At 32.0% G+C, this 72,089-nt stretch overlaps 1 protein-coding gene across 1 annotated transcript; it reads left to right on the forward strand.

Annotated features, from left to right (window-relative positions):
- Positions 1–17,073: 17,073 nt before the first annotated feature.
- LOC127705306 (buccalin-like) lies at positions 17,074–46,298 on the forward strand. Its single transcript, XM_052209626.1, has 3 exons — positions 17,074–17,253; positions 42,897–43,724; positions 46,085–46,298. The coding sequence occupies exons 2-3, from the start codon at positions 42,938–42,940 to the stop codon at positions 46,120–46,122; spliced, it is 825 nt and encodes a 274-aa protein (XP_052065586.1). The 5' UTR covers positions 17,074–17,253; positions 42,897–42,937; the 3' UTR covers positions 46,123–46,298.
- The last annotated feature ends 25,791 nt before the right edge of the window (positions 46,299–72,089 follow it).

The raw sequence follows: 72,089 nt of genomic DNA on the forward strand, positions 1-72,089 counted from the left end.
ATTGAGCTTAACTCTAAATTTAGATCGGCAGAAAGGACTTCAAATGCATGTAGAAGAGGCAAGAACACTTTTTTCGCCCTTAATGGTGTTTGTTTCAAGTCAACAAATCCATGCGTTCTACTTAAACTGTATAAATCTATTGTGTTACCTAATGTCCTATATGGTTGTGAAATGTGGACTAATTTAAAGTCAAACGATATAGTAACGTTGAATTGTTTTCAGCACTTTTTAGTCAAGCGTATTTTGGACTTGAGAACTTCAACTAGGTCAGATATGTGTCAAAGTATACTCGGACTTCATCCTATTACTTCAACTATAGAGATAAAGAAGTTGTATTTCTTACAAAAGCTGTGTAGCCTTGATGGCAATTTCTTAACGAAAAAACTATTTCTTGTGCGCCTGTACTCTTATTTTATTGACACTGAACGTAAATATTATGGGTTCATTCCAGAAATTATGGATACCTTATACAAATATTATCTTCATGAATATATGATAATCTTTTTGCGAGATGAAGTTTTCCCTACAAAGCAATCTTGGAAAGTTATAGTAAATAATACGGTAGACAAAGTACAAACTAGTGAATGGACTCGTCGTATACAGAACGACAATAACTTTTCTCGTTTTAGAAATATTCACCTCTCAGTCAAAGTCCCTGAATTCTAAAAAAGCGCAAGATCATCAAGAGAAGTCATAAACGCATATTTCATAACAAAATTACTAACTGACATCCCTAATAACACGGGAAGCACTTGCGAGCTATGTGACAGACCATTTCTAGATGTATACGTACATGCGTGTTGTAGTTGTTGTGGAACTCAATCAATCAGAGATATATGGTGGGATTTCATTATTGAAAGTTTTCTATTACAATTATTTGTTGAACTGTATTCATACGATGATGAACAGTTATACTGCATTATTTAGCACGTAACAACAGTCAATATCGACACTGACAGTTTTCTTACGCTGTGCTACGTACACGTTGCACACTGCGTTTCTGAGTATAGCAGAGTAACGAGAAGGATAATACGGTAGCGTGGTAGTACACGAACTATCTTTAGTGAGGGCAATTTTCTTTAAATGTTCTTTTGGTAATATACTATAGTTTATAGCATATAGTTGATCATTGATAGAGGAGATAAAGAAATGAATGAATGAATGAATCTATGGTTAAATTTGCCTGACAGAGGGAGAATTGCATATGATGCATCAAACTAATTTCATATTATATAATTTTGTTCATTCGGCAATAAAATTGGAACCCTTACAATCGACTTGAATTAGCACTAATGTCAAGCTGAATTTATATCACCATCATTACCTAAATAAGGAAGACATATACAAAAAGTCTTAGTTCTGAAGTTTAGATAAAGTTATCTTGATGTCACGTTTCTAAATAATTCTTTAAGTGAATCATAATGAACTTGAAGAAAGGGTACAGTATCAACATTTCGTACTGATACCATAAATCCATAGACAAACACTAGAGATATAACAGTCGAAATCGGAGTATGACCAGTTGCTTCGATATGGGAAGTACATTGACTTTACATTTCTTTTCAGGTTTCACTCGTCATGGGCTTCTGCACTTATGTTTTGTAGTAATGATCAAGCCCAGAAATAGGACAAAGTAAGGAGATATTGAGGATTGGAATACAATAGATATAACAAGGACTAGAACGCCTATAGTTACTGCCTACTACTATCTGTACATGTCTTTTATCATGTGTTCTACTTTTATGACACATGGTCTAGAACGGCAAGGTGGGAGTTTGTGTGCGTTTAAAACTGGATTAACCCAAACACATTTTGTGCATTTACCAAATCCGGTTTTTAATTACCTTGCGTTGTTCGTTGTTTCTATTTGTTTGTATGTCCTTTTTTTTGGAGGAGACGGGTGTGGATGGTTATGTTATGATTTGTTTTTGTGCTGTACAATATTTTTATTAATTCCTGTCGTCCTGTTTATATTTTATTATCTGCACAGGAAACATTAAGAGTGTTTTTAAACGAAAACAATCAAAGATGCATGCCTACAAAGGAGTTTTAATTAGCTTATTGTGTTTATTGGCAACGATCTTTAAGATTGCTGTCACAAACAAATTTTATTAAAGTAACAATGCCATTTTTCGGTTGCGACAGGAACAGAATTAATATTGATTAATCGCAAATTAGTTGCGCAATCATGAGACGGTTTACTTCTAACTGCAAGTGCAAATCTAATATATTTCCCATTTACATGGTACTCTGACAATTCATTTCTCTATTGTTTAACATTAATAGATCAACTGCTTATAAATCAAATATATGTTTGAAATATTTTCCCTTTTGTGACGTGAAAAAATTCTATTATATATAACGTCAGAAAATGAAAAATATTTCAAACGGGTATTTGATTTGAAAATAGTTAAAAGTATGATTTTTTGTAATTGTTTAGACCGCAAATGATATAAACTTTTAATTAGACCAATTGCAGTATATCAGTATCTTTTATCATTCAGATGCCGTAACAACTTAATAAATATCATGGATCATATCCAGAAATCAACGCCACTTTGCTTATTTGAATATTATACTAAAGAAATCGGATACGGGTCACGAAATTATATTGAATTGATAGGGAATTTTGAAAAAAATGTCTGTTTAAACTTTAATTTAAGTGATAGACAGGTTGCCGGGACAGAAAATAAATATACACAACAATATACACCATTTAAACGAAACATAATGACTCAAGGTTCCTGAGCTATTTTAAAAATCGAAGCGAGAGGCTTTTCACATTCAGTATAAAATACAGGCTAAAATGGCTGAAACGTCAAAATTGCAAACTTCGTGTTGAAAATTGGCTAACAAGGTCATTACAAAAACAGGTTGCCGGGATGAAACTTGAAACTTGAATGTCCAAAGAATAAGCAAGTCCAAACCTTGTATGTGTAATCGTTGAACTCTAGGTTCCCACGTAAATTTAAAATGCCCCTATTTCAAGAAGAATAAACTCACGAAAACACGAAAAATTCACTAAATTCGCGTTCATTGTTTTGATTTTGACCGCCTGACAACTTTACGGAAGTATCAGAGTGATTATAAACAAGGACTCTGTGACGGGCAACTTATAATATCCGTGTTTTAAAGATTGTAATGACATCAAGCCAGTCCAGTTCAAACTATTATCACGTGGTACAATTCTCATATACATGTTATGAATATTGATTAGCAAAAGTACTAATAATTTCCTTTATATGAAAAAAAACAAAAAAAACAAAACAGGTGTTAACATTAACTAATGTTGTCTGATGGGCGAATGTGAACACTTTTTCAAATTGAAATACATGTAGTATTCCACATACTTGTCTCGAAATCACAAAACACTGGCATTGACTTGAAGACTAACTCTATGAAAAAAACACTAGAAAATTGTGATAAGGTTAGACGAATATCTCTTGTTTGGTATTTGATTAAATAAAATTCTGAAAAATTTGTTGTGGAGCTAGTGTTTTAAATGTTATATTTGAATAATTACATGTATATTTCATTATAATACGTTATTTTGATTGGCTAACAGCAATCTCGCGTCATTCTGAAATTAACCTTCATTTCAAAATTTCAAAATTAAATGGAACATTCATGATGACACGAGCTTCCACAATAAAGTGCACAGGTAAATTAAAGAAAAACTTGATAGAAATCGTGTTTTCATGATCCTAGATAAAAAAAAAATGTAATTATAAGTATTGAATGCTTCTTTTAGTAATCTTATAGGGTTGTAAAAGCCTTGACCGTGTGCACATTTTTACAAAATGTACTTCGGTCAACGCTTTTACAACACAATAAATTTACAAAAAGAAGCATTCAATTCTTAAATCAATTAGATTTAGAAATTAGGGCTTAGCTATTTTAAACCAATATTGGAATATAATATTTTGTACTCTAATTGAAAAGTCGCCACTTAGAAAAATAAATGTCACACACACTGCATGTAAAAGTTTAAAAATTCAATATAATAATTACAAAAGGGATCAAGCCAAAATATCTTCAAAGATGCAAGTTTGCTAGAATTCTGTCAATACTTTTTTGAGGAGATGCGGATTAACAAATTATCAAAGCAGAAATGGTGAATTCCATCATTTGGCATAGAAGACCTGTGAATCACTCAGATTCAAAAATGTAATACAATTAAGGAGTACATACTCCGTGTTCAAAGAGTTGTAGAAAAGCAAAGTGGCACACTGCTGACGAAGAGGCACCCTACCTGTGTTTGTCTCTCTAGCTTTGCTGATAAGATAGTCCAAGATTCAGGTACCCTTTTTATCACAATCTTGTGACCAATATTCAAAATTTGGTCCTTGAAAAAATAACTTAATGTTGTGGTTTTCGAGGAGTTGGGGATTTACCAGGTGTAAATTGTATGGCTTTAGCAATGGTCCCGACATGTGAAATTGATTAGGATCAGTGTGAGTGCTTATTTATGGATTTCGGGCTAGTGAGGTTAAAGTCAGTGAATGAGTGTAAGGTGTACGATGAACACACAAGAAGTGATCCTTAAGATTCGCCTATTTCAGTTGCAACCTATAGACCGATTTCTTTGGTAAGTGTTCTCGGTAAAATTATGGAAAGATGTGTAAATAAGCCTACTAATAACTACCTACTTGAAAATAAGATATTGACAGACAACCAGTGCGGATTTAAAACTGGCGACTCGGCTATCAACCAATTATTAGATATTTCCGGCGAATTAGGGAGACCTTTAAACAAGACGAAGGAACTTTGGGTTATATTTTGTGATATAAGTGAAGCTTTCGATAGAGTTTAGAATAAAGGGTTACTACATAAGTTAGAAGCAATTGGTGTAACGGACCAGTTGCCGCGCTGAATAAACTATTTTTCAGAAGTAGGAAGCAACGAGTGGTTATTAATAATAAAAAGTCAGATTGGCGTTGCGAGACTTAAATCCAAATGCTCCTCAAGGATCAAGCCTTGGTTCATCTATTTTGTATCTCCATAAATGATATTGTAACTGAAGTTCAGTAAAACATAAATTTTTTTGCAGATGACACGAGTGGGCAGCAAGTTAATGAAGCATCAAAGCTTAATGAGGATTTGAAGAAAACTTACTATTGGTATTGGTCTGAGAAGTGGTTGGTAAATTTTAATGCTAGCAAAAATGAGAGTATGGCCATATCCCAGAAAATTAACAATAATTTTACCTTCAGCTTTACATGAATAACTTCTCTTTACATTCTGTAATAAACACAAGCATCCTGACGTTATACTGTTAAAACAATTTATACTTATTGACTGGGTATGAGTGGAATAATAAACTTATTGTCCTCCGAGGTGCAACTATTGCCCTGAGGCGTAGCCGAGGGCAATAGTAGTATCAGAGGGGACAATAAACTTACTAATCCACGAATATCCAGTCAGTAAGTGTTTTATTATACCGAAAGAGACAACAGACACAAAGTTATGCCAAGGACTGAACAACACAGCTGACCAAAATCCATTTTTGTCTCGCCTTGACGGAGTCAAAAAGCGAGACATAGGTATGCTGTTTCCGGCGTCGCCGTCAACAATGTATTAGTTTGTGATTATGTCTAGTTCATAGTGAACCACTAGTGGTAGGTCAATGATATTTAGTATGCAGTTGTATTAGCATTGGCACATCTCATTACCATGGAGATTATTTGGCCTTGCCCCCTCAGTCAAGGTCTACTGACTTTGAAAATTTTCATAGTTTACATGTATTAGTTTGTGATTAGGTCAATTTATGGGGAACCACTAGTGGTAGGTCAATGATATTTGGTATGCAGTTGTATAAGCATTGGCATATCTCATTTCCATGGAGATTATTTTGCTCCGTCCCCTTAGTCATGGTCAAAATGTTGCTAAGTTAACATGTATTAGTTTGTGATTAGGTCAGTTCAAGGGGAACCATAAGTGGTAGGCCAATGCTAATTGGTGTTCAGTTGTATAAGCATTAGCACATCTCATTTCCATGTAGAATATTTGGCCCCGGCCCCTCAGTCATGGTCTTTTTTATTTGAAACTTTTGCTTAGTTTACATGTATTAGTTTGTGATTAGATCAGTTTAAGATGAACTGCTAATGTTATGTCAATGATATTTGGTATGCAAATTTATTGGCATTTGCAAGTATCGTTTCCATGGAGATTATATAGCCCCACCCTTGATCATGGTTCATTGACTTTGAAAATTTTTACATAGTTTACAAGTTAAGGTTTGTGTTTAGGTTTGTTTAAAGGGAACGACTTATAATAAGTCAATGGTGTTTGGTATGCAGTTGTATTAGCATTGGCACATCTCATTCCATGAAGATTGTTCAGCCATGTACCTTCAGTCATGGTTCATCGACTTTGAATATTTGCATAACTTACATGTTAAAGTATTGCTATTTTAATTTCAACATTTGCATTATCAAAATAACAAAAAGGCGAGACATATCTCTGTGATAACAGTTTATTACATTTGTAAGAGACAACGGACACATAGTGTTGACAATTATCCGATTGCAAATGTTTTTAGATCGCCGTCTTTTTCTTTAAGGTAGTCGGAAATAATCTTTTCAGCAGTTCGGACGACTGTTTTTTGTGTTTTTGGCATTCTTGTCCTTAAATAATCTTTCTAGATCTCCATCGGAAAGCGACGCAAATAGCCCTAAATGAGCCATGATCATGTCGTCTGATGCGACTTGGTGTGTGTTCGAACGACTCGGGAATCGACGTTAATAATTGAGATGAATTCCCATAGTCCCGAATGAATGGTTAAAATCCCGTTAGCCAATCCCGTAGCTGCAGTTGAAATTCCGCGAATTATAAAGACGCTTGCGGTCAAATAATTTCATCGAGGGCAAATAGTTGGAAACTATTGACCGGTCAAATAGTTCAACGCTTGCAATTTGAAAAATAGTGAAAACATTATGTACTTATTCAATATAGAAAATGATAACTGAGGTATAATAATGGCAATTGGCATACGATTGGCAATCATACCACATCTTCTTTTTTATATGTAGTCATCAGCATGTATTTATAGTTTGGTCTGTTTATTTTTTTATTTAGGGAAAGGTTTTTATATAAGAGCACTGCTGTTCTTTCCTAATACAATTTGCTTAATTACTTTAAGAATAAGAAAATGTGTTTTTGATTGACAATGAGACAATTCTCCACCAGAGACCAAATGACGTTGAAGGTTAACAATTATAGGTTACCGTACGGCCTTCAACAATGAGCAAAACCCATACCGCATAGTAATCTATTAAAGACCCCGAAATTGCAAGTGTAAAACAATTTAAATGAGAATACTGATTATAACTGCTTGATTTATGTACAAAACAATAAAAACAAAAAAAAAGTACAGAAACAAAGGACAATCACTGAATTACAGGCTCCTGACATGGGACAGGCATATATTGTTTCCTTCGTATTAATTTATTCTTGTAGTTATACTTGACGAGTTCATTAATAAAACATGTTTACACTAACATGTAAAAGCTTTTAAAAATAAAATGTAATTTAATAGCTCAGAAGTAGTGGCTTGTGTTTGATGTTGAGATAATATAAACCGTAATGCAATAATAAACCAGAATCCGTAGATAAATGTAACCTTAATTCTGTATGAACCTTTGTTCAGTTACTATTCAAAATGTATCCACTGAAAAAAATATCAATCCTCCTCTACGACTTCTAGTTGTCTAAATAATGATCAAAACTTAAACGGAACTGAAAAACGAACAGACAAAACGGTATGTCACCTTCCTTACTCTCTTGAGCGGAGCATAACACTTTTGTCCCCTGTTAAATTATAAATGCAAAACTGCATTCCAAATAATATTACAAATAGTCACATAACTCAGTTCAATATTCATATTTTAATTCTTTCGCTATAATCAACTTATTACAAACTTTGTCGTAGCCCATGTGATATATGTCTGGACCTTGGCGCTTGAGCAAATTATCTAATGATAAAAGGGAAGCCAAATAATATTAATATGTACGCTGTGAATCACGCTATTCCCTATGCTAACAAAGTTTGATAACTGATTTACTTGTTTTTCTTTAATTGGTCTGATCTCTAGACACAAAGAAGCCGTATAGAGCAAATCAAGTTGTAAAGATGGCGACTTAAAATTGGACCGCCCCAATCAGTTATTCAATCAATTGATGAAAGAATTTATATCAAGATATAAAGTAAACCATTTTGTGTATGCGTTTTAAATAGATATTTAAATGCTATAAGATTCTATGAACAGCAAAACATTTCAGAAAATAATTTATATTGTCATATTAAAGCTTTAGAATAATATCGAACATTGCAATTATGAAATAACTGAAATTGAAAGTAGTTGATACTGTACATGTATATTCCGTGATGAAACTATAATCCAGGATTAAAGGTAAAAAGATTACAGTGCGGTCGTGATAATCCCCGCGATAATCGGTCAACAAAATTGTAAATTATACATTATTATGAGTATTAAATGGTACGTATAATAACATACATGACCATCAGGTGAATGACCAGATGATATCACCATCCCGTCACAGGATAAATATAAGTAGATATAAAATATTGAGATGTGAAATGATTGCCAAGGAGACAACTATCCAAAATTAAAAAAACGACGAAGTTGTTAGCAACTAACATTCACCGTGCGGCCTTCAGAAATTAGCAAACTCCGCACCACATAACAAGTTATAAAAGGCCCCGACATGACAAATTTTAAACTATTCAACAAAACAACAAACAAATAAATTAAACAAATATGTACAGCACCAAACGACAAGCATTGACTTACATGCTCCTTACTTTGGACAGGCACATACCAAATGATGCGGGGTTTGACATGTTTATAGAAGCCCAGTCCTCCCCTATGCTGGGATAGTCGTATAACAGCACAACGTAAGAACGAATTATAAAAATCAAATGAAAAGGGCTTCACGCATCAGATAGATACAACGAACAAAAACAACTAACAAAAGTTAACACTAACGAAATAAAGTACCGATTTGAAAGTACTCGCAGTTATTGAATGTTAGTTCAAAACCAATAACACTTAAAGAAAAACTCACACTTCCAAGACAAAATATCAATCAGTACACATCCAATAGATTTAGTGTCGTTTAGAGGCGTCATAAACAGTTTAGAGAAAACATAACCTTGTGCAATGACAAAATAAAAGTATCGACTGGATATAGAACCGTTAGCGTAAATAGCTCTATAGCAATGCATACTAGTATTTGATTATGTTTTAATTTACTGTATGAGTACATGTACAAATCAAAACAATATTCAAAAAATTTATTACAGTTACAATTCTTTGCCTTTTATAATAAGTTTAGTCAAAGGATCGATGAGCTTACATGGATCGTATATAAGTTTACGGCCTCTAATACAACAGCATCTTAAAAATAAGGTTTGTAAAACGTATTCTACAGGTACGAGGTTTATTACAGTTACATTATTACGTACATTTACAAACAAAATGTATCATTTAAATCATGCTAGTTCTTAAGCATTGGCAACATTGTGGATTGTACATGCGGGGACTGATAGTCCACCAGAAGCGGTATCGAAACACAGGTAGAAAAAAGTATGCTGATGATTGCATCTGGAATGGCCTTCACCAGATACGACTAAGACCTCAAGTTCCCTATTCTTTGAAAAGAAGTGCACTTATTTGTATTACAAATGAACCAAAAGAAGACATTGTCAAAACAATTGACGTTAAGATATGTCACAGATTTGTCTGAATTCAACCAGTGAATTCCGACGGATACTATTCGTGTGGCAACATATAATTTATGCCAGGCCAAACATGAAAATATCTAAACTTGTTAATTTTATTCTTATATATATATTGATGATTAAACAAAAAAAAACTTTCGTCAGTAAGTCCTACCATTTTGTATATCCTAGCGAACTGGAATATAAAGATACCATATAGACTTCATATATTATGTATACAAAAAGGAGATGTGGTATGATTACCAATGACAAAACTATCCTCAAAAGACCAAAGGAAATGGATGTAAACAACTACAGGTAACCGTACAGCCTTCAGCAATGAACAAAACCATTACCATAAAAACCCCTGTCATAACCAAATGAGAAACAATCATTGGAGAAAACCAACGACCTGCTTTATGATCAAAACATTTAATGATGAACAAAACCAGCACCCCTCAACCACCGACAACCACTGAAAGGTTCATTAAGAATGCAGCGAGGTGAAACATGTTTGTGAGCGCTCAATTCTCCCCTAAACTTGAACATGTTCGGTTGAGAGTTCATTAAATGTGAGTGTTATACCCACTCATGTGTTCGCTTGTCTGTATGTGGAATTTTTAGTTTGAAAATACTTTTGCTAAACTACCATCATACTTATCAGTTGCTATATTCACTGTATCTATTCATCAGTAATAAGTGTAATGAAAAAAAGTTGGTTTATAATATTTGGGGGATTTCTTGTTATATTATTTTATATTGTCTATAGCAAAATAATATTATGATGACTTCATGCGTACATGGTCCGACAATGAGACATATATCTAGTTTATATACGTTATCTATTAGAGCGCACGCGATGAAGCTAAATAAAGAAATGGTTATCGTGTGCGTTTATTAAATTTGAATGTATTTGTTTACAGATATATAATAAAAAGATATACTAAATTGATTTGTTGTATTATTTTCAGAAACTTTAGATGACGTCAAGATCAAAATGGTCTATTTAGACTTAATCATTATTAATTATGAAAATAACATTGACATGATATAGTAGATTGCTCTTTCGACACAATTATTCTCACTATTTTAGAATTAATGCTATCGTTATTATATTATTTTATCACTTATGTATCTCTTTATAGCTAGTTCGTATATTGTACCTTAAAATATGACTTTGAAGTTACTTTAAAACAAACGTGCATGCACTATTTCTTCAGCTGTTTACTTTAATTGTTGACTATCAAGAAATAAATAAATATACGTAATTTTTTGTACAAGTTAAAAGTTAAAGACGTTTTGTACAAGTTATCGTTTAATTTTGTTATCTGCTTTTGCTAGGTGATTCACTTTCATCTTAACCAGCTTGATGTTTGACTCACAATTGTATGCACGTCAAAAGAGAGACGTGAGATACCATAGTGATATTCAAACCCATAAGTCGAAAACAAACTGAGAATGTCATGCATAAAAACAAAACAAAACACGATTTAAAGATAAGCAGCAGGATACAAAACACAACATACAAAACTAAATACTGAGCAACACGAACCCAACTGGAGACAGGAGTTGATCTCAGGTGCTTATGACGCGTAAGCAAATCCTGCTCCACATGTAGCACTTGTCGTGTTGTTCATGTAAGTACAAATTCAGCGATAAGTTTAATTCGATGAGAAATTTGACCTAACAGATTTTCTATATCATGCTGTTGTGATTGTTTTCACTTTTAGTTTTGTATCTTGTCACTTGATATAACACCTAGTAATCGGTACAAATGTAGGTTGTTTCTAAAAACTTCACATGTTTACACATGCAGTAAAAAGGTTAAATCATTATTAGGATTATAATCATCCTCATTAATTTACCCGAGTTATTAATCTTTTTTTATTAGAAACTGATACACCTTGTGAACAACATGAATTTCGTGAGAATTAAAGAATTTGTCGTTCAAGAACGTTTTGCCTTATATGTCTGCCTTTTAGAAGCTTTTTCCAGTGAAGTTCATGTAGAACGTTTATTGTTTTATTAATATTTCCGGTTATCAAATTTGGAATTAATTTTAAATAAAGGAACGTATCTCCCTCTTGCATAGCGCTGTTGTCCTTGTCCGGGTTAAGTTTTACTTTTGGTCCTTTTTGACATCAATTTCCCCCCATCTTAGCAGCAATATACCAACTTCACCTGCATATGGGATATACATTTCCCAACTCATTCGGTATTCAAGAGCTTGCAGCTGTTACTCAGACTTTGTAAAACTTCACCAGTGTCTGAGCAGATGGTTGATGAACCAGGTTTAATATGTCAAAGAACGTCTCGTTCTTTTTCTAAAAAAGTTCATCGGAAGATACCAAGACATTGTTGATAAATATTCCGTATCAACTTCACAAATAGTTCATGGTGGTCTTTGAGTATAGATTCTAGGTACTGACGTTGTCTATCATCTTAATTACGTATTATAGTGTTCTTTTTATTTGTCTTTGTATATTTTTAACCTTTACTGTTTAGTCCATTTTAGGTACATACTTTTAGCGTGGCTTATATTAAAGGTAAAATAATTTCTCTTTTTAAAAATGAGTAAGTGTTTTCTACCCAGATTCTCTGTATACAATTATAATAGTTATGGACATATATTGAATGAGAATTATACATGGAGATATCATGAGATACTAACCCTATAACAACGCACCTTTTCCTGAAGTGTCATAAAGTATAAAGAGTATCCTTCATGAAATTCTATACGGTCTTTAAAAATTGAGACACCAGATGTGGTTGTGTATTTATTCATCCCGCACAGCAGAACAGACGCACCTATTTACCCAAGAGTTACTTTCGGGTTGCGATAAGACCAGAGGACCATATTTTACTACACCAGTCAACCCTTGCGGTTTGGGTAGCAAAGCTAACGAACAATTAATTGTTTTGTTATAAATTAGGCCGTCAGTTTGTTCCAATCCAATTAGTTATGATAATGCTATAAAATATTACTAAATTTTGCAGTTGATGAAATCGAATATCATTTAAGTGCAGTTGATGAAATGGAATATCATTTAATTCATTTTCCAGTCTTGATTTTGAAACTCGTGACTATCAAAGTTGCATCAACTGACAAAATATTTGTATTCCTCATCTCAGATATGGACTTTCACCTCATTTTCTCATCAATGAATATTATGTCAAGATGACTTATTTTTTAGACCCTCCTGACTATAAAAGATGCATCTGCTTACAAAATATTATATCTCCACGAGTTGTATCTCAGATATTGACTTTAACGCAAACTTTAATCAGTCACTCATATATGAAATGTAGGTCAAGATGACCTTATTTTTATCAGGACCCTTGGTTATTCAAGACGCATCTATGAACAAAATATCATGAACTATGACTTATACTTCCACAGATAGATGGACTTTAACTTTGTGACGGACAGATGAAACACTATATCCCTTCCCCAACTTCGTTTGACAAAAGATATAAAAATCTTAAACCAAACAAATGTCAAATTATTCCTCTCAGTAAAGGTTGAAAAATCCTCAACAAAATGTTGTCATTTCTATTCGGTTTTGGTGAAATTTTAAAGTATCAACAAACAGACATAAAAATATGGATGTAGCTTTGCATGATATTTAACAATGAATTCTGCTCAAACCGATGCGAGGGGTCAACTTGAACTTATTACCAATTATGAGGAATACTGCTCATTGTTGAATGCCTCATGGTGACTTGAAGATGAATGACAACAATAAAAACGTTCAATTTTTGGGATTTACCATATATTGATATTAATATTGTCTCATGTAAATTTACTCCATATACCTTCACATTTTCATTGGGTATACGCAAAACTAAAAAACTGCTTACATATTACAACTAAAAATCAGAAAGATTCAGACAGTATAACAAATTATTCTCTTCGTAACAGCTGAGAAATCCTTGACAAAATGTTTTCATTTCTGTTGGGTTGCAGTAAAATTGCAAAGTATTAACAAACACCAAGTGGATATTTTAGAGACTTGAAAATCACTTTCAGTTACTGAAGTTAAAAATCCTTTTTGCGTGAACCCCCTGAGGGGTCTTTGATAAGTCCCTCTGTGGATAGGCTACCACGTGACATTTTATATTTCAACAATCAAAGTTCATTTGTAGATTGGAAAGTAAAACAATAAAGACTAGGTTGCAGTAAAAAAATTATTGATATGTTAAGAACTTATTTGCCTTTCGACAAAACATGTGTTTTAATAATGTGAATGTTTATTAAATATCAAGTATAATGAAAACGCAATTATATACTTCATGCTTTGAGACGGTCCTTGTACGCGTTGTGTGTGTAGTATTTTATATACATTGTAGCGTCACGTTGTGCATTGTGACTATAAACCTGGGAATAGTTTATTGACATATAATGTCCCAGAATAAACTGATTATTTCTGAACGTTTATCATTTGATATTTTGTATTTCAATCATAGCATGGGAAAATGTCGGAAGGCATGATGAAAATTAAGAAAACGATATTTCTGTTAAAAATATTCATATTAGGCCGGAAAGCAGAAAGATAATCAAACAAAAGGATTTTTCTGCTAAAATATCTATATTTCATTAATAGATACTACCAGACTAAGAGAATATTCTTATTAAGTTTAAACTGAGACTGAATTTATTCTTAATAGAATATGATTAAATTAGTCATATATACGTGCATTATGTCTCATAGGTTTGAACATTCATTACATTTATGAAAATTATATGCAAAATATGAGCACCAATGAGCAGGGATGCGTACCTAAAGGTATCTAAATATTTAAATTTTAAACAGTCGTGAATGAAAAAATATGGAGATATGATAGATAAAATAAATGCATCCAGTTTATAAAGCAAACTGAGTGCTTAAATTTATATTGCGATTGGTTTATGCAATTTGCATTAGACATCCGGTTTGTAGAAACTGGGATTTGCAAAAGGGTTATGAGAAAATGATGTACACTCCCAAGTAATAAATAAAATAGTCCAGCCTTAAAATGTATATTCAAATAGTAGCTGTACATTGTACATGCAACTATCCAACATTGATTTCAAATGACGTGTGCAAAAATCTACACACAATTACATATTTTCAATAAAGGTGTTTTAACATCATTATTATATTATTCTATTCACAGTCAATTATTTCAATTCAAAAGCAAACAATTTTCAGCAACATTGTTTTGGTGACCAGTCAGCGGTCTTAGGTTCACGTATTGCTTTTCTTCTTTTTTTTTTTTTGAAAGAAAGCAACTTGTATCTGTGCGATGCTTCTGGATTGGACTGATGATAATCTCCGAGAAAAACGAATGGCTTGAACTTTGACATTTCTGTGTCTTTGTGAAAAACCAGCGTAACATGGACCTATAAAAACTCCCGAGATCGTTTACGTTGAAAGTGAAGATATCTTTATTATGATTATTTTCTTAGTGATGAAAACTGTATACATAATAATCAAAATAGAATATCAAATAACTATTTTGAGAAAAAAAAAACGCAAACTATAAATCATTTCCCATGTTCCGACAACGAGTTGTTTTAAGATTATGGTACCTTGTTTACATTTCTAAAAATAACCCGGTTTGGGAATTTACGCAAATACGAGTCACGCATTCTGTGCATAAAAACAAAAACAATGAACATTCACTGTTATAAATATATTTAATTTATTTTTTTGGCATCTTCTTCTTTTAAAAAAAGATTAATAATAATGTATTTATTTCAATTACCTAAAATCTTTAATTTTGCATATACAGAAAATAATATAGATCCGCAGATAATCATGTAACAATCTCAAACCCATATCTTAAGATGGACCGGCTTAGTGCCGGCCCATAATAAAGCTTAAATCAAAACAACATTTCGCTTGTTTGCAACTTCTCTATAATCGTGCCTTTGTTTTGTGTTTTTTTTATTTGGGAAAGTATACTAAATAGTTATTGATATTATTCAAAATGGATATCGACAGCAGCAAAAGCGACAGAAAGAATTTTAGATACTTCATACAAAAGGACGATGGTCAGAACCAATAACGTTCATTAATGTCTTCGATTTTTTGATCGTTTACATGAAACTGAGAGTAATTACTTTGAATTTTAACAGTTGTTTATCTTTTTAACAGGTCAAACCTATTCGATCTTTGTTCAATTTTTAAGTTCTTTTAACTAGTTATGTCGTTTCAAATATCTACTTCTCCGCTTAATACTCGTCATTAAAACATGTACAAGATGCTATTACAACTCATCAAAGATACCAGGCTTATAAGTTAGTCAGACGAGCGTTTCTTCTACATAAGACTCATAAGTGGTGCACGAACTAACAGTTGTAATGTCAAATCTCATACCAAGTACCGAAAATTTCAAAAGATTGTGCTTACTACGGCTAAGGCAATCTATGCCTGGAGGTGAAAAAAAAACTCTGAGAAAAACAGAAATATCGTCTAATCAATAATGAAGCTTTTGTATCTCAGATAGATTTTACTGGCATATTGACAAACTGTTTCCTGTTTTATAAATGAGTGCCCTGTAAAGGAGTGCTACCATTATCTATCGTCGGACACGAGCTTTTTTCTTTTAGAAAATGGGCCTTACTTAAAAACATTTAAAATACATTTTAGGGAGTTATGAAATATCTAAATCTATTTATTTCTTTTTCTTATCATTTTGATCATATGAACAATAAAAAGAAAGAAGTAAAATATGTTGAATGTCATTTGTATTGTCTACAACCGTGTCATTGCTATTTAAATACTGAATTCCTCTAGGGAATACAAACAGGACTTTGGTATGTTCAAACGGAAAGCAATTGGAATTAAAAGTCAATAAGGAATTGGTACGTCTATTTAACGACAAGACACTGTAATCGAAAATGTCAACTGTTAAACAAAAACATATGACTGACTTTTTACAGATAGGGTCATAGGTCGTTTCTTTTAATTACAAATCATCTTGAAAATGTCAATTAAGTTCACAGGAACATATTAGGTCAATTATTTCCTAACAAAATAGGTTATCAAACAGAAGAAAAATAATAAAATGTCAATTAGCAATAAAATTCCTTTTTGTTCTAAGAAAACAATTTAGAGAATATGTTTATAAAAATAAGGGTACACGTGTCTGATACGTTATCACGTTTTGTAAACTTTATGTTCTTTCATCTGAGCAAGAAGACACTGGTGAAACAAATATTATTATTTCTTAATTGCATTACATTTAATCAGGCAATGCTCTTCGATCTAATATAATTAACCGTTCTCCATATTAGTTATAACAAACACATATCATTTGTATGATAAACGTTCGATGAATAACTAAATAAATTTCCGCCTGGCCAATGCAATTGGGAATCAGCCATGTGAAGGTGGCTGTAAGTGGAATATCTAAAGAATTGATTTGTGAAACACCCACCAGATAAGAATGGATATAGTCTATAAAAGCAGTGTAGTTTATTAATTAAACTTGTTATTGCTACCTGGAATAATAGTGGACACCTGGTAAGAATTTTATATGCTTGTTTTCTCTTTTTAAATTAGAATATTTCCTAATTATTGAACAAACAACGATTTAGTGGTGAAGGCATATACGCATAATTAAGCAATACATATAGTAAGGATTTTTAAAATTAATTTTCAATGTATGCAACAAAATAATATAAGATGAAAGTATTATTACTGTTTTCATCTATCTGTAAATCATTGTTTGATTGCAACAGTTCTTCAACAATAATCATTTAGTTTACTGAAAGACATACAATGAACAAAAGTAGCGATGTCAATTTGAAATAATTTTTCATTGATATATTTTTGATACATGTTAGATATAACAATAAATATTGATCAATGTTCATTATTGATGAAAGCATTGAAAATTGTTAATAAATAGAAATTGCCGCAAACGAACAGTAATAATGAATTTAAATAAAAAGATAACAAACTTTTTAAAAATCGACACAAATTCCAGCATACAACTTGTATTAGTTAACGTATGTATTTGGAAAAAAATACATAAAGTATTCTTTTAAATAGATCTAGTTCTTATGATTTTTATGAAATGTATGATACAAAAACCTTTATATCTATCGTTTAGAAGATATTTTTTAACTTCAATTTAAAAAAGTTCAAGTTCGATTGACAGATTATTGTTTTTCCACAAATTATACCTTCTACAGTTAGCATATCAGACCAAAACTATTTTCAATAGTAAGGAAATCAGACCAAAACAACAAGTTTTACGAGTATGTGGGACTACTTGAATTTTAGAGTATAATAATTATGTAAATACTTAACTGTATCGTTTCTTTTGTTGATAAGTATAATATTGTTGTCTTCAGTATTGAGCGCGTTTGGTTTTTAGACAATAATGGCATAGAAATAAAGTTATCGTGTACTCGAAATAAACTTGATAAATTTTCTATCAACGTCAAAGAAATAGATGCATGTTTCATATACTTATGAAAGATTGAAGTGGATTATATCAAGACAGGCAGTTTAAATATGGAAATTTTGAAAATTTGAACAAATGTCAAAAACCATTGTTCAACAAGGCATACCAAATTATTACTGAAATAATTCAGCATTTCTGGGAAAAAGTAAAAGCAAATGCCATAAAATGAATAACAAAACTACTTTCCATAAAATAATTTAACAACTCTTGTTTTTATTGCTGATGAGTACTAACACACAGCTTCACGTTGGAACCAGGTTGATCGTAAATCTGATTCTCTTCATATCTGCCCTTTGTGTCTATTTATCCATTATTTATCACAAATACAGACCGTTGTGGTAGAATTGATGGTACAATAAGATTGTATTTGACAAGTAGATTCAGCAATGGGCGTCCCTGGTGCAGGTGGGTCCTGATGAGCGAATCGGACGTAAGAGGGTTTTTTTAGTATTGTTTCCATTTGTTTACGCTTGTATTTATATTTTACTCATTTTGTACTTTATTGAGAAGGTGTGTGAAATATATGGTATGTTCTATCAGCTACATTTGTTTTATCGGCGTCTTTGTCAATATGCTATCAACTACAAAGAACTTTTGTTGGCCTCTTTGTTAAGATTTATTTGTATGTTTGTTTGAATTTTTTAGCCAGTTTTCATGTATATTTACACAATTTGGCTGCTGGATCCCAATTGTTGTCACATTTACATATTAAGTCTGTTCGGGTTGCTCAATCAATTTTGTCAATATAACGTACGTTAATCAACGGAACTATGAACAACTGTTATATAAGTGGAAGGTTTATCTAGTTATAAAACTAGGTTTAACCCACCATTTTCTTCGTAAAATGTCTCTGCCAAGTAAGAAATATGGCAGTTGTTTTTCACTCGTTCCTTTGATTGATGACATTTGATTTTGTTCGTTTTTATAGACTTCCCGTTTTTGAATTCACCTTGGTTATTTTTGTTATACTTTGTTATTGTTATATTAGGTACATTTTGGAAATTTTTGTCTAATGCGATTTATAAGTTTTGCTGAAAATAAGGTTGAAAACTGTAATGGTACATTTAAAGTTAACCCGCAAGTTTTACAAATACAATTAAATGTTGATGCTTAACGTTTAGCTGCAAATAGTTCAGGCATACATTTAGGACCCGAACGAATTGATTAATAAATCATCCGAGAAGGTTTTACAAAGTAGTTAGACCGCGATGAAGTCATTTTATTTGGACTTCCACTGAAAGTAGAGAATTTAGTGATATGTCAGACATGTTTACCTTGAAACTGACCATCTATGGACATCCCAACGAGTTGTTGCAAATGATGTTTAATGTGCAGAGACCGTTGCACTCTCTCAATTGGATTCCTCAAATAAACGTTTTTCTTTGGTCTGGATTTGACTGTGTATTTTACGAAAAAAAGTCCATGTTATCACATTTGTTTACCCCAGATACTGGTTATTCAATAAACATTTTACAATTATTTTTATTATATGGTTCTTATACAAATACACATCTGCGTTTTCAAACTTTTAACAAATCAAAGTTATAAATATCAGTATGTTTCGAACATTCATAACATTCAAGTATTTCACTGTGACATTGTCAACATTAACGGAAAGAAATTCGTCATAGTGTTAATAATTTATTGATATAGGTCATGTGTCATCCGAGAACTAAATATATTGAAGCAGTGTTATGGATGACACCCTGCAAATTCGAAAATGTGTTAGTAGCGTAATTGTGACATTTGCTATGATTTATTTGACTATCTAGTTTCTGGTTACCTAATGTTTCTATCGCTGATTCCAAATGAACATGAAACAAGAAGTCTATGGGGTTTCTTCTAGATATTTTTCAAGGCATTTACACTTTGTAGGCAACCTCACAACTGGGATATACCACACACCGTACATATTTTTTTACAGTGTTTTAAAAACGTTTTTGTAATGGTATTAGCTTGATCCTTCGTCGACTCATGATTTTGATTGTGCCATTAGTATTTTCTTACCTTTCCCAATTATAAAGTAATAACAAACAATCTGTCCATTTGTGAATCAAAATAAGACCATCTAGAATTTTAGAAAAACAAACCATATTTTATCGATATCTCTAATGGTCTTTGAAGGATTTATTTCAATCCTATGATATTTGAAGACAGACTCATTATATATAGATTGAAGAACTTATATTTTCCTCCTATGCGATTTAGTCCTGAACACTTTTTATCATGTGAATAAATTCACCTGACGCCATCAAAGCTCCATAATGTTTTCTTTTTGAAAGGGAAAACAAAAACTTTTATCGATATCCTATTGCCCCTGTATATTTTACCACTGGTTACATATACAATTACTATTTTGTCCATGCTTATCACGTTTTCTCTGGAACAAAAGGTCAGAGCTTCCTATAAATTTCATAACAAGCTTTTTGTGAGCATGCGATACTGTGTGGTCGGTTTTAACACTCATTGCTAATCTGAGTATGCTAATACGAGCCTTTGGTGTATCGTATTATAAGTCTGATATCCTTTCCCAATTTCCTGTTGATATATATCCATTCACTAACGGCTATGTTTAAAAGAGATACGAAAGAACTCTTAAGTCGAAAATAAACTGACAACGCCATGGCTAAAAACACAAAACACAACATAGAAAACTAATGACTGAGCAACACGAACCCCATCATTGAAAATGTTCGTCGCATTTGTTCTAAGTAACTACAAATCTTGGCGTTTTAAACTTTATAATCAAGCGTTATGTGAGCATGGTTTACCTTGTGATGCATTTTTGCATCAATTGCTCATCAACTTCGTGTGAACCGAATACTTTTATATTCTTACATTTAATGACCATGTAGGAGATTTTCGTCGTATTGTTATTAGAAACTTAAAATCAGGGCTTTCTGAAATTTGGAGTCAAGCTTCATGTGATCATGCTTTACCGTATGATGCGTTTTTTTTTATATATCTATTGGTTTACCGAAAATCTAAAGCGGGGTGTCATTTGTGGCAAATAGCACAGTTCCACTTGTTTATCCTGAAATCGGTATATGACATTAACCTTACTATTTATCTTTTTGATAATTTTTAATTATGGTTATAATTACGGTTTTATTTATGGTTAACACATAATCCTTCTAACGATATTTTTAGTTCATTATATTATATGAAAATGCTTAGCGGCGATGGTCACACAGTACCTCTGTATTGTTCTGTTTCTATCTCATTTCCTCATTAAGCTACTCATTAAAAATTCTACCCCTTCAAAGTATTGGTATACTATGAAACAAACATATCAGTTTACGTTGTAAACAAATAACTAATGATTGTATCTTAGTGATATGATACAGCCAAAATATTAACAATCTTCATATATTTTTAGTATAATATAGTGTAAATATACGAGTTTCAGGGTTTATTTGTTCGCTTGAGTTGTTGTAATTGTAATTGTAATTGAAAACAAAAATCGAATGCTACAAATACGTTTTATCGCGGTATGATATTGCGTTAACAGTAAAAAGGAAAAAAAAAAATCTGAATCAATGATTCGATTGATTTGAAAGACAGTTATTCCGAAGTAAATGAGTACTATGGTTTAGACTCCTTAAGTGAAATTATGAAAAACCAAAGTGAAAGTCCTTTATCAATAATAAGAGCTGTTTGATAGATAAATATGATACCAAGTTTTAAATCAACATTTACCAGTATATTCATTGTACAGGATACTTTGAAGCTAGAAAACAATAATTTGCGACTCATGTGTTAGATATGAATACAGTATTTCAATTGTATTGTAAATAGTCATATATAATATGATATACCGATAGAACAATTCCGATGGTTTCAACGTACCTTATGATGTGAAATAGGCTACATTATCTCATAGCCTTCAATTACAAGCAATTACGATTCAGGACATATTTTTCATAGCATTGTTTATACAAAAAATAATACACTCAAGGATTAAAGCACAAAAATAAGTACCAGCGAACACATATTTCCGATATGGGTAATTTTTCATCACGATACACCTTGTAAATTACAGCTGTAACACACTTCATTCGATGGCAATGGTTTCAATAATTCTTTCTCCTTACTTAAGCACTTCAATTATCTTTTGCATAAAATTCTTGGAAGAATTTAATTGCTTTAGTATTAAACCTGCTTATTAAATTTGTTTTATTCATGTGAAAAGGTTTATACATTCTGTTATATCAATTACCATTAGTCAATTCGTGAAGTTTTATGAATAGGATTATATAAATGAATATGACAGGTTCACTACGGTTCCCCAATAATCTAATTGAACTATAAAATTATTCGATATTTTTCATTGTTATTCCGCATAACAGAACAAGAAGAAAACATATAAAAGTTCAGGATAAAACTATAATTTGCTAGCTTTAATATGCTCTAAAGTAAATCAAGGCACTTGGAATAAAAGGCTCTTGTTAAAACCTAATATTAGAAGTCAATAAACTATATAAAGGGGAATGAGCTTTTACTTAATTACAAACGAGGTTAAATTATTTTTAAGAGTATAATCTATTTCGAGGATCCGTTATTAACGCATTTGGAAGGACCATTCTTTAGACAAATAGAATATTTTATAATTTTAGTTTTACTATTAGTTGTATTCCTTTACTAATTATTATAATGTCATTGCTAATTTCGAAAAAAAATATTCAATTCGCAAAATGTGTATTTCCAGACCAGAATTTCACCCCGATTTTCTTTTGTTGCTGACATTGTAGTCTTCTGTGTAAACATAGTGGATTGTTGCTTGTCATTTTGCTCTTTGTGTGTTATCTAATACCAGGGCTATTTGCAGTGTGTGTGACTGCGTATGAATTTATGTTAAGAATAAAATAAATCATTTGAATCATGCAAATATTTTATCAATCATTCTCTGCAAATGTGTGTTCCAGGGCTTTCTTTAAACAATAAACGGTACCGAAGTATTTATATACACATATGGTACCAACTCTTTATGTAAATCACTTAATTACTCTATCGTATGAGATGTATTATCGCGATGTTATACGAACGAAAGATGTCTATTTTTTTTAAATTTAGATTTAATGCCCAAGCATGAAGCATCTGCTTATTGTACTGTAGATATATACTTTGCATTTAGAGTGGGGATATGCTTAGCATGAATACGCGTGTATTCTTGTTATATTTGCTTTGAGATGTCTCAAAATTGCAATGTGATAGATTTTAGGAAATACTGAGTTTTATCATAACATAATTTCAATGTAAGAAGAACATACCTACGTGTGTTTATTAATTTTCCATTCTTTTTTAGCAATGAATACGTATTACATCAGACAAGTCGGTGTTCATCTTTGTGCTCATTTTATGATATGTTTATATGTAAAATAGGGACGTAGGGGAAATGTACATTAATTAGTTTTTGCCAATTTTGATTTACATACAATCAAAACATCACTAGAACCAAATAACCACTTTTTATACTTTTACGAGTTTGTATTCTTAAGGTCTAGTATGTCTTCAGGAAATGTCTAGTTCTTAACTTCTGGAAGGTTTAGCGACGTTAATATATTTTCCTGCTTTGTTACATAACATACAAATCATATAAAATCCTAAAACTTACAAACAAAAAAATAATATGCCATTAAATTAAACAGCAGCAGTAAGCATCTATTTAATAAGTTGAAATATTGAACAGTGTTTTACCAAATTTCTTTGATCAGTTTTACAAAGACAACTTAATCTCTACTTTAATTTAAGAAGAGAAAAGTTTTTATTAAAATTGTCTTTTTATCAAACTGATCAACATGTTCATGATCAGTTACTCAGGTGATAACAAATTACTGTGGACGAAAAGATCTGCTAAAATGAGCCGAGCGATAACGAGAAAGCCAAACTGAATGAAATAGTCTTGGGATTTTAGATTCTAGAATATTTAAGAAATGGTGTTTTATTATCAGAACGGTATTATTTTGAATGTTCTGACTTACCCGGAATCTAATATTGATCGACAAAAATTTCTAAGATGGAAGCCGTGTTTTTGAGTGTGGATACGCATGACGGACTATGCATATTTATCACGAGACTCTTTCAGGCGATAGCGTCCGTTTGTTACCTTGATTTGTATTGTCTTAATAACTTTAAGAGATTTGGACATCGATAAACTACTGTTCACATTAGTCTTTAAAGTGCAATGAATAGCAAAATGCCCGTTTAGGTTTTTAAGGGGTTTTAGAATTTTGAGAATAAAAAGCAAACAACTTAAACTATAAATGCGTATGAAGATTATATTACGATAGTGTACGATAACAATATCAGATAAGCTTCCTGTCAAAATTGAACATAATTAATTTACAATATGAACAAAATGAAATTCTATTTTACAAATAAATGACGTTTCATAGCTTTTATAATGCTTTTGATATGCCAAGTCCGAACCGATCAGTCTTAATAAATATCAGCTCAGGCTTTTAGATTACAGGATAATTGCAAAATGTAAAAATACAAAATGTTTAAACAACTTCTTTGATAATATTATGGTACTAAGCAACATAAAGATCAAACCAGTAATCAAAGCTTTTTTGCGAGGACTAAATTTAATCTAAAAAAATATTGAAACAACAGAAACAGCTACGTGAAAATGAGGCGGAAAATACAACTTAACGATTCTTACTCATAACACTTTATGAACAATTGGTTTCAAAAATAAACTATAACTATCTATGAAACGTACTACATTTTTTCTTTCGGAAGTAAAAACTTTAATGAATGTATCTTTTGTTATTTTCGTGTAAACAATTTGTCTTAGAATTGTCTAAGGATGTAGTATTTTTTAGATTGAGGCAGGTCTAAAATAATTTACATTAGGTGAAATTGTTTCACATTATTTTCCCCTTGTGATCGATTTACCAGCTTTAATACCGTTTATTAAGTTAACAGCTTCCTTCCTGTCATCTTTGAATCGGATATTGTGGTAGCGGGTCTATGAGTCTACACGCCAACCAATCTAAGATGTTGCTTTCATTGCGTCTCAAATATCAACGAAGAATGAAAAGGATTTAAGCTTACATTACTTGAAAATTTGCCTCCATTAAGATAACTTAACAACATCAAATGTGACATAAATATGGTAAATAAATTAACATGTACGTAACTTACAAACGAATCCAACCTTGGGAAAGTAGGGGGGAAAAGTAAAACAACAAAATTACCGAACTCCAAGGAAAATTCAAAACCGAAAGTCCCTAATCAAATTGCAAAATCAAAAACTTAAACACATCAAACGAATGGAAAAACACTTGTCATATTCCTGACTTGGTACAGACATTTCCTTATGTAGAAAATGGTGGATAAAACCTGGTTTGATAGCTAGTTAAACACTCTCGCATTGAATTCCATTATATTGACAACAATGTGTGAGCAAATTAAACTTTAAGACATAATAGATAAAAATGTGAAAATTTGGGGTACAGCAGTCACAGTTGTGTTATAATCTTAATCACTATAAAAAACCCAACTATGTCAACAAATAAAAACAAAATTGCATATAGAAACTCTATAAACAAAGCACATAAGCAAAAATGAAAGACAAAAATACATACAAAAAATGACCATAGCACAATAACCAATAACACTATGGCGGGATGTATGAATACATAGCCACGCTAAAAGGATATTACCAAAAATAGACTAAACAGTAAAGTATAAAAATGTACAAAGACAAATAAAAAGAACACTATAACACGTAATTAAGATGATAAACAACGATAGTACTTAGAATCTATACTTCCAAGACCATTATCTATTATTTGTGAAGTTGATACAGAATATTTATCAACAAGGTCTTGGCATCATCCGATGTAGTTTGTTAGAGGGGTTTAAAGACAGACATCTTTTTACCTGTCTTCTTAACTTCGTTTTTGCATAAATGTTATTAACAAGCCAAAATTGTATCTAAGGAAATACAGTGAACATGTATTGTTCCAAAAGCAAAGTTTATGCTGAATCTCGACAATTAGGGAGACGGGCGATTCTCAGACAGTTGAATGGTACGCTGTACCTGATAGCTATTTGCATTTAGAAACTTTCGTCTATTACCGTCATATCTGAACTGTTAAGAAAAAGCCCGAGGTAGTTTTTGTCACTATATATGCAGATATATAATTTGATGATATATGACATGATAAATTTAATGTCTGTACTATTCAGAGTTTGGAAACTCAAAGAGAAGTAATGTTATCTAAATTGTTTATGTTCTTATGATTTTTGTATTGTCATTCTTATAAGTCGGAGGGGTTAATTATCTTTTAGAGATACGATGTAGTGTTGCCAAACTTTCTACATTTTCTTTTATTTACACGAAGGAACAAAAATCAATTGAGGAGGAAATCCAATTATTCATGGCAAGCAGGTAACAAGTGCTTTTGGATGTCTTGAGGGTATTCAATTACACAGACATATCTGGACATATTCAAAACAATCATTAACAAAAAAACTTAATTATGAAAAATATATGGATATTTCTGGTGCGGATTTCCATAGTTACAAGGAATGGCCAAAGAACATATCCCAGATGTAATACATTATTAAGTCAGCAGATCCATGGAACACAAGGCTAATTATATTGGTTAAATTGACAATTAATTTATCTGACGGAGATTATATTAACCTTTGCATTTTCCGTGGTTATGTTATCGTTTTGAGTATAAATCTTCAACATGTTTTCTTTTCAAAAACGATGTATCCAAGACAGTATTCTATAAATTTAAATAACATTATCTATCTACATATAACTAATATATCATGTAACGGAAGAGCTGTAAGACCTAAGTTAATACGAATATATATATATTAGATTGTAGATTGGTTGTTTTTAGTAACTATAATCGTTCTCTGATGTAAAATTGCTGATTAGTGTTTTAGTTATCTATTATACCAGTATTGTAGATTTAGTGTTTTCATTCACTTATAATTATTTTAATGTACTGAATATACCTTGTTGTTATTTTAGTGGTCGAGATTCAAAGGGGGAAAGTTGAGATCTCTCAAAAAATGAATGTTCATGTAACTTTCAAAAGTCATAAACCTCGTCGGAGATTGTCTTTTGTTAAATCTTAATGTTTTTTTTTCATTTCGGAGAATTTCGCCAAAATGGTATATTTATGAAAGTCCCACGTGTTTTTAATAAAAAGAAGCCAATTGCTAAATTTATGAAACTGCTTCAATTAGCTTGTGATTGCGTCAGTAAACCTCGAAAACTGCAAATTATATTTAGAACAATCTGTTAAAATGTCTTCACACATGTATGTCATATTATTTGGATGTCCGGCATTAAATCAAAGCCGTTAAGTTATTGTCATGATAACGTAATAATTATTGATGTTTTGCAGATACATTGTTTTAAATTACTTCGTTTTATAAGACGTGTTTCAACAGTGTATTCAAATTTGGCATTATAGTTGAAATCAATATGTGTTCCTCTCATTCTACGCAGTATTCATTTATTTAAAACAAAATTACACGAAGATGATTATATGTCTTTAAATAATCTAGATCCACTACTATTTAAAACTAACGATATCCTGAAAATGATCCTCACCAGCTTTACGAATTACTTTCTTCCTGGGCATTTAAAAGAATTAATAAAAGGAATTGTGGGGAGTGGCTGACTAAGACAACATTTGTTTGATACTAATGAAGTTACAGCAGCGCACAAATAAAATTGAGTATGGAAATGGGGAATGTGTCAAAGAGACAACAACCCGACCATAGAGCAGACAACAGCCGAAGGCCACCAATGGGTCTTCAATGCAGCTAGAAACTCCCGCACCCGGAGGCGTCCTTTAGCTGGCCCCTAAACAAATATGTATACTAGTTGAGTGATAATGGACGTCATACTAAACTCCAAATTATACACAGGAAACTAAAATTAAAAATGAAACAAGACTAACAAAGGCCAGAGGCTACTGACCTGGGACTGGCGCAAAAATGCGGCGGGGTTAAACATGTTTTTTGAGATCTCAACCCTCCCCCTATACCTCTAGCCAAAAAATGTAGAAAAAAAAACCGCACAACAGTACGCACAGTAAAACTCAGTATAAGAGAAGTCCAAGTCCGATGTCAGAATGGGAAACAAAAGAAAATAAACAAAATGACAATAATACATAAATAACAACAGACTACTAGCAGTTACTGACATGCCAGCTCCAGACCTCAATTAAACTGTTTGAAAGATTATGTCTTCATCATATGAATATCAGGCATAATCCCTCCTGTTAGGGGTTTAGTATTATACCGTCATAAAATATATGAGAAGAACATAACCCGTGTCATGCTAACAACTAGTTTTAAAATAAATGTGTTTAGTTCAGATGCAAAGACCCTATAAGTGAATCAATATTAAAGCCAAAATATGCAATCTTTAATGACCTGACAACAATATCCCTTCTTAATAAGTCTGTTTAAAGGTTTATTAGCTTTTGAGGTGAATACTGACATTTTTGTGCTTTGTAAAGTATATTACCATAAAAGATTGGATGTGAAATACCCGAACGTATAAGATGTCTGCATGTTGAGTTATATTTACGAATGATGTCCTTATACCGATGATAAAATTTAGTAAATGTTTTGACTAGTTTATGGTATTGAAAATTCTGGTGTAATAATTTTTCAGTAATACATAAATTTCTCTTGCTGAAATTCAATACGTTGTTACATACACGAGCGAATATACTTTTAATAAACTACTGAAACGTTTGAATTTTGTCAATGTTTAACCATAATAAAATACTATCATCAAGTTTTTTTTTAAAATATAAATGTATTTACAAATGTAATTTGAAATTCAGTGTCCCTGTTCCTTGGAGACTATTATATATGCTGGTTTTCTTTTTTTTTTTTTATAAAATTTTCAGATATCGAAATCTATTTTGGTGACTCACTATTCAGACAGAACACGTTTTATGCGATATAGAAAGTGTGACCTGTATTTGTCTCCCTCTTAGGCTAAAATAGAATTCGTTAACAATACATTGGTCTTCTGTATATTTTAGGATAAACATGCAATTTGGCCCTTACCGAACTAACTCCTTTAAGACATCATATCTTCTGAATTTTTTTTATGCACAAAATGACAGCAGCAAATACGTATAACAAAATTAATGAATATTTCTGACTTCCATTCTTGAAAACTTGTCATATTTCATTTTATCGTTGTGAATCTTGAAGACATGTTCAATATTTGTACATTTATTGCCAGAACTGATGCATTTTGTAAAGTGAAATCTCATGTCACCACTGAGTGATGTATATTGTGTCACCACGTAAATAATAATTAATGCAATTAACCTTTATCTTAAATAATTACATAATTAATGGCTAAATTTCTCTATCTTAGGATATGGAGAAAATGGCATTATTTTCAAGCTATTCTGAGGTGATAATTATTTTGATAAAACGATGGCATTTAAGAGGAAGCGTTAATGGAAGAACGATTGTTGTGATCCACGGAGATACTGATGATCCCGTGGTTCTTTATCTAACATGCTTCTACAAATATGAACCAAAACAGTTGGAAACTGATTTGAAAGATCGCCATGAAATGCGTATTTGCCTTTTGTTTTTCAAGATAGATTAAAGAAGGGTTAAAATCGTTAACTGATAATTTAAACATGTAACTTAAAAGTAAATGTCAACATCGGCAAAATGTACGTGTCTCATTAAAATAACCTTAGATATATTTTGTTTATAAGAAGAAAGATTATAACATTGTATGTTACAGTAATCAAATGTATTAAGTTTAAAGCAAACCTGAATCTGACAATATCAGGTTTGAATTATTGCTAGAAATCCATTATGTAATCACAAATAATATTTTACCGATGTAATATTCATCATTCTACATTCAAATTGCAATTCTGTTATAAGAGAAGTCAACTGGTCTTTAATTTGAAAAGCTTCCAGATGTCTTTATGGTATAGCCTGTTTTCTTTTAAATATTGAATTAATTTTATATTAAATAAACTGTGTTGACGTGCAACAAAAACTACATATATCCTAAGATAGGGAAAATCGCTTTTCTTTGGGTGATTTCACATCACGTACTAATAAAATACTTGTTAATGAAATTAAATCTCAAACAAATGAGGTTCAATATAATAACATAAAAAATTGTTCAAAGGATATTTAAAGCTTCTCAATTTTTTCTTTATAATCGGATATATGTTGTTTTACGATTTTTCAATTGACATAAGTATGCATTTCCATATAGTCATATACATTCACTGAAAATTGCCGGCGAAATTGATGTTTAATGTTGCACGTATTTTGTTGGCTCAATCTGTAAAAGCTATGTCAGTGGGAATTATCACGAGTCCAACAATGACATAAGACAAGAGTCACCTTTATCATTAGTCTGGTTATAAAACAACACACATACAACGATCTAAGCAATACTAATTATCTGTACACGACATGGGACCAAGATAAGGCAATTGAAATACTAAAGACCACCAGATTAAAAACAATTCATTTTATTTGACGGTATTCCATTATATTGTCTGCAGCCATGAACGAAAACTGATCCAAACATTTATGTATTTAATATTAATATATTCAATATCTTTGAAATAAAGTTGATATTTAGAATATAATTGAACATACAGCATTTGTAGTATGCAATATTTGTTCCTTTTGCAAGTTTGCATGTGGTCCAATCGTCACACGAATTTCCATGTTGACAAGTATGTAGAATTGTATTCCTACCAAAGAGATTTGTTTCATATTGTAGAAGCAAGCATGTCAACTTTAAGATTAGCATTAATTGAATCATAAATATATTCCATTATTGAATGCTGGTACAATTAACTTTCTTCTAGTATTAGAAGCGTCAGGGGGCTTGACATAAACTGTTCAGTTCTTCTACCTTAAGGCATTTGCATGAGTTAATTTGTGTTGACGTTATGTAAACATATCAATAAATTATTAATAAAATAATTTTCGGGAGATCTTAAACGATTTCCCAGACGTAGTTCGTGTATGTAAAAGTGTGTTATTTCATCACCTGTATATATAAGGTATCCTTTATTAATAATTGGTTATCAACGGTACCAGGATTATAATTTATTACGCCAGACGCGCGTTTCGTCTTCACAAGACTCATCAGTGACGCTCAGATCTAAATAGTTATAAAGCCAAACAAATACAAAGTTGAAAAGCATTGAAGACCCAAAATTCTAAAAAGTTGTGCCAAATACGACTAAGGTAATCTATATTCGATAGTAGTTTGTTTGTGTGTTTAAAAGTGTGTTATTTCATCACCTGTATATATATGGTATCCTTTATTAATGATATTTGACAGTAGTTTGCCAATGTTTAACTGTCGTTATATTGAAACCAGATTTTAAAAAAGTAGGTGAATCGCTTCTACCCAAAACGTAGTAAGACCAAGAGCTTTGGCAGGTTAAGCAAGTTCTTCCTAAAATCGTGTAAGTGTAATATGCAATGTACAATTAATCGTTTACTTAAAATAACTCTATGTATATTTGATTTAAAATATCAGAGCGTTTATGTATGTGTTATTACATATTTCTAAGTTTCCTGCAATGATCAACATTCCAATTAAATGAACAATATACGCTCATTGTCAGAAAATCTTAAATTAAATGAACAAACTTTAAAAACAGAAAGACATCATTTTATATCCATTACAACAATATATATATATAAATATTAAATATTACCATTCGATCATAAAAGAAGGGGGCTACCAGAGAACTATAAGCGAATATCGCGTAACATTATTTGTATAGTGATATGGCTAATAACAGTTTTCTTAACGTTTGTTTGGTTTTTCTATCGTCAATGTTTAGTATTCATACCTTAGAGATCAAATATAAACACTCCTTAACTTTATGCGGAACTATTATGATCCACTTTAGAACAGTTTACGACAAAATATGGTCTTCCCTAGAAAACTTTTAGCTGAGATAACTATTAGACACCAAGATTCGGTCAATTCTACTCGAGAACATTTTGAATAGTGTTTCATTAGAAAAGATTGTGACATCTTTCCGCCTAGAACAGATAGTTCTACTCTAGAGCAGATCTTGACAGTTCCATCATAGAACAGTTTTGGAAAATTCTACCCTAGAACAGTATCTGACATTTCTATGTTCTCGAGATAAAAGTACATTAAACATGTAAAAGCGACAGTATAATTCACTGATGTTTAATCGATTAGGAGACAAATCAAGGCAACACATAAAAACTGAGATAATCGCCGGAACTTCAAAAGGGGGAGACCAGGTGAGTTAAGCAGTTATATAACGCATTATTCTGACGGCAGTTCTGTTAAAGCTTAATTTAACTGTACACACGACCAACGACATTCGGTTTACTAAAGCATGTTTTGATGGAGTATCAGATCAATGGTTGATTAAATTTTACAGAAAGTCTTGAATTAACCCAGTAGAAAAGTATCTGGATGTGCAGAATTATCACAGTTATATCTTTAAAAAAATTATGACTTTATGAACAACAATGATTCACTTCCTTGAGCCATCAGAGTGTCCATTTTAAGCATATTCTAGTGTAGAAGAATATAATACAGAATATCAAATGAGACAGATTCTTTTTCATCCAAAGGGATACCTGTGTTGGGACAAATCTTGTTAGCTTGGATGCAACACACATACCATAACCTGTACGGATTAGTCACTTCCGTGTTGAGGATGCATCTACACACAATATTAAAAATGAAGTGCAAGACTGATCTAATGACATCTTAATTTTTTATCATAAAAAGACTACTACAGAACATAACAACCAATATTTTGTCTGTACCAAGTCAGCACTGTAACAGTTGTTTTCCATTCGTTCGGTTCATTGATAACACCCAACGTTCGATCTTGTCAGTTTTTATGGATTTCCCCTTTATGAATTTACATTGGAGTTCGGTATTTTTGTTATAATTTTTGACTGAATGTATCATGAGCAACTGTTGTTTTAGTGACTGCGAGGCTGTGTATACATAAAAGCCAGATTTATGCTGGTTTGTTCTTTTCTTGGCTAGGCAAAACAGGCTGTAAAATAGAAGAATACCGAGGGGCGCTTAAAATCACAAATCAAAGGAAAAACAGACATCATGATTAAAAGAAAGAAAGGAGTAAAAGACAAAAAAGCTTATCACAAAAAGCTCATTGAAGAGAAGTAGACATGAAATATTCAATACTTAATGCCCTTTTTGGTTGTATCAAAGAAGTATTATTTTGACATCAATATAATACTTATATTGTTGTATCTACTATCATTTTATCTGTTACTTTTTTGTCCATATTTTTTCTGAAAACAAAATCAACAAAAGCATATCGAGCTTTACTGTATTTTATATTTGATATCTACATAAACCAAGAATATATAAAGAGCACATTAGTTATAGGGATTTAATCGACGTTTTACAAAAGCCTTTTCGTATAGTATATAAATAATACCTTCACAATAACTGTGAAAATATAATTAACCATTTGATATTTTGTTGTTTACTTACTATACTGTGTGTCTATTGTGTCGCATGGTTTATTTTCTTATTAACATTTATATCATAAGAGTATGTTTACTGACAAAAAAAAGCTTCAAATAAAATGAAGGATTTCAGTACATCCATTGTAAAAAATGTTGTCCATTTGAATACGGAAATACCAATAATCTAAATTAAATGGTAGTAGATGATATCTAAATCAACACCATTTAATAAAGGCGTTTTAATTTTCGTATGTCCGCAGATGGCTTCAGCGACGGAATAAAGAGTTGTTCTTTGAATCTGAAAGTGTCCTTAAGGAATCTGGTTCTTTAAAAGTTAATTAAAAACAAGACTCGGAATCTTCACGAAAGTTTAACACTATAAGGCGTCACTAATAAACCTTGTTTATAACGCAACATTTACCAAAATAATTATACAGAAGTTACCATTGAGAGTTTTCCACGTCAGAAGGCTAATCTTTAACTAATCTGTTGTTTTGCTAACTGTATATTGATCTAATGACATCGCATACAAACATCAGACATTTAATTGTTTTACGACCATGTAATTACCAACCAAGAAGCGAAATTAATATCATAAAGAAAACTTGAAAATTTATAAATTGTTTTTAAACATTTTACCGCAGGTGATAAGGACATGTATAATCTAATACTCAAAATATAAAAATTCCCCCAATACAATTATAAAGTAATTTGCAAAGGTTTTATAAATTGTTACGTAGTGCTCAGTTATTTGTCAAGACTGGTTTGTTGCACATTACATTTCTCGTTGCAATGATATAATAATAAGGTTGGTACGTTGATAAGAATGAATGGTGATCTAGCCTTTGTAATGACCCTTATCGATAGAAGAAATAGTGATCCTGTCTTTGTAATGACCCTGCTCATTAGAAGAAATAGTGCAAGATTTAATCTGCTGTTATGTTTTTTTCCCTGAAACTGCATAACATGGCATGTAAAACTGGTTTGCACTTTTAGAGACTCGCTAACGAAATTTTGATGAGGTTATGATGTTCATTTTTGGTATGAACAAGCATCCTTGAAAATAATAAGTAAATAAAAATTCAAAATTTGTCGTTATTTACACTGTATCATTTTCTTATTTGCATTAAACTTATTAAAATTTCAGAGGTAAGTGCGTCAGACGTGTTTTTGACGTCATCTTAATGTTTGACCTTTTCGTAAACTTAGAAAAAGCAACTGGAATCGATGGGTTTGCTCTTTGTTGAAGGTCATGTGGCGGCCTGTAGTTGTCACATCCTTGTATTTTGGTCTTTGATAGATAATTGTCTCATTGGCAATCATACCACATCTCATTGTTTTCATAGTAATGCCTCGAAATGACAAAATATTAATATAAACATTTTTTCATTAAAAAGGTTTGATGTAAACTAAAAGCAACTATTACAGACAACAGCAACCACTAGATTACAGACTTCTTGTTAAGGGTTCATTAGTTTTTGAAACGGCTTATTACAGTTATATCAGTAAAGGACCTTCACTTCAGGTTTAGTTCCTAACTACCCGGGAAGTTTGCTGTTGTCCTGTTTTATATGCTAATCGTGGAGTTTCACACTTGACCGACCTGTTAACTGTTGACACATCTTATAGTCAGTCCACGAGATTTAATAGTAAATTTGTATTTTACGTGTCTGTAATGTATGCAGTTTGATATTTAGCCTGGTAGCTGAGCATTTATCTCCTAGAGTGGTGAAATCATACATGTATAGTTTTCTATTTGTCCATATCTTGATTGGCTTATTTTTTCCTTGTAATGTGTATTCCCCTACCTGCAATGTATTGTCCTTTACAAAGGACGCTTTAACTAAAACGGCATGTATTGCCTCCATTAACGTTAATTAATGATTAGCTGACAAACGTTTTGAGAAGTTGCATGACAATCTATCCAAACGGGAATTAAATGGATCTCATATTTCAATGAAAAGATGACAATCAACAATTTGAATCTTAAACAAAATCCATTAAGCTTGAAGTTTCCGATTAGTGAACAATTAATAGATAATTGTCCGAGGTCTCATACTGCAATTTACGCAATGATCACAAAAGCTTGACTAATCCGATTTTAATATTTGGTTTTTTTCCTTGAACAATTGAAAAGTACCTTACATCAATCTGACTGAATCCTTAAAAAATAAAATGAATAACTCGTCAACGTAGCAAACAACCAAACATGATAGAAATCACTATGAAATAGGAGTGTCTAATCATAAGACTGATTTCAAGTTGAATTAGTAACATAAGACAATGTTGTAGATATACATGTACAAAGTGAATAATAATTTCACAAGGATTGTCAGTATATCATGTTAAATATTAAGGATGATAGGCTCTTAGCAGTTCGGTATTAAAATATCAAATAAAAAGCATCAGGCATTTACACCATTTACCTTAGGTGCTTACATCATTGCCTAATGGAATATTATGTCAAATTAAAAGAAAGGATAACGCGCCTACACGGCATTACGGTTTGATTTTACAAGATGCAGTTGGACGCTTAAAAACCAATCATATAATCTGTCGTTATTTAATGGCAAATAACAAATAAATGGAGAATGTGTTCATGGGACAGATGATGCCCCGCTTGGATATAGCGTTATAAAGGGACATAACTAGAGAACTGTATAAAACTGGAAACCTCTATCGTCGGTGATGCATATATAGTAGGAGACGCTTACCCTGTCGACCTAGGCACTCGGTCATTAAACTTTACTCAGTACTCAAGAGTACAAAACATGTACACGAAAAACAAAATCCGGTAATTTGACTGGTTGATTTCTGAGTCTAAGTACAATAATCGTGCTCAAAATTTGTATTACCGCAGGACCCGGTCTCGCTCCTTTGCGAGTTAATGCGAGTTCTTAATTTCTATTTGTTTTCTCGATTTGCTAGATTTGTACGTCTGTAATCTACTGTCGCCTTAATAAAGACTCTTTAGCTCTCTCAAAACACCTTAGTCGGTGTCGAAACAATCATATCACCTGCTACTTTAGCAAAACGATGTTTTGTTTGAAGATACTATTTAAATAAAGACAACAGTAGTATACCGCTGTTAAAAATTCATAAATCGATTGAGAAAAAAACAAATCCGGGCTACAAACTAAAACTGAGGGAAACACAAAAAATATAAGAGGAGAACACAGACACAACAGACACACTAAAATGCAACACACACAGAAACGAACTATAAGATAACGATAGCAATTTTCCTGACTTGGTACAGGACATTTAAGAAAAAATGGTGGGTTGAACCTGGTTTTGTGGCTAGCCAAACCTCCCGCTTTAATGGCAATGTTAAATATAACACTAAAATGACAACATCACATGACAGGACTACAATACAAATATATAGAAGAACATACAGGACAGAGAAACTCACAAATAAACAATACAATAGAACATTACGACAAGCTAATAGTTATCAAAGGTGCCAGGCCTAAAGAGGAAGAGCATTGATGACCCAAAATTCCAAAAAATTGTGCCAAATACGGCTAGGTTATCTGCCTGGGATAAGAAAATATTTAGTATTTAGAATAATTCATTATTTTTGCAAACAGCAAATTTATAAAATATAAAAATGACCATATAATTGATATACATGCTAACACCGAAGTGGTGACTAACTACATAATAAAAACGAATACGTAAAACATACTAGATCAGCACTTAAAAACAGCACAGCCGAACAACGCATTGTATGTAAGCCGAATAGATCGACGCACAAAAGTGACGTCACAGGTAAATTTCTAAAAAAATCCAAAAAATAGGATAGAGTTCAAGATTAGATTTGTAATACTGATATTACATGTATTTAATGACAATGAAAATTACAATACTTATTAATATAAAATTGTGTTAGTATAGGCAACAAATAATAAAGGGAAATTCAAACTCATAAGTCGAAAATAAACTGACAACGCCATTGCTAAAAAAAAACCAACAGACAAACAATGTAAGGTTATGTAAAATAACTATTACACCGCAGAATATAGATAGAATCTTATCTGTAATTTAAAAATATATGATCAAAATAGTCAGATATCCAAGGATGTGATACATATAATACCATGGAATAATATCGAACATTTTGAAAGTTCTCTCTAAATATTCCTTACTTAGTGTCCTTATCCTCCTTCCTCCCGAATGAAACATAAGGATAACCACGCGTTTGTTTCATTCTTTTCCATTCATTGCCACAAGCTGAGCTTGCCCCTAGATGCAGCTGATTTCTTGTAGCTTGGTCGTAACAGTTCTTCTTCTGGTGGTACGGTGGTACGAGGTCAACCTGGTTTTCTCTTTCCAGTAGAGAAATATTCTGAACATGTTAAAATTTCTCTCTATATATATGGAAATTACAGTTTGTAGAATATTGGGTAATATTTTAAACTCTGAATTTAAGGAAATATTGATATAAGCGGTGGTTGTATTTAACATTAACATTGCTTTTGAGTTCACTTACCAGACCAGAAAAATGGACATATAAACCCATCTCAACGGTGTATATTCGAAATCATCAGTACAGTCTCGATGTCATGTTTACAACAATCTTTTTCTCACCGTTGTATGAGAACAATATGTACAATGTTTTAATGTTGATAGACATATTTGATGAACATCCGTTACATGTCAGATCGACCTTTCCTTTCTGTATCATATGCTTAATGAAATATATGTAAATGGACATGAATTTGTTAGTTGAAATAACGGAAATCATTTCCCTTGTCAGTCATTCTCTGTAAAAGAGAAGAAAGAAATCATGTAATAAATATGACTTTTTCAGTGAAAAAGATCGATGAAACATTATGTACCCCTATTTGTGACATTTTTACCTATTATGTCTGTTTGTTTTGTTCACACAATGTTGCCAATATAAGGGAGTTTTATGCGACTGTCATACAAGTGAGAGGTTTAGCTAGCTATAAAACAAGGTTTAATCCACCATTTTCTACATAAAGAAATGCCTGTACCAAGCCAGGAATGTGACAGTTGTTTTCCATTCGTGTGATGTGTTTAAGTTTTTGATTTTGCAATTTGATAAGGGACTTTCCGATTTGAATTTTCCTTGGAGTTTGGTATTTTTGTTATTTTACTTTTAACTAAGTTATCGAAATAAGCAAAATCCGCTGCAATATACATCTAAATACTGTAAACATGATATTCAATTTACCAATCCATGTTATATTAATTGTAAAAACTGCATTGCTATATTCGTATGGGAGCCAGTCTTAATCGCCAACTTTTTTATCAGGGGCATTTCAATGTTACACTTTGTAAGATTAACTCCCCTGTTGTTTTAATTACATTTGATCGTCGTTTTTTAATAAATGGCATTTTGGTTGGCATCTTTCTCCTTAATAGTTTGCCTTCAAACAACAGAGCAAGGTGTGTACTGACATAACTACTCATGGACTAAGGGGATATGTAATCATATGGTGGTATTCTGTTTGTTTTTTTCTGTGATTCTCATCTTAGATATACATTTACAACACTGGGCAAGTCAGACATAATTATGTGTCTGTCAGCGAGATTTGACTCCATAGGTTTTTTAAAGTCTTTTGCAAAACCCAAATGACCATCGAACCAAAAAAAAAACAAGCTACAACGAAACCATTGAGGTATTTCTAAAATAAAGACGACATAAAAATATAAAAGTAATTCTAATTTGTACATAGATAAATATTATCTCTACATGTAGATATTTATTCTATTGACTTCCTGTTTGTTCTTTGGTATTTCATATTTCTTTAAAATTCAACCAGAAGAGTAAACTAATTGTTTCTTGTATTGTGAAGACCCTATTACCCCTTGTCTTTTTCCCCTGGGATATTTCAACAGAATATAATTGAAAAAAAAACGCATAGGAATCCTTTAATACGGGAATAAATTATAGTTGACATTTAAATCCGTCCATAAAGTATCAGTATCACATATTTTAATATTTACAGTCTATTACACTTCATTAACACCATAAATAACAATAAAAATAAAAAAGCTTCAAGATTTTAACTATTTATCAAAAATCGTTTTGAACTGGAATCCCTTTGCCTATCTTAAAATTTAGCTTAATGTTTCATTGAAAAGTAAATTGATTATAAAATAGGATTTAATGTTGTGTTCTAGAGTTATTGTTTCCCACAACGCAAACTGATCAATGTAAATCAGACACCATTCAAACAAAAAAGACATAAAACATTCAACACTCAACCATTGTCTTTAATCAATTGTACAACTCATTCAGATGAATGATAATAGTTGTATCGGTATAAACATAATTGATATAAAGTTGGTATATTCATAAAATATGGAAATTTGTTATTAAAACTTGTGAATAGGGTATCAAAAATCTGTACATAAAATATGATATATAAAACGATAAGCAACTACTTGGTGATTTATAATTTATGACAAACTTTGTATAATTTCCAAATGCATTCTCATATTCAATTGCTAATGATGCTTAATTGTTTTTATCATATTTTGAAATTAAAATTCACCAATAATTTTTATTAAAATGAGTAATTCTATAGATATATTCAAGCAGTTACGGTGCATTGCGTGATGCAAGTGTAGAATGTATCAAATGACATTAACAAATATGCGTTTGTGTATGAATAGGTTAAACGCTTATATTGTATTGAGAGCACTCGATGAAATAGTGAAATATCGCAAGCCATGATCAATCAAAACAACAGTTAATATCATATCATATATGAAGAAACAAACAACATGTTTTTTTCTGATAATCAAATATCCGAGTTTTAGATGAGTATCTTTCAATGTTATTTAATGTATACTTTTTAAAGGGTAGCATCACTCATACATCACGTTTTGTTTACATCAATCATCCATTGGAACTAACCTGTATCGTGAATTGCCATTTAGGATTTATTTAGATATATTTTCTGTACTTCTATAATCAATACATATTTATAGCAACATTGTTACTAAGATTAATAACAGAAACACACAATGTCCCGCTATGCCTACGATGAATTATCGCCAAAAGTCAAAGAAAGCTAGAAAGTAACATTTTCTGTTACATCAAGCAATATTAATTACCCAAAAGACAATTGATAGATATGTATTTTTCATCTCTATGTTATATCAGATAGGCAGATCAAAACTCAGTTGACAATACTAATCAATATTTAAATTACAAAACATGGTGTTTCACAAAGCTGTCTTAGGACTAAAACATGTCTTAGGATGGTCTTACGGCATATCTTAGTCCTAAGTGGGTTCCACAAATTGGTCCTAACTTAGGACATCTTTCAAACTTGGTCATAAGGTTAGTACTACACGAGAGGTGTCTTATGATGGTCTTGGAATAGCCATCAGTTAAAAAACAAATATAAATTACACTTATTTTTATATTAATTTTGCAAATTCTAATCTCCTTTTTCTGCTCATAACTAAATCTTTATAGGTTGACGGATTATGAAACTGATTTATCAACAATTAACGTTCGATTTATTTATAGCAATAATGCACGATTTTATCCTTTAACTTTATTATAACCGAAACAGTGACAAATTGAATTCAACTCACTTGTACAAAAAAAAAATGTCATTATTTGATTTTATTTTTTTCAATTTTGTATTGAATTTATATATTGGTGTATTATTAATAGATTATTTATATAAATTACAGTTACTTTTTATATTAATTTTGCAAAATATTTAATTATGGAATATTACTCAATACGTTTTAGTAATTTATGGGAAACACATACTATATTTACATGAATTTTTCCATACATATTATATTAATTTTGCAAATTATCTAAATATTGAATATTAATCAATACGGTCCAGTAATTTATGGTAAACACATACTATCTTTACATGAATTTTTCCATAAATCCATGTTAATATTTAAAAATTTAAAGAACTTGCGACAGGTTTAGGATATTTTTGCTATGATCATCCTAAGACACCTTCAAGGCGAGGTCTGAGATATGTCTTAAGATAGTCTTAAGAGGATCATAAGACATGTCCTAAGATACATCTTATGACAGGTCTTAGAATAGGTTCGTTAAAATGGCCCCTGGTGTCCACAATTAAAATTTTGATTTTCAATACAATTCCCTTGAACCAGTTCAATATATATCCTGTTTTTTTCTAACGTAGGTTCTTCTTTCAAATATTAGTATATATCATTACTCTACATTTTTTTTATATATTTTGAGAACATAATAGGCTTGTTCATAAGGTAGTTGATTGTAGATTATTCTTCTATTTTAAGAATTATCATGGTCTTCAATCAACTTTAAACAGATTATTTTATACTCCTTCTTATATATTAAAAGTAAACTTTGAAGTCGTATCGTCTTGCTAATTGATTTTCTTTTTTGTATATGCATCTTTATGACCATGACCTATGGTGTTTGACCCAAAACTGTTATGTTTATATTTCAAAGTATAATTATATTTCCTTGTTTTATCCTTAAAAATCATCTTACCAAAGATAAAAGTGAACGTATTGTTCTTTTCCTTTTTTGACGTTGACAGAACCGAGCCATATTCAAAACTATCGTATAGTGTAACACTACTTTTGGACGATATACTAACATAACTATAGTGCATTATCTGAATAACGATTTCGGAGTAGCGTGACAGGAAGAACATACGAGTTGTATTCTTTTAAACATTGGCATCTATTCCATGACAACTGAATTATTAACAGTATGTATGTGGGTAAACAATGAATTTTTCAAGTCACACATATAGGAAAAATATTAAGGTAGATATTTTACACTACAAACTAATATTAAATTTAGAAAAAAAAACGACCGGATTACATAAATAATATATCACACACAAGCCGAAAAAAGATAGATAAACACTATGAAAAACAAAAACGAAACACGTATTAACAACATAGATATAAGAAGATGTGGTATGAGTGCCAATGAGACAACTCTCCATCCATGTCACAATTTGTAAAAGTAAACCATTATAGGTCAAAGTACGGCCTTCAACAGTCCACATACACTGCACATAAATCCAGATTAAGCAATATATCCTGCACAAAAACAGAGGTGCCCTAAACATATTAATTTGCTCATGTTCAACAAGTTGACGTTTTAGTTAAAACACTTATTATCATGATTATCTACTGTTATTTTGCAAATTCTTTTTCTTTGTAGATTGAAGAAGTAAAATAACAGACGGGAAAAAGAACAATATAATGGTGTCAAATGTACAATTGCGTTATGTTGCTTCAGCAGTAATATACTTAATACTTTTATGCAACGAACTTGTTTGTCAAGAAAGCACTGAACTGTCAAAAGATGATGAATTATTACAATACAAAAGAAAAATGGATATGTATCGATTCCATGGAGCATTAGGTAAACGACAGAATGAACAACCGATTCCTGAAGATCAGTTTGAAAAAAGAAAAATAGACTACGCCAGGTTTTTAGGTTCTCTAGGAAAGCGCGCAACTTTTGACGATAGCTATCCAGAAGTAGAACGAAGATCTAAATATGATAGATTTATGTTCTCACCAAGCTTAGGTAAACGATATGTAGATCCACAAGAATCCATTGAAGCAGATAAACGACGTCTTGACCGCTTCTCGTACTTTGGCAATCTTGGGAAAAGAGGAATGGATAAGCTGTCATATTTTGGAAGTCTAGGGAAACGTGGCCTTGACAGACTATCTTTCTTTGGAGGGCTTGGGAAAAGAAGGCTTGATAGACTGTCATACTTTGGAGGGCTTGGTAAAAGAAGTGGAGATACGGATGAAAGGTATAATAATATTGACAGTGCTGACAATTACAATTTGTATGATGTAAATGATATTTTGCCTGCGCGCGAAACTAGATCATGGTACTGGACAAATAGAGGTACAAAGCGGTTACCAGTTTCAATCAGGGGCATTGATAAATATTCACTGTTCGGTTCACTTGGTAAAAGAAGCATAGATCAAGAACGACTTCAAGAAATTTTAGGAAAAAGATTATTATCTAGTGTGTAAGTCAAGGACACCGCATGTAACCCTTACTTTACCCTTTCCTCTCATTTAACCTTGCATGTTTCTTTACTGAGCTGTACGTTTCCATTTTATTGTTAATTTAGCGCTTGATATAAACGCTAATATATGGCCACAAGCATGTTTTATTAAACTATAATTGAATGATTACCTTGAAATCTAATTGCATATACCTTTATATATCTAATTAAACACATAATTTCAATCTTTGATTATATATGCATTAATACCTGCTATCCTGTGGTTATCCAGAGTAAAAATAAATCTTTGAATGCATTGTTTTTACAACTACGCTTAAATATCGGCCAAATAAAAAGAATAACTTGCTTTTGCATGCTTTTGCATATAAATACAAAGAGATGTAATCTGATTAAAATACATATACTGAGTCAATGCTTTGCTTAAAAGCGAACTGAGTACACGGGATCATTCATAACGCTGAAATCTTTCTGTTGAAGATATTTTTGAGAAAAATAAAATACGTTCTGTTTTAAGTGTAAGGGGTGGGGCTAACTTTCACTGTAGTACACTACAATTACAGTTTTGATAGACTTTTATAGTCGCTATTCTGTGCACTTGACTTGTGTTTTACCATCTGTGTAAATATTTAGACTTAATATTGACAATGATTGATGTAGGAAACTTTCAGTTCAAATATTTAATAAAATCTAACTCCCAATATGAAATCATGCAATTTCCAATGTACGACAACTTTTACATCAAACTAGTTAAATAGCAAATGGTGGTCATGTAAGAAAGATTTTAATATATATTTGTGACAAACATTATGTGGAGCGTACATATAAGTAAATCATTTGGTATTATATCTCCATTAGTGAAAAAAATATTTCCAAAGATAAAACATCAAAATTGGGAATAAGACAATTTTCCCAATTAAATCAGACGAGTACAAACATACCATATACTAAGCTAAATATGAATAGTTTCGGAAATATGTAAATCATACAAATTTTATGTGTATAAAATGAGGAGGTGTGGTAAACAATTAACCAACAAAGGACGAGGGTTTAAACAACTACATGCATAGGTCACCGTACGCATACGGCCTTCAACTATGAGCAAATCCCTATAGTAAGCTATAAAAGGCCGCAGCATGACAAACAGGGAAAAAATGAAAGAAACAACTAACGACCTGATTTATACTATAAGCAATAAGCGAACAACAATTATAGAAGACAGCAACTAGACATTGGATTACAGGCTCCTAAATTAGTCTAAAGCATAGATTAGTGTACACAGGAACAACAAAAGTTGAGGTTATAAAAACATATGGAGATTAAAATAATAGAATCTAAGCATTTCTATTGTAAACTGTAAATAAAGGCAACAGTAGTATATCGGTGTTCAAAAGACATAAATCGATTGAGAGAAAACAACTGCTATATTCCTGACTTGGTACAGGACATGTTAAGAAAAAATGGTGGGTTGAACCTTGTTTTATGGCTAGCAAAACCTCCCGCTCACATGGCAATGTTTAAAAATATATCGCTAAAATGACAACACTACGTGGACAGAAATACAGCACAAACACTCATCACAGAGAAACGCACAAACAAATAATATAGTCGACATACCATGCAAACCGCAGAACAACAGCGAACATCTTCTATCAACGACAGACACTACAGGACATCACAAACAGTGACGCACTTACGTACAAACATGCAATCTCGAACATTATACAATTATTTTCGCAAAACCAGTTCAAACAATTTTCATGACAATGATGGAATTGAAAGGCTATTTTATAATCATTTGGACTACAAACGATAAGACATAACACATTATCTAACCGAAACCATAACAGAAACATAAAAAATAAATACATGAATGTTGGATGTACAAAATACCGAGACACGTCGAATAGCAATGCAAATTCACACTAACAGTAACTTGTTATTTTGCAGTTGCAGAAATGTTCTTATTACTTCGTAAGCTTCAAGCACTATCGTAAAAACTCCATGCGTCCAATACCTTATTACAATCTATTTCCTCATTCTGGATACATCTCCTCAGCAGCACATACCAGTATAAAATATATATGTCACTATCCTTCTTCTAATCTGTTTTCTTCTTTTTTAATATTATATGTTTATTCCTTTTTTACTAGATATGCTGCAATAGTAATTTATTCCTCTTCAAATATGAAATTTAAGTTTTAATCATGTTAATTATATCCGATATCATTTCATATTTTTTTTTATGTTATTCGGCTCATCATTTAACAGTGTTCAAAATGCATATATATATAAGTTTAAGAGTATTGGTCTATGTTTGGATATCGACATTAAACAAAATGATTCTTCTGTTTTTCAGGGAGTCGTAATTCTTATCAAGATGGACATGTCCACTAGACAGATAGCAGAAGTATGGTACACTCATGGTTATAAATTGTACATGTTATCATTATTCATAATTATGTATAGTGGTCTTCATTTTAAATTTGCAAAATAACATCAGGAGACACAAACATTAGATATATTTTTCATAAACTTTGTTCTTCAATAAAATAAATACATTTCTTTATATACATGTGTGTCAATATTAATCCTAAACAGGTCTGTATTTTTGGAATATGATGAAATGAAACTGTACTAACTTTTAATATGCATTTTAGAATAATAATAAAAATAAGATATTTCGGAATCAGACATTTATGCGAGCTTGACATTATCACATGACGAATTGAATAATAAACATATCATCTTCAAAAATAGAGCATGTATATTCCTGTTGGTTTGTGACTGAATAAAGGTTGAACTAAAACAGAAAAATATGTTTGTATTTAAATATTTCAACAAACAGACAGGAAAGATAAAAAAGTTGTCCTCAATTGTTCATGAATCAATATTATTTTTTTGATAGTCAAAATTTCGACTTTGGGATTAGAAATATTTAGAATCGACATTAAGTTTTTGATTTTTTTAATAGAAAAATAAAACTAAATTTGGACGACCAGTATATGTTTAAAGAATTTATTTCAATTAATGTCAATATAAACGAATATAAATAAAATGAGATACATGTACAAAAACAAAATTATTTTAATTCAAATCCTTGATAAAAAAATCGACAGAGCACATTTAAGTCGTTTTCGTCATAGAACTCCGTCGACCTTTTATGTATTGCTTATGGTTAAATTTAAAATGTTGAATGCATCGACAGCAGATTGTGCGTTATCTCAAATAAAATTGAGAATGGAAATGGGAAATGTGTCAAAGAGACAACAACCCGACCAAAGAGCAAAAACATCCCAAGGCCATCACTGGGTTTTCAATGCAGAGAGACAATCCCGCACTTAACTCCGAAACATAAAAATGAGCAAAAATTAAAAAAAAAAAAAACAACATACAAGACTAACAAAGGCTAGAGGTTCCTGACTTTGGACAGGCGCAAAAATGCGGTACCCTATAATGTATTTACAATTGTTAACATAATGTATCATATTTCTATCAAGATTATAATAGTATAGATATAAGAAGATGTGGTATGAGTGCCAATGAGACAACTCTCCATCCAAGTCAAAATTAAACCATTATAGGTCACAGTACGGTCTTCAACACGGAGCTTTGTCTCACACCGAACAGTAAGCTATAAAGGGCCCCAAAAAAATACTAGTGTAAAACCAATCAAACGGGAAAACCAACGGTCTAATCTATATAAAAAACGAGAAACGAGAAACGAGAAACACTTATGAACCACATCAACAAACGACAACTACTGAACATCAGATTCCTGACTTAGGACAGGTGCAAACAAATGCAGCGGGTTTAAACGTTTTAATGGTACCAAACCTTCACCCTTTTTCTGAAACAATAGTGTAACATCACAACATAGAAAGACACACTATAAAATATCAACTGAAATAGCTTAACTCAATCAAAAGACATATTAACACCATTGAACATACACTGAACAAATAAATTTGACCTATGACACAATGTAAATACAAAAATAAAAAAAAAATAGGTTCACTTATAAGAGAGGCGAAAGATACCAAAGGGATATTCAAACTGACAGCATCGTGGCTACAAAAGAAAAAAAGACCAACTGACAAATAACAGTACACAAAACAAAACATAGAAAACTAAAGACTGAGCAACACGAGCCCCACCAAAAACCTTGGGGTGATCTCAGGTGCTCCGGGAGGGTAGACAGATCCTGCTCCACATGTTAGATCAGTTCGATATTTTGCTATGATGCTCCATCATAAGAATTTAGGTTAAGGTAATTGTAAAATGTTCAAGTGTTTTAAGATCAGTAATTCAAATATGAACAAAAGGAGATGATGGTATATATGTGTCAATGAGACAGTAACATGAAGACCTTAAAACATTTTAAAAACTAAAAGACAAATCAAAATAATATTAGCAGGCAGTTAATACGATATGCCAAGCTCTAAAGTGCGTTGAAATGTTATAAACAGATTTATTACATTTAACATAGACTATCAAAGATCTGCCATACATACCGGATCATACCGAATCCCTCTCAGAAAATAAAGCATTGATATAACACAAAACACAACAAAGCAAGTTCCTGACTAAGAATAGGCATACAATCATGTGATGGGACTAATCTATTCGACCATTGGACTAATTCAAGATATATAAAAGAACATATAATTACAATTATATCACTAAACTCACTTTACCCTTACATAGCGGTATGAAAAATAACAAAAATAAAATAGTAAACGAAACAATAATAAACATTACAGTACCGAGAATGCCCGCAGTTACTTACTAGTAATGAAGGAAATAAAGTGGACCTTAGATGAGTTTGTCTATTCTTTTTAGGTTCCTTCTGGTCATACAACTTCTTACGTTTCTACGTATTTATACATCCAATGCTTTCAAACGTTTAGGTTGAGCGTTTCTAATGGGGATAAGTCCAGAAAACTGCTTCGGACGCACGAAATTTACCAGTAAATATTGTTTCCTTCATTCATGTATAGTAAGAGTATTCAATATGTCGCTATGGCCAGAACAAACCTGTACATATTTCCAATGACGAAAAGCCCGAAATAATTTATCATTTCTGTTATATTTTTATTATTGATGTTAAATCTTTGCTAGTATGATAGATTGTTCGGTGTTCTATTTTTGTTAATATGATTAACGCCCACAAGGTTAGTTCGAGACCTTTCTAGATTGAGGTCCACAAGGTGTGCTCGAGACTTTTCTAGATTAACATCCATGACCTTTCTAGATTAACGTCCACAAGGTATGCTCGAGACCTTTCTAGATAAACGTCCACAAGGTATGCTCAAGACCTTTCTAGATTAACGCCCAAAAAAGTATGCTCGAGACCTTCCTAGATTAATGTCCACAAAGTATGTTCGAGATCTTTCTAGCACAAGGTATGCTTGAGACATTGCTAGATTAACCTTCACAAGCTTAATGTATAATCGAGACCTTTCTAAATTAACGCCCACAAGGTATGCCCGAGACCTTTCTAGATTAACGTCCACAAGGTATGCTCGAGACCTTGCTAGATTAACTTTCACAAGCTTGATGTATGATCGAGACTTTCTAGATTAAAACCCACATAATATGCTTTAGACCTTTCTCGATAAACGCCCACAAGGTATGCTCGAGTCCTTTCTAGAATAACGTCCACAAGGTATGCTCGAGACCTTAATAGATAAACGTTCAAAATGTATGCTCGAGATCTTTCTAGATAAACGTACACAAAGTATGCTCAAGACCTTTCTAGATTAACATCCACAAGGTATGCTTGAGACCTTGCTAGATTAACTTTCACAAGCTTAATGTATGATGGAGACCTTTCTAGATTAACGCCCACAAGGTATGCTCGAGACCTTTCTATATTAACGTCCACCAGGTATGCTCGAGACCTTTCTAGACTAACTTCCACTAGCTTAAGGTATGCTCGATACTTTTCTAGATTAACGTCCACAGGGTATTCTCGAGACTTTTCTAGATAAGTGCCATTAGGTATGCCCGGGACCAAAAGAGTCGGCTCTAAACGGTAAAAAGTTAATTTTGATTTTGCTATTTGATAAGAGACCTACCGTTTTGAATTTTCCTTGGAGTTCGGTATTTTTGTTATTTTACTTTTTACGTCGTTTATTTTTGTTTGTAATCAGTGTAAAACTATTTTTATATTTTGGTTTGATCTGTTTTATTTACTGTAAATCTTGTTTTCCCTTTTAATGTTTTATTTAAAAGTGATACGTAATATGGTAATTATAAGGTTGCTACACTATATCAATTTATACTCTATCCCTAGCATGCTTTACTACAAGTAATCAGTATGAAAACAGATTTAGTTGTATCGTTAGGGTCAGATCATTTAACAGCAAAGGGGATCATACTTTTTATTGTATTATTAAATATTTATCTTTGACCTGTAGTTAACACCTTTTACAAAGCCATATTAGATATATGTATAATTAAACTCAAATCTCAAGAATAAATAATTACAAGATAAGTTTTTATGTATCAGAATCGTATAAATTAGCCATCCTTGATACACGCACTATGTCATTGTAATTATAACTCACGCTACAAAGAAGCGGGAGAGGGTATATAGTTTTTGATCCGTGTTTCAGTCAGTCCGTCATTCATTTTTGTTTGCGGGTGCTCACTCAAATAATGTATATCCGATTGCTACCATGCTTGGCAATTTGATCACATATAATAAGAGGAAGGTCAATAAAATTGAGAATGGAAATGGGGAATATGTCAAAGAGACAACAACCCGACCAAAGAGCAGACAACAGCCGAAGGCCATCAATGGGTCTTCAACGCAGCGAGAAAATCCCGCACCCGGAGGTGGTCCTCAGCTGGCCCCTAAATTAAATTGTGTACTAGTTCAGTGAAAATGGACGTCACACTAAACTCCAAAATATATATAACTAAAATTAAAAGACATACAAGACTAACAAAGGCCAGAGGCTACTGACTTAAGACAGGCGCAAAAATGCGGCGGGGTTAAACATGTTTTATGAGATCTCAACCCTCCCCCTATACCTCTAGCCAATGTAGAATAAAGAAACACATAGCAATACGCACAGTAAAACTCAGTTCAAAAGAAGTCCGAGTCCGATGTCAGAATAGGTAACAAAAGAAACTAAGCAAAATGAAAATGATACATAAATGAACAAAGGACTACTAGCAGTTACTGACATGCCAGCTCCAGACCTCAATTAAACTGATTGAAAGATTATGTCTTCATCATATGAAAATCAAGTACAATCCCTCCCGTTAGGGGTTTAGTATCATACCATCATAAAATATATGAGAAGAACATAACCCGTATCATGCCAACAACTGGTTTTAGAATAAATGTGTTTATTTCCGATGCAAAGACCCTATGAGTGAATCAATATTAATACCAAAATATTCAATCCTTAATGTCTTGACAACAGTATCGTAACTATATCCTTTCCGAATAAGTCTGTTTAAAGGTTTGGTTAGCTTTTGAAGTGAATGCCGACATTTTTTTGCTTTGTAAAGAATATTACCATAAAATATTGGATGTAAAATACCTGAACGCATAAGATGTTTGCATGTTGATTTATATTTACGAATGATGTCATTGTACCGATGATAAAATTTAGTAAATGTTTTGACTAGTTTGTGATATCGAAAACCCTGGTGTAATAGTTTTTCAGTAATACAGAGATTTATTTCGTTGAAATCAAATACGCTGTTACATACACGTGCTAATCGAACGAGTTGAGATATATAAACACCCTAAGATGGCGACAAGGGAACGTCACCATCTAAAAATGGATAATTAAAAATAGGAAATGAACAATCATCTCTTTTATCATAAATTTTGGTATTAAGCTTCCCGTTAAAGATAAAGATATCAAGATCCAGGAAAGGGCAGTGTTCATTGTTAGTATTAGCTTTATTTAAAGTCAGTTCGGCAGGATAAATCTCTTTAGTGTACATACTGAAGTCGTCATTATTGAGAGCCAATATATCATCTAAATATCTAAAAGTGTTATTAAATTATTGATTCAAATGTTGTTTCGATGGGTCTTTGCTGATTTTAGTCATAAATTGTAACTCATAACAATACAGAAACAGGTCCGCAATCAGTGGTGCACAATTATTCCCCATGGGAATTCCGATAACCTGACGATATACGGAATCTCCATTGCGAACAAAAATGTTATCTAGTAAAAATTCAAGGGCAGTTATAGTATCAAAGCAGGTCCAATTGGCATAGTTCTTTTGTTTGTTGTTACTAAAAAATGACCTAAAAGAGTTTGAACATATATATTTGCATTCCGACTTTTTAAATGCCCATTTAATCAAATGTGTACAGGAAAGTTGTTTCATGATGCTAAATAAACAACTACATATGACATTGCAACCTTATTCTATTATGTATTCACATATAATACGAAGATCCCTATTGATTGTCAGGTCAATAACGTGAAGGACAAGGTCAAAGTTACTAAGAAAAGACCGAAACTCGTGTTGAAAAATGGTTTCTAGGCGCTAAATCAAATATGATATATAGAATTGCAAACTAACTTGAACATATGGCCACATTATGACAGTACAACCCCTATTGGTTTGCAGGTAACTTTGTCCAAGATCAAGGTCATCGTAACTAACAATAGACCGCAATTTATGCAAAAGACTGCTGAATCAAATTATTGCAAATGTGATTATATCTTTACGTTGATATATGATCACATATAGTGAAAAGGAGATCCCTATTAAATTATGAGGTCACTGTGTTCAAGGTTAGTGTCCCTTATAATGAAAAGAGACCGAAACCTGTTCAAAAAATTGTTTTCAGGGTGCATTATCAAATACAACATACTGCAATTCCAATCTTAGATAACTGTAGATACATGTTCACATATAACGAGAGGAAACCTAGTTGATTTTGATGTTACTCGGTCTAGAAAAAAATTTGTGTAAGACATTATTACTGGCTAAAATCATAACAGAAACAGTAAACAGTAAAAAGTGTCATCAATTCACTATGAGCTGTTTCTTTTCATGTGAGAGCCGAGGGAAAAGTTGAATGATGACATTTGATCATAGTGTAAAAATATGTTTTATATTGAAGATTCCTCAATCTGCTTTACATTTTCAATTTGTATATCCAAGAGCATTTTTATTTTCTTTAACCGAAAATTAAGTTTAACTCTATTTTCGTGCGCATGATAAGTATTTCCCGAAAACAATTACTATGTACCATGACATATGTAGGCATAGAACAGAACAGCCAATGAAACGCATGTAAGGTCTAGCTTCCCTAATGGACTTTTGCTCATCTACGCGATTTATAACTTTGAAAGCGTCATGCAAAATGTATAAGGATATTTGTAAATCAAACTTTGATATCTAACTGAAAAGTAAAATAACAAAAATAACGAACTCCAAGGAAAATTCAAAACGGAAAGTCCCTTATCAAATGGCAAAATCAAAATCTTAAACACATCAAACAAATGTAAAACAACTGTCATGTTCCCGACTTGATACGGGTACTTTATAGAATGTCATCCGTAATTATTTAATATTGCATAATAAAGGCAACATTGTCTTTTAGAAATGTAAAATCTAATATTATCGCTGTTAACAATATCATTGATTATCAGCATAATATTTCCTAAAGAACGTAACGAAAAGTTAGAGTGTAATATTCTATAATATTCCTCTCGTGCAAAAATAGCTTCAGTTTGTCAGTTTCAGATATATGTTTTGATAATCAGTCACAAAAGTATTAATTTTTTTTATTTTAAACAGTTTTTCACGCTTTGCTTGCTAGCTCGTGCAATATACAAATCATATGTTACCATTTTCTATGCGATGTTTATGTCACGTTTGTGTGGGGGAAACTTTTTGTTATTAAACTTTATATCAAACAAGGAAATGTTGGCATACGCTAATGATACATGCATACAAATCGCAAAGACGATAAAAATTAAAAGGAGAACGTGATAAACAGCCAGCAAACCATTTGGCATGATCCAAATAGCTCTGTTCGAGGCAATTAGTAATTCAATGAAACAAAAAAGGGTCTAGCATATACCCCAAATATTCAAACGACAACACAACAAATCGAAAAAAAAAGCTATGACAACTACTGACAGTTTACCTTACCCGGACTAAGGATGTATGTACTTAGTTTTGAGTTCTCTCTCCTTCTCATTTAATCTTAATCAATGGAATAACTATAAGAAGACAGAATACGATGGATGCTCACTAGATGTCTTACATTGATTTCTTTTGATGTTGTCATTCTTTTATAAATTTGATATACCAGTTGTGGTTGTAGAACTGTTATGTAGTTTCCCAGTATAATAAGACATTACATACGATGGCCTATAATTGCTAACTACCACTTCATTTTAAATCTTGTGGATAGTTGTCTCATTGGCAATCATACCACATGTCCTCATTTTAATATTAAAATACAACAAGAACTTGTTTAATCGACAAAATTGATATTGGAATTTTTTTGCGTACTCCCACATAAAGGTTTAAAGAAATATATATCAAATTTCAAATTATATTGCTATAACTCATACTTCAAATATACTCAAAAACAAATAGTATACGTTATCATATCCTAAATATAAGCTTGTATTTACATATGTAGGCGACGGTTTATCAGTTCGTCAACATATGTACTACTGACATTTCTGTTTTAGATAGTCCATATTATATTACACATATTCATTTAATTTATCAATAGATTTTTATTTGTATAATTGTTTTGAAAGGATTGAACATTTTTTGGAATTTTGGGTCCTCAATGCTCTTCATCTTTGTACTTTTTTGGCTTTATTACTATTTTGATCTGAGCGTCACTGATGAGTCTTATGTAGACGAAACGCGCGTCTGGCGTAATAAATTATAAGGCTGGTACCTTTGATAACTATTTACTATTTCTTGGATATGAGGAACCAGATAATGCCTCTTATAATCCCTCCTCTTTAAGTTTGCCAAAATAATTTAGATTAAAAATAACTGAACTGCTAACATTACATATTAGGAAAAAAACAGTTAGTATACCATATCTGTGGCATCTGTGCTTGAAATTTGATATCCATTAATTGTGAAGATCTCAACTGAGAATCGAAAAAGATATATTTAGCATTTGTTCTTCAAGAAATATAATTTGTAGCAAAGAACTTTAATGTATGTAGTACACGAAAAATGTGCCATATAATGCATGTTTCTCTTCGTTTTGCGGAAATGTAAAGCAATTGTAATAAAATACAAGGTCATCCATTTGCGGAATGGGTAGTGTAACTTTTGCGGAACAGTAATGCTGACTGTGGACACTGTTCTAAGTATTTAGTTTTAAATGACATGTTATTGGTATTAAAATTTCAGTTTTATGTATATAAAGTGTATATGGGGTAAATTGATTCATTGGTTCAGTAAAAATTTGTGAAAAAAAGATACCTACGGTGAAATTAAAAGTCACAAGTCGAAGAAAAACCAAGGCAAAAAATTAAAAACAGCGAGAAGGCAAACAGAATACTACAAAACACTTCACAAAACATTTAAATACTAGACAACACGAACCCCCAAGGAGTGATTTAAAGGAGTAAGTAAAGCCTGCTTCACTGGTTGCACCCGTCGTTTACTTACGGAAATAAAATTCAGTGATTGGTTTAATCGAATTCGTTGATGTCCAAATTCAGGAAAAGAGGAAGGGATTGTGTCTACAACAAACGGAACAGATATTCAGTAATGGCCAACCAAATGATAATGGCCTCCGTAAAACTTTCGAAGGGATGACCTCTACTTTTCCATTAGAAACTCTTGTAACAATAGCTTCCTTTTCAGCAGAAAAATCCTAAAAGGAAACGAAAATCCTAGCTATGTAAATCATGGCATCAACTGAGAAACATATTCTATATTCAAGTGAACATCGAGTGACAAAAGTGTCAAAAAAACAACATAGCCATAACAAATTCAAATATTTTCACTTTATGTCATCAATAGACCAAAATATATGCAGAGATATAACGCCAGATAAATCTTAAGATAAATAACGGTTCCTTATTTAAAATTTCAAAAAATGTACAAAAATTATGAAAAACAGAAGCAGTAGAGTATTTTTGAGTGGACTGAAACAATAAGTGTTTGAAGACGGTGATAATTTCACACACGTGGAAGAAGAATGGAAAACAGATACCAGGATCCTAAACATTGGTCGTTTGAATGATTTTTAAAGTAATCTAACATGCTTCCCGTATTTTAATTAAAATTCCAACACGCTGACAGATGAAAGAATTCTATGAATCCCAGGCGTACACAGAATGTTATTTGGCACACATTGTAAAAGGAAAAGTTCCAGTGTGTTATTCCTTTAAAAATAAACCGGATAATTCAAATAAGATATGATCCGTCTGAAGAGAGATGTTATCTTACAAAACGACAAAACCAATTAAACATACATGGTGATTAGTAACTTAAATACTTTTTTTAATCTCCTTTGATATTTGTATGTAACAGGAGCAGTGTTAAATTAATTTAATTGTTTGATATGCATTTACGTCGTGGGCATTATATGTTTATTTTTTAAAGGATGTATCTTTAAAATCTTTAAAATAGGGAAATCACTTCAAATATTATCACTGCAATGTTTTTTTTCCCAACTGTATATGTACAGAAGTGAATGTATCAATGGCTACTCGATCGAATGCATATACCATTAGATATCACTATATCGATGATCTACATGTATAATTGTTTAGAGTTCATGCAAAGTGTTTTTTTCATGTTTAACTGGATATAAAAATTGAAGTGACATAAGTAAAATACAAATTGCGCCTATTTGTGTTCATATTAATAAATCCTCAACAACACATCTTTGGTATCAGCAATGAAACCGTTCGTTGGAATTCATGCGGGAATATATCCCAGCTAGCGAAGTTGAAGTGTCAAAAAAGCTAATGAACTCATGAGTATATACAAACAAAATTCCTCTTCTCATGATATAGTATCAAAGCATTTTGAATCTAACCTGTTACTTATGTATGTCTTCTTCTCAACATAAGACATTTTAAAAGAATTATTTCAACTTTGATCCATCAAAATGGCCAATGTAGAGGCAAATATGTTGTTTTAGGAGGAGATAATATTTTGTGTTTGTTTACATGTAACAACTCTAATTTCTAACAAAACATTCCTTGAAAAACAAAATAAAATCGAGCTTCTAAATGGCTTTTTTTCATTTATATTCACCAGAAACGCTTTAATCTTAACATGTCATGGATGTATAAATACGTGGAAACTTTAGGAGCTTCATGTATATGATCAGAAAGGGCATAAAAAGAATAACCAAATTCATTAAAGGTTAACATTGCCTGATGGTGTTTAGTTAGAACATTAGTTTTTTACTATTTTTTTAGTTAATCACATGAATCATGTCAGTTGAGCAATATCGGGAACTTATCGTCCATCAGCAGTCGTATGGTCTCAGTTCTAGTAAATGAATAGATTTTATGTATTAACTGTCCAAATTTGAGCGCCCAACGCGATTTTTAAAAGAAACATATACGAAATGACCAATTTCATAAAAGTTCAAGGGTGTTGGAACCTTATTTTCTTACTAATATCTAAATCTAACAACATGAAACCGACATATTCAATATACCTGATTTTTTTTCACAACATTTATTTTGTTTGGAAAATGTGTTTTAGGCAGGTAGTCGGCATTCCATCGATAATCAATGGGTCATTTTCTCGCCGAAATGTTCTTTCAGTTTGCGATGCAGACTTCTCACATGAACCTTTGAAGATAAATGAGAATAACCAAGGCTTTGACTTGTTTTACACTTTGTCATGTCGGGGTCTTTCATTGCTTTCTATGTTGTATTTTTTGCTCATTGTTGAAGGGCGTACGATGACCAATAGTTGCTAACATCTATGTCATTTGGTCTTTTGAGGTTATTTGTCTTGTTTGCAATCATACAACATCTCCTTCTTTTTCAACCATCTCCTTTAATTTCATGTTCCCCCTTGTGGAGATGATATCCTTCCAATGTAGCTAACTGTGTAGTGTAAACTTATTATGGATTCTCATAAAAAAAATAGCGCAACCATTATTGAAAAATTATTTTGTTTCTATAAATTTTTGCATCATTGCATAAACCATGTCTTCAGTAATGACTCTCTTTAAAGCCGTACTAGACGTAAAAGTGTGTTTTCCTCATGTAAGAAAGGTAGATTGATTTATGAAAGTGTGTTTTTGCCACTATTGTTATAATTTTACCAGTTCGTGACATCAAACATGTCTGTGAATTATTTTACATAACTGATATGTCTACCGAATTATTATATACCTAATGTGACCTCAGTTGCAGATAATATTAAAAATTGAAAGTCTTGGAGTCAGCTGATAATATTTATCAGCTCAACGGAAAAAAAAAGAAAAGGGAACGATACGTCTGGGATCTTGGCCCTACTTCTTTTCGTCAGTTAGTCTACTGTCGAGTAGTAAGTTAGGATCCCAGGCTAGGGGAACAATCTCCTTAATATACCATTATAACATATAAAAATGATGAGATGCGGTGTGATTTTCTCAGCTATCCACCAAAGGACTAGAATCGAAACGAAATAAATATGTTTATACAATTAATAATGAATGTAACTGACTTAATAACATACCGGTATCAACTTTACTGCATCAGATGCGCATTTCGACAATTAATGTTTCGTCAGTGATGCTCGAGTTTTTCTTCATTGATGCTCACGACAAAAAAAATTGTAAATGTTGACACCTGGAAGGAGGATATCACGTCATGGAAATTATAAAAATGCTGTTTTCAATTTGAACTACCTTACATTATCATAAATATAAAACATAACAGTAAAATTAATAATTCATACTGAACTTGTAAACTTTTTTGGCTTATCAATTGTCTTTTATAGTGTCTGACATATGACATAACAACTCGATAGAAAAAAGTTACAAAACATTGTCGAGTACGTTATTATCAAGAGGTTCTTAAAGAGTGTAGTTATACGTCGGTATATGAATAGATTTAGATCAAGAAATTGGTTGACTAACATTAATCGTTCTATCAATAAACGTTATAAATGAAAAAGTATGGTTCCATTTCCGACCGTGCAAGACCCTCAAGGTCGTTAACCCCTCCCCCTCGTCGTATGGTTTCATTGCAGAAGTATATTTTTACTAAACGAGCTAATTTTTTGAAACATATAGGTTTCATATTGATTATATACTTTTTGGCACGTTACATTTAATTTTAGCTGTTTTGTAGCACATGGACCACTTTAAAAGCGCATTGCAATGCATAGTACTAGTAGTTTGCATGTATAAACAGCCAGTCGTTGTGCTGAAATAGATAAACGCAAATCAAATGCGACGACAGTGTAGACATCTCCTCCTATACATGCAACAATTGTCATACGATTTGTTATATTCAGCAACAATTTTTAAAGATAGGACTATGACAGAAGCGGTTATAATTTCATAAAAGAAAGAAGGACGCTTGATGTCTTTAATAAATGAGTTACAATGAGTGTAGTATTATTGTGAAAGTGTTACACTCTAACCATATACTAAGTATTGATAGTAACAGGGAAATATTAATATGTGTCTGTTCCGGACCATATGAGTATTTGGATCATATGCGTATGTTCCGGGTAATTAATACGACGAGCTTTGAACAGTAATTGCATAAGTCATATCCCTTGAAGGTGTTAAAGATTAAGAGTTTCAAAAAATGAAATTTTGACTTAGATAATATATAATTAGGTGATCATTGTAACGTGATTAATGGAATAAAATGAATTTTACTCAGAAGTTAAAGTTACAGTACATTGTAGTAGAAGCATTTTTGCATGGTCATTATTAATGCATCTTTACGAAACACGTTAAGCAAGAAGCCAACTGTTTTACACATTAGCAATTGGAGCATTGAACCCCCCATTTTCCCTATTTTGGTGCTTCAATTTGTAAATTAAGATTTCTTAAACATTTCAAATTATTTTCAGTTATTTAACTTGTCCATGCTCCTCTTTATACGATTTACAATTGCAGCCGTTTATACGTGCTGCCCCTCTATTCTTATGTAGAAACCACTGTTATTGTAAGATCATATGAATAAGAGTATGAACACATCAGTTAAGTGAAAATAAGTGGAAATTAGAAGAAATATTAAGGAAAATCTACTCTAAACGCTGGGAAAGAAAAAAAAATGTCTATAACCCCAAATACCTGTGGTTTCACGTACAGACGAAACTGTCGACAGCATAAAGGTGCTTAAAATTGACTCTAGATACCGAGGGCAAGATGACAAATATACCAAGATTCAGACAATATGTAATAAAGATAAAGGATTTCAGTTAATAACTTGTGCCGTTTTTGGTTCAGAGAACGAGCTGTGTCTGTTAAGGAAGTTTGAATGTATTCGAAAAATACCTAAATGGTCTAAATACTCATATGGTCTGACCCGTTAAAACCAAACGAGTATATACTCATATGGTCATATGGTCAGAAACATGTCTTTCATCCTTAAAAACTAAGTATTTTTTATGGTTAATTTTGATAAAGGAAATGTGGGGTATAGGTCAATGTGACAGCAATCATATGACAAAAATAACCAAAACATATATGGAGGACAACACACAGTACTTCACCGATGAACAGCTCACACAATATTTCAAGCTCTAAATCGTCATGATTATATATCTCCAAATTTCAAACAACATTAAGATATGACATGCGACAAACTACTGAAGCGGTTCCTGACTTGGGATGGTGACATTTGCATTTCAGGGACGATTCAAGATCGATAGCACCAAAAAAGGCAAGTAGAAATGTCGTACTAAGCATACACAGCTAGTTTTAAATATTAACTACAAAGTGTTGAAAATGGAAATTTTACTGAAAATCCAACAATGTAGAGATAGTGAACTTGTATACAATCGTTGGGGGATACATCATTTTCCACCCTGTCTCTTGAAAGCAATCTCTAGTTTAATTGATCGATTCGAGATCGTGATAGAGAAGTTCTCTTTTTAGTCTACAAACATAATTGCAATCAATAACATGTATATTCTGTTGCTAGAAATTGTACGACGGCAAGTTATTTTAATGTTAGATGTTTAGGAAGCCTAGTACTCAGTGTATATACGTTTTTGAAACCCTTTGAATCAATGCTCTTATTGCACGCATCAATAAGAAATATTGAGTGAAAAGAAGCTGTGATAAAGGATCAAAATAAAACTATACCAATACAGATACAATGAGGTAAAGTGTGATATTCGAAATTTATAACTATGAACATCTTTACAATTCCTGGACATCTACCGTGCGCAGTTGCTGATTGAACTTTTCACAGTGCAGTTATTATTTACTATTTTCTTATTTATGTTCGACCTCCAATTGTTTATATGTTTTAATTTTGTTTAATACTATCTGTGTTTTATAAATGAAAACAATCGAAAATATATTTGTTATTTTGAACCAAAAGACACAGTTTTGCAATTTGTCTGTTCATGAGATGCAAAAGAAATGTATACATCAAAGTATTTATCATTATTACCAATAGATGTGTATACTATTTTTAACCAATGGTTTACTCAACCCCAAAAATTGATTTTAATTCTGGTGCATTCTACGACTAAGTAAAATTTAGTATGATAAAGAATAAAATTTCATCTTCTTCCGTATAAATTATGTGACAAACTGGCTATTTCAAATGCCATTACGAACAATGCTTGATTGTTCTGATATTAGGAGCAAAATGCTACTATGTGATTGAAACATAACACGAATAGATCGTGTATTTGAAACTTATTTAAAAACCATCCTTTATCTGTTTTTGACAAGTAGATGTAAACCGGATTATTGTGTACTCGTGTAAGAACCCCCATTTGTAACCTAATAATAAAAATAGTCCGCGTCCTTAGCATTAGCAACTAAAACTTTTGCCACATAATGAATTGCTGTTTATTCGTATTTCATTCATTTAGCACAATGACTATTTAAAATTAATAAGATACCATGAGGACAAACAACACCATAGCATTATACATGTAATAAGATAATCAATCAATTTCATGGTCTAATGAAAATAAATGAACAGACAAACATCAGGTTACAAAACGCTACACAGGAAAATTGATGGAGTAACTCGAACCCAACAAAAAAAAAATCTGTTCCGGAAGGGTAATCAGTTACTGCTCAACTCGTTGCATCGTCCTAATCGTCACTGATGTCATAATCGTGGTTACAATATATGGTGCACATCCGAATTATTTGTGACACACCATGCCATGATGGTCAATAAAATTCGAAGAGATAACTTCAATTTAACGTTTTCAAACCATTGGTTCAATAGCTTCCTTGCAAACTGCAACACTCTATCGAGGACATTATTTTTCGGTAACGCCAACCTTGAAATATATCTATCAACTTGGTGGTATATACTCTATTTTCAGGTATAATGTTGAAATTTTGATACATAAAAGTGTAAGGGAGTTCAAGGTTACACAATGTAAAACATTTAAGGTATCTATAGTGTTACAAACCTGGATTTGGCCGAGTGCATGAGTGGTTGAAAGGCAAACTTTCTGACAGTTCAAACATACCTACTACGGACCCTTCAACGGGTTCTATAGCATTCAGCATTTATTTCCAGTAAAGGACATCAAATTTAGATTTCGTAACCCGACTGAGCATGACTGAGTGTTTATACATCCTTGACAACCGAAACTTACGATGTTTCAGTAAATTGGTCTAGAAATCCAGGCAATCATAATTATCTCAGTATCATACTCTGTACCTCAATAAGAAAGCTATATATTACATTTTTGTAAATAATGAAACAATATTAAGAAGTCAACATATTTACCGTCAACAAAAGTAAATAACTTTAAGAGTCTTTAACACATGTATAAATATAGATTTGGGGTATATAAAATGAGACACTAACCTAACAAGAAAAACACCCAAAATATATGTGTCTGCCATTTGAAACGTTATGAGTTCGTAAAATAAATTGTCTATTATTATCATGTAAAATCTAAATAATACTAAATATTATAAGTCAGTGGGTTGTTTATCTAATATATGCAATAGGGAATATTTTATTGTGATGTAATGGTCAATAAATCATGTACACCATATCAAATTCCTTTCGTGAAAAATGATTTTGTCTAACTAAACAGTAAATGAATTTTAAATAAGTAATAACTCAACAGTCAATATTTTGTAACATACCGGAATATAGTGAATTTATGATAGTAATAGATATTTGGAAAGTCCATGCATATGAATTTGTAATGGAACGAATGCTCTCATTAGTTGTTCATACAAATAAAATCCAAATTAGTTTTATTCCTGTGTGTATTCACTCAGTGATTTATTCATTCAAGGGTGTATCTATACTATCACTTGGAATTATTTTAGATATTAAATTGGTCAGTTTAATATACATTGTGCATAATTAAAATATGACTCTCTGTATAAACTTGACATTTGAGAATCAATTATCAATTATTCAAGGAACATTAAGTCTGTAAACTTTATTAAACGGATCATGTTTCTTCGTGTTATATGATAAATGTCATGTTTGTAGAATGCAATACTAAGGTAATATTTATGTTGCAACTCCCTCTGAGGCAAAGCTGATCTTAAGTAAGACGAATTAGGGTATTCTCTGTATACCTGTTTTGGTTATACAGCTGCTCGTGTATTAACACGTTATTTGCTTTCAAATCTTTAGATTTGAGGTAGGTAAATCCAGAAAGCGCTTTAGACGCTCGAAATTTATAAAGTATTATGGAATACCCCCCACCCCCTCCCAACAACAACAACAACAACAAAACAATCAGTTAAATCTGACCACGTTTATGCATGTAACAGTATGAGCAACATACTGTACAATTGTTATCTAGAATGTGCTGGCTCGCTTGATTTTAAATGAACTATACAAATATGCCACCATGTTTCCCATCCACAGGCATGTTCCATAGAAAAAAATCGTATAAATGAAATCATTGTAAAGTGTGAAGTGAAAAGAGCAGTTGACGTCTCTTGTGATATTAGAAAACCGTGAGGTATTTAATGTTTTGCTAAATGACTTTGATAAATTGTTATTTGTTTACACGTTATGGTAACAACTCTCCCAATGTTTCGGTCGCGCAATTATGTTTACTTTGTAGAAGCAGCGTTACATAAATTTATATAACTTTAGTTTTGAGAATGTTTTACTGTTGGTGTTTCTATGGAAGTTAGTACATAAAGGTAAAACAAAAACAAAAAACAAACAACTCAAAAAAATGGTGTATTGTGACTAGATTTATGTATACATCTTTATTTGTGAGTACCAGTCTGAGTAGATGTTAGATGAATTTATAAGAACTATTGCACATTATTTTATTCTGTAGACCTTTTCTTTATTATGGTAAATTGTCGATTGCAGAATAATTAACAGAGTTGTTTATATATTTTAACAAATGAATGTAAGTCACTACAGCAAGGCTGACTATCTAAAAATATCATGACTTCAAAAGAAAACATTTCATAATAAATCATTAATTAATTTTAATGCTGCTTTTCTGTTTTCTATTTTTCCTTTTCTATTTTTAATTTCCTTTAATCCTTTACTTTTTAAAACTTATTGTTTTACTTTCTATCTGCAATATTTATATTTTTTTTCATTCACGGATTGCCTTAAACCTATAAAGTAATGTTAATATATCAAATCAATTGGCGGACAGTCCAAATTTTCAATCACATGAACAATCCTTTTAACTCCATAATGTCGAAGAAAATATTCAATCTTTTTCCAAACTTGAAATATAGCAGCACGTCTGTGTGTGTTCTTGGAAGCTTATTCTGTGGATTATATCAAATATATTTACTTATTCTATAACCAGAATCATTACCGGCTAGTGACCAGTATCCGTCAATTTTTCATAGTGCATTATACGGCATCTTTTAGGAAATTATTTGTCCCATGACAAAATCAATGAAATATTTAACGTAATTGATAAGGAAGGGTCAGGGCAGTGTTTCAACAATTATTCTTTTTCAATTTGTCAAAGACAAAGTAACGCAGTATCAAACGGTTTTCCTTTTCTGATCAGAAAATGAAGATAAATGGTGGATAAAAAAGGTCGAGTATTTCATACTTAACCGCTCCATCAATGGTAAATCTTGTTAATTGGAAAACACTAGCAGTCGTTTAACACTGGATAATCCTATATTACTCATCAATCATTGTCCCCAGACACAAATTACGTAGACTATTTAACTAAGACTTCGGCTAATTATGGAAATACATGTGGTATTAAAGAACATGTAAAATATTTGTATGTTATGGCATTGCTTCGATATGATTACCTTGAAGTTCTTAATTTCCTTAAAGCATGCGCACTGACCTTAACAGCTACACGACTAATATACAAATATATTTTTAAATAGTTAACTTAATAAAACGTTTATATCTAAAATGTACTATAAAATTGATACAAAAGAAATGAAAATTGAATGACTGAATAACTAAATTCAATCAGAGCAGTCTACTATTTTTACATTTCTTATCTTTGCAGTGGAGTAGGAGTAAACTGAAAAGTGTGTGTGTGAAAAGGGGGGGAGGGGAAGGGACTTCTGGTAGTAAGAAGAAAAAAAAATTTTCTTTGGTCTAAAAGTTAGTCAGTGTCCTTTATTCATTTTCCTTTTTTTATTTTTAATATTTTGTTTTTGCCGAAAAGGCACTTTTGAAAGGTGTGTGTGTGTGGGGGGGTGGGGCACCCCGACCCCGGCCCCTATGCTTTGAGATAAAACAATTATTTGAATACTTTGTTTACGCATTACTTCAAATTATCGAATGTTATAAAACAATCAACACCAGACAAATCATATAAAAGTTAAACATTGAACCTTTTTCTTTGTGGTACACAACATTATCATGTACAGTAAAACCGATGTCAGTGGCACATCACGTAATTCGGGAATAGCTTTTATCAGAAATGCTTAAGTCTGAGAATGGAAAGTTAAAGTCATAAGTCGTTACGAAGAAAAAGAAAGGAATATTAAACTATCATTCTGGTGAAAACTGAAAAAAAAAAATCTAACATAATAATGGGCCGTAACGGTTGTTCTTTTTTTTTCAAAACGATTACAGACGGACAAAGTATCAAACCCAATGATTCAGACAAAAATAAAAAAAAAAATAGATTATCCTCCATGAGGTAGAGCAACCGATATTGGATTGTAGAAACGTAAACAAGATTAGCACTTACATATATTAATATCGTGCGTCCGAACAGCTTTTTAGGCTTAAAGTTAAACATTTGAAAGCAAGCGATGTTGGGATTGGTAAAAATACAAGGAACTATATCACCAAAAATAACATAAAAAGAATAGCCGCGGACTTTCTTTTATACCATATCATATTTTGTAATATTTTTGTACTTGTATTATTTTTGTAGTACTACTTGTATTATTTTTGTACTTGTATTATTTATTACTATTATGAAGTTGGGTATATAAAACATGAAAAAAAACTTATTTCTTTAAAATATGATTCTGTAAAATCTGATCTGGTTAAAATGGCCAAAGTTCAAGCTTCAGTTTAATATATGTATTACAAATTATTTTAAAACTAGACTTATAAAATGTATTAACGTTATTGGGAGCAGGATATGCTTACCCTACCGAAGCATCTGATATCCTCCCCTGTTTTCGATTGGGTTCGTGTTGCTATCTCTAGTTTTTATGTAGTGTTTTGGTCAATTTTGTATTCTCGTCTTTCATTTTTGCTTATGTACTTTGTCTAATAGAGTGTCTTTATGCCATTTTTTTCTTTGTTGATATATTTCTTTGTTTTTATAGTGATTAAGATTATAACACAATATTGACTGCTGTACCCCCATATTTGACATTTTTACCTTTTATGTCTGTTTGTTTTGCTTACACATTGTTGTCAATATAATGGAATTATATACGACTACCATACAAGTGAGAGGTTTAGCTAGCTATAAAACCAGGTTTAATCCGTTTGATGACTGTGTTTGAGCTTTTGATTTTGCCATTTGATAACAGACTTCCCGTTTTGAATTTTCCTTGGAGTTCGGTATTTTTGTTATTTTACTTTTTTTTCTGTAAACTGTTGTTTGTTTTTTCGTCGTTTTTTGGTATTTGCCATGATTGTTTTGGTCTTTCTTTTGTTAATGAGTTTTGATTCTCCCTTCGGTATTGTTCGCCTCTTTTTTACACCAATTGTGCAAACTTATAAACCCTTGAAACAAATTATATACACATCGTGTCTTAAAAAAATGAAAGAAGATTGGTGTTCCACTTGATCATGCACTAATCTGAAAAAGATTAATATTTAACATAGACTGTTTTTATCATCCTACGTATTTTCTTTTTACGTATGAAATCAAACACCTTAAAGTAAAAGAAACAGATTAATTCGTGTGGAAAGAAAAAAAGAATATTTATGTTGACGTTGATTGGCAAAGTAATATTGCTTTATATATAGGTACATTCAGTTCTATTGTTGTTAGCGTAACCGGTCGTAAGAAACAGAAACTACTTAGTTCTTTAAATATTACAAAAGATCAAAGTAAAAACAACAAGAAAGATACGTATACACTTCCCGAGTTTTGCCACACACTATGATTTCAAATTGGTTTCAGTTGGATTGTCTTTAATGTTAAACTTTCCGTTTGTAGTTCCAGTCATTGACAATGATCACACTGTCAATTCTGGAATACAGTGATATATATATATAAATAAGAAGATGTGGTATAAGTGCCAATGAGACAACTATCCACAGTTTGATTTTGTATTATAATTGTTAAAGTACGAAATAAATACGTCGTCAAAAATAGTTTTGAAACCTTATATTATAAGGAATGACGAAAACAGATACATTTGTAGCAATTTGAAAACCAACCGAATAAAATGACAACAATTGTGTACATTTCTCAAAACTGTTGACGAAAAAGCGTCACAAAGAACAGACTATCGACTCTTCTTTCTAATTTTCTTCTTTTTTTTTAGGGGGGGGGGGGGGGACTTTAAACTGCTCTCAAACATTCTAAATACAATTGAACGTGTTGCTGAATACAGATTTCGATGAGACGACACGTGGAACGTGGACCTAACATAAAATTTCCAATGATTGCTCGAGATCAGAAGTTGCAGAAAACATTAATCAAACGCGTGTCATGCTCACGGAATTAATATAATGTGTCGTGATCATCAAAATTCATTTTACATTTTTACAACAAGGATTCTCGTTTGAAGTGCTATTTAAATGATGTGATTTTTCCTCGTTTATTTTGAATCAACATCATTATATTGCCGAGAGTTCAAAATAACAGAAGTAAAACAGTTTTTTTTTCAATGCGAGATAAAATGTAGTTCCTTGGTCCGATCAATGAGGAAAACAGTTGATAATTACTTTAACAAAATGTGTGCGGGTGCAATTTCAATTAAAACAGCTGTTAAATTTTGACATTCAGTATAAAAATCTTGAATTAATTTCAAAATCTTCAAAGCTGTAGATAAGTAGAAACAGATCAACAATTATTTTATTATATTAAAATTAAATCCTGACGAATTTCTACACACTGTTGACTAAGATTTCGTATGCACATGTACATGTATAAAAACAAATATTAAGGGAGGGTTGAGCGCTTCAAACATGTTTCACTCGCCACCTTTTTTTTGTGCCTGGAATTCAGTGGTTGTCGTTGGTTCATTTCTGTCATATTTGTTTTCAAGTTAAAATTAGGCCGTTAGTGTTTTTTTCTTTTGAATTGTTTCACATTTTTCATGTCTGAGGCTATACGGTATAGATTTTTTCATTGTTGAATGCCACGTACGGTTACCTATAATTGCTCTCATCCATGTCATTTGAACTCGGATGGATAGTTGTCTCATTGGCAATGATACCTCTTCTCCTCATTATATATCAACCTGTTACAAACTAAGGATTATTATCTGTCTATTCCTGGTATACTTGAATCAACCATGTTGACAATATTTAAGCATAAAAGCCCTTTTTACATTTGTCTTATACGACCACTGTTTATATGCTATATGTAGGTCTGACATCAATTATCATCATTCAGTTCTGTATAGGCAGCTCTACAATTTGTAGCTGTTTCCTGATAGTTCTTAGGTCATTGACACAAAATCATTACTTTTGCTGTGTAAAATCTTCAAGTTTTTGAAGACAAGATGACGTAAACATGATCTATACACGGAAAGCTCTCTACAGTTCTTCACATTTGAAAAACTTCGCCATCTATTTGACAGTTCAAGAACCTTCTTCTATTCACAAGAAACGCATTGTGTAATTAAATATAACATGAAACAGCATTAAAGTAATTTTTTGATGGGGAAATACAAATGGTAAACATTAAACTTCATTAAACAAACACAATCATACCTGAAAAATTAATTTTATTGTTAGAAATGCGTGATATTTTCTATTTAATTTCCCGGAAGCGGTAGGTCATCTGATAAATCAAATGATCTACAAATAAAATGTTCATTTTATTACACATCTATACCAATAGCTATCAAATGTTTTACAAATAACGTGATTAATTTAATTTCCTCATCTAATATAAACAATATCTTGAAATTATATTAATTGTAAAAAAGGAGTTATCTGTAGTTTTGCATGTGAAGTGACATATATAGGTGCCGTGTAGTACTTCGTCAGTATCTTTGATCTTAAAATTTATTGTAAAAATTTGCGTGCGTTACAAATAGCCAAATCTATTAAAACAGAAAAACAAGTATATTGTTTTTACTTACGAAAATAAACATTAGACAATAATAAACTATCATAAATCTTCTGTTCTATCTAAACTATTCCATCGAAACAATCGATCAGTAAATGAGTCGAAACCGTATAAAACACTGTGCTTAAACTACCCCGATCAAAAATGTCTCGACTCGGGTACATATCTAATTTCCAGTATGATGAGGGACCACCAAAAGACAGCTTAAAGGTAGGATTCCTGGTCGCTTGTAATATGCATGGCATTGTAGAATATATATATATACATACCACTATTTTCAGCTGTGAGGTGTCACCATATTTGTCCACAACCATTCTAGATTAACTGAAAAATACCTGAAAATGCACGGATGGCGATACGATGATAAGAGTGACTCCCACATTGATATATGGTTGCTACTTACAAAAAAAGGTATTGTAAAAAAAAATGTTTTTGTGTTTAAGTTAACTTATCGAAAGTTGACGGGGCCTCGGTGGCCAAGTGGTCTAAGTAGTTCTACTACTGTAATCACTAGCCAGTCAACACTGAGGTTGTGAGTTCGAACCCCGCTCGTGCGGGTGCACTCGACTCTAATCTTAATTGACTAGGATTGTCAGTTTTCCTATCAAAGGTCGGTGGTTTTCTCCGGGCACTCCGGCTTCCTCCACCTATAAAAACTGACCGCTACGAAATAGCCCAAATGTGGCGCTTAAAAGTGGCGTTAAAACACCAACAATCAATCAATCAATCGAAAGTTGAAGAGACGCCATCATGGTTTGGTTGACATTTACGAATGCAAATTATCACTAAACACGTACTTGCCATAAACTACACGATGGGTGCCACTTGTGGGGCAGGATCAGATTCTTCTTACCTTATACTTGATAACCATAGATCACCCGTGTTTCTGTTAAGATTTGTGTTGCTAGGTTTTCAGTTTTCTGTGTAGTGTTTTTGAAGACTATTGTTTGTTTTTCTTCGACTTATCATGTTTGTTTTGTTTTCACTTGATATATAGGTCTACTCCTTTTGTTGTTTGCTTTTTGATTGAGTTTGGTATTTTGAGTCATTTTTGAAATATTATTTTCCACTCTGTTTTGCTATATATAAAAAAAGAAGTTTTCTAATAAACACAAACTCCTTTAAATCAACTCTTGCCGCGAGACTTTCGTTTGGCTATGCAGGATGTTGAAATACAAATACTGTAACAAATAGTATAGTAACGTCTCCCAATTGATACGGCAAATTGCAGCAATTCTATATACATATTTACACATGTAAAAACAACTATGAGAGATTGTATATAAGGGGTAAAATAATCAACGGATATAAATCCCGTCAGTTTATAAAATTCTATTGATAAAAAGGTACGTACAGGTGTACTAGTCTATAACCTAAAACCTTTCCTGCAGACTTACATGTAACAGATTTTGCTACCTTCTTTCCTTTTCGTGACGTGCACTACCTATAACAATGGATATCTTATCACTTTTGGATACCGTTATAAAGGTATCTAATACATTGAAACATTAAATGAATTTTGTCTCGAAAAAAAAAAGAACTTAACGATAAAGTAAAAACTTGTTCTTCTTATACAACGAAGTCGGCATATGTTTCACAATCTCTTTGTTCAATCAGCAATCTTTTATAACGAGCCTTCTCTTCTCTAAAAGGCGCTTCATCGCAATAAAATCAAACGTAAGTTTTTCTATGAAAAAAAAACCAAACTCATAATTGATACCAGGCTTATAATTTGTTACGCCAGACACGCCTTTAGTCTACATAAGACTCAACAGTGGCGCTCCAATCACGATAGTTATAATTTGCTACGCCAGACACGCCTTTAGTCTACATAAGACCCATCAGTGGCGCTCCAATCACGATAGTTATAATTTGCTACGCCAGACACGCCTTTAGTCTACATAAGACCCATCAGTGGCGCTCCAATCACGATAGTTATAATTTGTTTCGCCAGACACGCCTTTAGTCTACATAAGACTCATCAGTGGCGCTACAAATAACGATAGTTATAATTTGTTACGCCAGACACGCCTTTAGTCTACATAAGACCCATCAGCGGCGCTCCAATCACGATAGTTATAATTTGTTACGCCAGCCACGCCTTTAGTCTACATAAGACTCATCAGTGGCGCTCCAATCACGATAGTTATAATTTGTTACGCCAGACACGCCTTTAGTCTACATGAGACTCATCAGGGGCGCTCCAATCACGATAGTTATAATTTGTTACGGCAGGAACGCCTTTAGTCTACATAAGACTCATCAATAGCGCTCCAATCACGATAGTTATAATTTGTTACGCCAGACACGCCTTTAGTCTACATAAGTCTCATCAGTGGCGCTCCAATCACGATAGTTATAATTTGCTACGCCAGACACGCCTTTAGTCTACATAAGACTCATCAGTGGCGCTCCAATCACGATAGTTATAATTTGTTACGCCAGACACGCCTTTAGTCTACATTAGACTCATCAGTGGCGCTCCAATCACAATAGTTATAATTTGTTACGCCAGACACGCCTTTAGTCTACATAAGACTCATCAGTGGCGC

The sequence above is a fragment of the Mytilus californianus genome, unplaced genomic scaffold (genome assembly GCF_021869535.1).
Source record: "Mytilus californianus isolate M0D057914Y unplaced genomic scaffold, xbMytCali1.0.p SCAF_6, whole genome shotgun sequence".
Lineage (NCBI taxonomy): Eukaryota > Metazoa > Mollusca > Bivalvia > Mytilida > Mytilidae > Mytilus > Mytilus californianus.

What these genes read in the sequence shown, in the direction of transcription:
- LOC127705306 (XM_052209626.1), top strand. Translation starts at nt 42,938, where the DNA reads ATGGTGTCAAATGTACAATTGCGTTATGTTGCTTCAGCAGTAATATAC. An exon ending in AGGAAAAAGATTATTATCTA is followed by an intron (nt 43,725 to 46,084) that starts GTGTGTAAGTCA and finishes TCTGTTTTTCAG; the next exon opens with GGAGTCGTAATTCTTATCAA.